This window comes from Bos javanicus, chromosome 16, assembly GCF_032452875.1.
Source record: "Bos javanicus breed banteng chromosome 16, ARS-OSU_banteng_1.0, whole genome shotgun sequence".
In the NCBI taxonomy this organism is placed as follows: domain Eukaryota; kingdom Metazoa; phylum Chordata; class Mammalia; order Artiodactyla; family Bovidae; genus Bos; species Bos javanicus.
The window spans coordinates 10,051,726-10,123,814 of NC_083883.1; the positions used below are offsets into that span (position 1 = coordinate 10,051,726).

Below are 72,089 nucleotides of genomic sequence, written 5' to 3' on the forward strand. Positions count from 1 at the left end.
TATAGTTCAATATTTTCTCCTAATTGATTAATTTATATGTTTTTCAAAGTATAAATGAGTTTATGAATTTCCATTTTTGATTACTCAGGAGATGGTCATTCATGGAGCATGAATGCAGATTCTTGGAGTGGATTAAATGTTTCTAAAATCTGGGCTTCACAGTGATGACACCCTGTTAGGGGCAAGAACTTCTGGAAAATAGTAAGAGAATAAAGGGGTTCTGCATAGGAGGAAAGACCGGATGTCAGAAAGGTGGCAAGAGTCACCTGTGGGTCATATTGAACAAATCTCTTCAATAAAAACTATAGCATACATCTTCAGCAAATTCATATCTAAAGTGGGGTTATATTTCCTAGCCAACAGAGGACAGAGTTTCATATCTGGATCGGTTGAGATGTAGACTCAAAAAGAGCCATGTGATAGCACATTTTTTCTGAAACTTTGGAAAGAGTAAAAGCCTCTTTATGCTGAGAAATCATTGTCTTGGCACAAGTTTACCTAATTATGAGGGAGCATGAGACTTCTAAATCACATTACAAAGTGATTTACCTTATTTGACATATGGGCTTCCTGGTGGCTCAGACAGTAAAAAAAATCCGCCTGCAATGCAAAAGACCTAGGATCAATCCCTGGGTCAGGAAGATCCCCTGGAGAAGAGAGTGGCAACCCACTCCAGTATTCTTGCTTGGAGAATTTCATGGACAGAGCAGACTGGCAGGCTATAGGCCATGAGGTTGCAAAGAGTCGGACATAACTGAGAGACTAACACCTTCTTTCCTTTTCTTATCATATAAAGTTATCACTGAAGTGATATAAGCAGTGAATCAACAGTGCATTTCTTCATGGACTTCCAAACCACTAGGCTCAATCTAACCACAGCCTAAGAACTTGGGAGCAGATGATCAGATAGAAAGTTAATTTTTTTTTTCTTCTTTTTTCTTTCCTTTTCTCCTTTGCCTTTCACTTCTGTTGTTTTCGCAGCTATTTGTAAGGCCTCCTCAGACAGCCATTTTGCCTTTTTGCTTTTCTTTTTCTTGAGGATGGTCTTGATCACTGCCTGCTGTCCAAGGTCATGAACCTCCATCCATAGTTCTTCAGGCATTCTATCAGATTAATCCCTTGAATCTATTTACTACTTCCACTGTATAATTATAATAATAAAGTATATTATTAATGGATAAATAGTTGTAAAATGCACCAGTGGTAAGACAACCATTTTGAAATCTAAACATATTTCACTTCTTTAGATTTTAGAATTCTAAATATATTTCATTATTTTAATACAAAACACTTAAGAGAAAATTGAAACATTATGTTTCTGAAGTCAAAGTCAGAATAAATGTATAATCTCCCAAGTATTATACTAGCCAGGACATGGAAGCAACCTAGATGTCCATCAGCAGATGAATGGATAAGAAAGCTGTGGTACATATACACAATGGAGTATTACTCAGCCATTAAAAAGAATACATTTGAATCAGTTCTAATGAGGTGGATGAAACTGGAGCCTATTATACAGAGTGAAGTAAGCCAGAAGGAAAAACACCAATACAGTATACTAACGCATATATATGGAATTTAGAAAGATGGTAACGATAACCCTATATACGAGATAGCAAAAGAGACACTGATGTATAGAACAGGCTTATGGACTCTGTGGGAGAGGGAGAGGGTGGGAAGATTTGGGAGAATGGCATTGAAACATGTGAAATGTCATGTATGAAACGAGATGCCAGTCCAGGTTCAATGCACGATGCTGGATGCTTGCGGCTGGTGCACTGGGACGACCCAGAGGGATGGTATGGGGAGGGAGGAGGGAGGAGGGTTCAGGATGGGTAACACATGAGAAATAAAGGAATAAAAAATAAATAAATAAATAAATAAATAAAAAGAAAAGGGGAATGAAGGTCTCCCCAGTACCAAATTATTCTACAGGGGTAGACTTCATAGGGCAGTTCCAGTGACCATTACAGTGCTCTGCAGATTGCCCTGAACACAAGTGCACATTTATATGTAGAACACTATTTAATTTCTTAAGAAATTCTGATATAAGAATTATATTAACTTCTGATGGAGACCCTCATCAGAACAAAGAAGACAGAACAATAGTTACCATTCATACAGAAAGAGATCAGAGCCTACAAACAAAATCTGATCTCCTTACGTTTCCCATTTGGGAAAACAAAACCTTGTATTTATTTTTTTCTCCCCCCACCCCCGACCCAGCCTCAAAATGTGGGAGCTAATTTGAAATAACCCATAAGGAAGCCTAGCCAAAAAAAAAAAATAAATAAATAAAATAAATTTAAAAGAAAGTCAATTTTAAACAGTGTAATGTGTCTTAACGAGAGACAGCAAGTCTCTTTATAAAGTAAATTTTCTCTTGGAATTGCATTGTAGACAAAATTACTAAATTGAGAGCTTTAAGAAATTGTAGTTCTTTCTGGAAGAGAAAATAGGTAATAATAAAATGTTAGTTAATTCAAAATACATTATTAAGCACTTGGTATGTGCCAGCTACTCTTCCAGGTGCTAGGAGTACATTGCTGAATGAAACTGGCAAAAATCCCTATCTGTCTACATGGACCTAATATTAACATGGGAGGAAACAAATAAAAAGTGACACCCTCGAAGCTGAGTGATCTAGGTTTCTAATAAAAGTATCTTACATCTAACATGTTTCTAAGAAGAGCATCTAACATCTACCATGTTAAATGATGCTGTGGCTCAAGTAAGATTAAAAGAGTGATATCACCATTCTTAGCTTTACAGTGGTCATGGTGACCACAGAAAGACAATTTTCAGAGGAGTACTTTAAAAATTCTCAAGATTTAAGAAAGAAGAAAAAAGTTGGGTGATGCATAGACTAGGAAACTCTTTAGGAGCATTGCTGCAAGAGAGAGCAGATAAATAAATCAAAAGCTTGAGGGTCAATGGGGGTAAAAAAAAAGTATTTTTCTTGCAATAAGAGAGAAAATACATTATTTGTACTCTGATTCATATGGTCAAATAGAGAAAGAAAAATGGTAAAGGAAAAGGGGAGACCTACTTGAAAAATATACTTGAGTTAGTATCACAGGATAATATACAGTTATAAGTAAAAGGGATTGTCATGTACATGAGCAGGAACAGTTCAACTATAGTAGTAAGAGGAAAGATAGGTGGGTAGTTTGGAAAGATGGCTAAAGGAAATGCTCTTTTAGTTGTGTCTTTCATCTTCTTGAAGTAGAAAGTCAGGTCATCCTTTGAGAGAGATGACTGGGGAGCGATGTCACAAAGTTTAGAATAGAAGAGAACGCTATGATAATCAATTAGAAGAGTGGCAGAGGCAATGGATTAGAGGAATAAACCCTGGTTGCCTTGCCATACCAGTGATCTTGTAATGTCCCCTTCAGTTCAGTTGCTCAGTCATTTCAGACTTTTTGAAAACCCATGGACTGCACCATGCCAGGTTTCCCTGTCCATCCCCAACTCCCAGAGCTTACTTAGACTCATGTCCTTTGAGTCGGGGATGACATCCAACCATCTCATCCTCTGTCCTCCCCTTCTCCTCTCACCTTCAATCTTTCCCAGCATCAGGGTCTTTTCAAATGAGTCAATTCTTCGCATCAGGTGGCCAAGTATTGGAGTTTCAGCATCAGTCCTTCCAATGAATATTCAGGACTGATTTCCTTTAGGATGGACTGGTTGAATCTCCTTGCAATCCAAGGGACTCTCAAGAGTCTTTTCCAACACCACAGTTCAAAAACATCAACTCTTCAGGGCTCAGCTTTCTTTCTAGTCCAACTCTCACATCCATACATGACCAATGGAAAAACCATAGATATAAAGTAATGTCTCTGCTTTTTAATATGCTGTCTAGGTTGGCCATAGTTTTTCTTGAAAGGAGCAAGGGTCTTTTAATTTCATGGCTGAAGTCACAATCTGCAGTGATTTTGGAGCCCCCTGAAATAAAGTCTCTCACTGTTTCCATTGTTTCCCCATCTATTTGCTATGAAGTGATGCGACCAGATGCCATGATCCTAGCTTTCTGAATGCTGAGTTCTCAGCCAACTTTTTCACTTTCCTCTTTCACTTTCATTAAGACACTCTTTAGTTCTTCTTTGCTTTCTGCCATAAGGGTGGTGCCATCTGCATATCTGAGGTTATTGATATTTCTCCCGGCAATCCTGGTTCTAGTTTGTGCTTCATCCAGCCTGCCATTTTGTATGATGTACTCGGCTATAAGTTAAATAAGCAGGATGACAATACACACCCTTGATGTACTCCTTTCCTGATTTGGAATCAGTATGTTGTTCCATGTCCAGTTCTAACTGTTGCTTCCTGACCTGCATATAGATTTCTCAGGAGGCAGATCAGGTGGTCTGTTATTCCCATCTTTTGAAGAATTTTCCAGTTTGTTGTGATCCACACAGTCAAAGGCTTTGGCGGAGTCAATAAAGCAGAAGTAGATGTTTTTCAGGAACTCTGTTGCTTTTTTGTTGATCTATCAGATGTTTGCAATTTGATTTCTGGCTCACAAGATGGCAGAGTAGAAGGAAGTGAGCTCATCTCTTTCTGTGAGAACTCCAAAATTATAACTTGGTGCTGAATAATCATCAACAGGAGAATGTTGGATCCCACCAAAAAAAGATACTTCATGTCCACAGGCAAAGGGGAAGCCCCCAGCAAGACGGTAGTAAGGGTAAAATTGCATTTAGAACCATAGCCCATATCTGCCAGTGATGCTTGGAGGGCTCAAACAAACCTTGTGTCCACTAAGACCCAGAAACTCCACAGAAACTGAGCCAGAACTGTGCTTCAGTGTCCTCTGGAAGTACAAGTCAGCAGTGACCTGCTGCAGGAGCAGGGGCTCAGCGTGCAGCAGACCTGGGTATGGCATAAGCCCTCTTGGAGGAGGTCACCATTAAGCCTACCATAGAGCCACCAGAACTTACACAAGACTGGGAAACAGACTCTTGGAGGGCACAGAAAACAAACAAACAAACAAAAAAACCTGTGTGCATCAGGACCTGGAAGAAATGACCAGTGACCCCACAAGAGACACCCAAACTTGCCTGTGAGTGTCCAGGAGTCTCTGGTGAAGGTGTTGATCAGTTGTGGCCTGCTGCAGGGTCATGGGCACTGAGTACAGCAGTGCACGTATGGGACCTTTTGAAGAAGGTCACCATTATCTTCATTACCTCCACTATACTTTGGCTTTCAGTCAAACAATAGGGAGGGAACACAGCTCTGCCTATCAGAACAAGATCCAGTTTTCCCCTCAGTCAGTCTCTCCCATCAGGAAGATTTCATAAGCCTGTTATCCTTATATATCAGAGGGCAGACAGAATGAAAACCACAATCACAGAAAACTAACCAAACTGATCACACGGACCACAGCCTTGTCTAACTCAATGGAACTATGAGCCATGCTGTGTAGGGCCACCCAAGACAGACGGGTCATGGTGGAGAGTTCTGACAAAATGTGGTCCACTAGAGAAGGGAATGGCAAACTACTTCAGTAGTCGTGCCTTGAGAACCCCATGGACAGTATGTTCATGGTAACATATTTAAATAGAAAGAACTCTGATTTAAAAAAAATATTCTTTAGCCACACAGCTGTATTGACACAGTTGTGGGCTAGGCAGAATACTGGATTTATCCAAATTTGTTATTTGGTTAAGGGCGTGCACATTTGAATGGATTTTACTTATTGTGTGGCAGTCTGTCAAGCAAGAGTTGAATTTCTGTTGAGAGCAAAGAAACCAGAGACATTTGTGGGAACTAGAGAAAGGATTTTGAGTAGTAGTTACTATACAATGCTGAAATGTCATCAACTAACCAGAAACTGGAGGAAGAGAAGTGAATGAGTTTAATGGTATGATAGGAATTATATATGATCTCAAATCAGTAAATTAGGGTAGAATTTGTGACAGCATCTAAGTGGGTATATGGTAATTTAGATAGAAGCCAATGTATTATTAGTCTTAGGATCTTTTGTTAACAGGAATATAAAAACATACTTATTCCATGGATCATAGAGACAATATGTCAGTCATCCAAGCAATTTTCAAAACTGGCCTAGCTACAACTAGTCAATTCAGGAGTGGCTAATTAGAAATATTTCTGGAAAAGCAACACAAAAGACATGATTCTGCCATCTAGCCCTCATCTCTCCCTTCCCACAACGGTTGCCCTTAGTGAAGAAGAAATTTAAAGTAGAAGAAGAATTAATTTTCTCTACCCTTATTTATCATGGCACACACTTAAGGGGATATGTATGCTGGAAGAACAAGCTTAATATGATGACTAAAGGTCATGCAGGCGCCAGTGAGTCCCATGAGGATAGAAATAGTCCAGATTCTCCTTTCAAGAAATGTCATCCAGACAAAATTTGGAATTCAGATTGAATAAGCTTTTTAATACATTATTTTTCATATAAGAATGTGAGTTACCATAAAAATAACTCAGTGTTATCACTTGTCCATGTCAAGAAGATCATGTATATACAGGGTAGATTCCAGAAAAGATCAAGGGAATAATTGCAATTTACTGAGGATAGAATTTGGTTTTGCTGCAGCAAGAACAACAGTAATGCTTTTACAGGTGATGCCACTGAGATCAATGAAATCAAGAAAGAAAACAAATTTATAGGGTCACATAGTAAATGGATGAGTCTGAATTCAATCTCACCTTGTAGAGTTTGCCCTCTTGAGTTACTAAGGAAGGAAATATTAACCTGGTCCCTCAGAATGTACTGTCTACATAAGGAAGGATTGAAGTGCAGAGTGAATCTGACCTCTCAAGTATAAAGGTGCATGAGTACTGACTTCTCTCCTTCAGAAGTCATGGGTTCTGGGGAGGGATGATAACAAGGTCAGGCTCCCACCTGAAGATCCTGCTGTGCAGCCAGATAGGAGTCTCAGACACTTTACAGGGCCTATCTAGGAAGATGAAAGAATTACAACAGACATTTTAAACTCAGAATTCATTCTGAGTGCCAAGCAACCTTTAATAATGATACTGCTTTGTGTATTTGACCCTGCACATTTCATACCTAGTCAAATATTTCTAAATGCTTCTTGTGATGCAGAATAAGTACTTAGTGGTTGTACTAATATATGAGATCAAATGATAGGCATCAGTGCTCCAGAAAAAGGACTAGAGCATTTCAATTTATGAAAGATTCAAGGTCAAGACAAGACATGAGCTCAAAGAAGCAAATGAGGGAAGAGAAAGTTTTTCCTAAATCTTAGGGGAAAATGATCCAATTTTTAGGGGGATAAAAGATAAGCAGGATGAATGTACTTTAACATTGAAGTGTTCGGATTGTATTAATAAAAAAAAAAATAGTGTAAATTTTTTTCTGACTTCCTGCTCCTTGCATATGCAGTAGAGCACAATTCCTACTAAAATCCCAACAGTATTCTTTGTAGATGTACCTAATTTAGTTACTTATTAAAAAAAAAATCCAAGGAAACCAAAACAATTTTGAAAAAGAAAAAAATTGAAAGAATTATACCATCTGATTTTAAGACAACATATAGCTAAGTTAAAAAAAAAAAAATGTACTATTGGCAGGGTTAAGGACACATGGATTAAAGGAACAGAATCAAGAAGCCAGAAACTGACCCACCCAGAAACAGTCAGCTAATTTTCGACAAGTGTGTCAAAGCAAATAAGTGGAATAGGAATGATCTTATCAACAAATGATATTGGATAATTAAAACTCAACCTAAATTTCACATCTTATGCAAAGCTTACTCAACAAAGACTGCAAGACTACACAGTGTTAGAATGACAGTCTCTTCAACAAATGGCTCTGGGAAAACTGTATATCTATGTGTAAAGGAAATTAGATTATTGTTTAACATGATACACAAAAATAAGCTCAAAATAGATTGAAGACCCAAATGTGAGACCAGACACTGTAAACCTCCTAGAGGAAAATATAGGCATACCACTCTCTGATATAAATCATACCAACATTTTTTTGTCTCCCAGAAAAATGGAAATAAAACCAAAAATAAACAAATGGGACCTACTTAAACTTAAAATCTTGTGCACAGCAAAGGTGGAGAAGGCAATGGCACCCCACTCCAGTACTCTTGCCTGGAGAGTCCCATGGACAGAGGAGCCTGGTGGGCTGCAGTCCATGGGGTCGCTAAGAGTCGGACACGACTGAACGACTTCACTTTCACTTTTCACTTTCATGCATTGGAGAAAGCAATGGCAACCCATTCCAGTGTTCTTGCCTGGAGAATCCCAGGGACGGGGGATCCTGGTGGGCTGCCATCTATGAGATCGCACAGAGTCGGACATGACTGAAGCGACTTAGCAGCAGCAGCAGCAGCACAGCAAAGGAAACAATAAACAAAACAAAAGACACCTCCAGATTGGGAGAAAATATTTGCAAATGATGTGACCATCAAAGGATTAGTCTCCAAAATATACAAACAGCTCATGAAGCTCAATATCATCAAAACAAACAGTCCAATCTAAAAAATGGGCAGAAGATCTAAACAGACATTTCTCCAAAGACATACAGATTGCCAAAAGGCACATGAAAAAAGGTGTTCAACATCACTAATCACTAATTATAAAAGAAATTCAAATCAAAACTACAGTGAGATATCACCTCATAGCAGTCAAAATGGCTCTCATCAAAAAATCCACAAACAATAAATGCTAGAGAGAGTGGGAAGAGAACAGAACCTTCCTACATTGTTAATAGGAATGGAAATTGCTACAGCCACTGTGGAGAACAGTATGGAGACTCTTTAAAAAACTAAAAATAGAACTGCCATATTACCAGTCAGTCCTGCTCCTGGGCATATAACCAAGGAAAACATGTCCCCAAAGTAAGAATGCACCCCAATCTTCATTGTACAATAGCCAAGACATGGAAGAAACCTAAATTGATCAACAGAGAAATAGATAAAGAAGATGTGGTACATATATTCAATAGAACATTACATAGTCATCAAAAAAGAATGAAATAATGTCATTTGCAGCAACATAGATGGAACTAGACACTGTCATAATGAATGAAGTAAGTCAGAGAAGGAGAATTATCTTATGACATGCTTTATATATAGAATCTAAAAAGACATGATACAAATGAACTTATTTACAAAAGAGAAACAGACTCACAGACTTAGGGAAAAGACTTCTGATTGCCAGGGAGGAAAAGGGGGGCAGATGGGATAGTTAAGGAGTTTGGGATGGACAGGTACACTCTACTGTGTTTAAAATGGATACCAACAAGGAACTATGGATTGCACAGGGAACACTGCTCATTGCCATGTGGCAGCCTGGACGGGAGGGGAGTTCGGGGGAGAATGTGTACATGTATGTGTATGACTGAGCTAATTTGCTTTCTACCTAAAACTATCACAACATTGCTAATAAGCTATTTGTTATTGTTGTTGTTTAGTTGCTACATCATACCCAGGTTTTTGTGACCCTACGGACTGCAGCCCACCAGGCTCCTCTGTCCGTAAGGTGTCCCAGACAAGAATATCCTAAAGTGGGTTGCCATTTCCTTCTCTAGGGAATCTTCCTGAACCAGGATCAAGCCCATGTCTTCTGCATTGGCAGGTGATTCTTTACCACTGAGTCACCTGGAAAGCCCATGCAAAATAAAAAGTCTAATAAAAAATAAGTTAAAAGAAGAGCAAAAAAAAAAAAAAAAGCTTAACCAAATGCATAGTAGACTTAAATGTAAAACAAAATAAAAAATTAGAAGTGTAAGAAAAAAAAAACATTGGTACCTAAGGTAAAATTAAAAAACAAACAAAAGGCACCTCTTACTCAAGACCCCAAAAGCATGACCAATAAAAATTTTAAAATATATAAACGAACTTGCTTAATAATAAAAGGTTTTGTTCTTCATAAAGAATATGGTAAGTAGATTAAAGACAATGCAAACTGAGGCAAATTATTTGCAAATCACATATGACCAATGATTTAGTTTCATAGTATGCAAGTAACTTTGTATTAATAGGAATTGCTTAAAAATATAGATCAATCAATATAGATCAATTTAAGGAGAGTTGACACTTGCTAGTTTAGTATTCCAATTCACAAACATGTTATATCTCTCCATTTACTTAGATTTTCCTGGATTTTTTTCACTAGGTATTAATATTTTTTAACATTCAGCTACTATAGATGTTTGGATATACTTATCCCTGCATACTTCATTTTTTAGGGTGAGTGATGACTAAAGTTGCTGTGTTTTCAAATTTGGTTTTCCCTTGTATTTTTCAGTATATAGAAAAAAACTGCTTTTAGTTATTGACTATGTGTCCTGAAACCTTGCCTAACTTACTTATTTGTCAAGGATTCTAGAATTATTTTTGGTAGATTCCTTGGTATTTTCTACGTAAATAACTATGTCTTCTGCAACTAGTGGAGCCTCTGGATAATGGTGAAAGAGGAAAGTGAAAAAGCTTGTTTTAAACTCAGCATTCAAAAAACTAAAATGGTGACAACAGGTCACATCAATGCATGGCAAATAGAAGGGGAACAAATAAAACCGGTGACAGATTTTCTCTTCTTGGGCTCTAAAATCACTGTGGATGGTGACTGAAGCCATGAAATTAAAAGATGCTTGCTTCTTGGAAGGAAAGTTATGGCAAAATAATATGCTAGATAGCATATTAAAAAGCAGAGCTATCACTTTACTGACAAAAGTCCATATAGTCAAAGCGATGGTTTTTCCAGTAGTCAGGTACAGATGTGAGAAATGGACCATAAAAAAGGCTGAGCACTGAAGAATTTATGTTTTTGAACTGTGGTGTTGGAGAACACGATTCCGAGTCTTTTGGACTACAAGGAGATCAAACCAGTCAGTCCTAAAGGAAATCAATCCTGAATATTCTTTGGAAGGACTGATGCTGAAGCTGAAACTCCAATACTTTGGCCAACTAATGCAAAGAGCTGACTCATTAGAAAAGCCCCTGATTCTGGGAAAAATTGAAGGCAGGAGGAAAAGGGGATGACAGAGGATGAGATGATTGTATGGCATCATTGACTCAATGGATGTGAGTTTGAACAAGCTCCAGAAGATGGTGAAAGGCAGGGAAGTCTGGAATGCTGCAATCTATTGGGCCACAGGGTCAGATATGACTGAGCTACTGAACAACAATGCATACTTAGGAAGAGCAATCAAACTAAAGAGACTATATTAAATATTATCTTCATGGTTACTCAAAATAGTATCATAATAGCTACATTATCAAATTTTGGTTTTTAAATAAAGTTTTGCACAACCCTCCTAAAATTCTTAATTCTCATTTTAACATAGTATGTTGTCTTCCTGCTCTCTTTCAGTTCTTTTTTCTCTATATATCCAGAATGTTCAAGCTGCTCCTTCAACTCCTAGCACCATGATTCACCTGATAAAACAGGCTGAAACAGCACAATTCCCTAATGATAAATAAAGACCAGGTAAGGAGCAGTCTTTAATTTGTATGTAATCATTAAGATAATATAATCATAAAGGAACCAGGCTCTAAATGAGGCATATTTAAGTAAGAACATAAAATCATTTGGCTTTTTGTTTTTGCTGTTCATTCATGCTGCATGCTCATTCGCCAAGTCATGTCTCACTTTTTGAGACCCCATGGACTGTAGCTCTCCAGGCTCCTCTGTCCATGGGATTTTCCAGGTAAGAACCCTGGAGTGGGTAGCCATTTCCTTCTCCACTGGTGTTCATTTACATCGGGTTTATTTTTAGCCAAGAAGTAGTCTGAAGTTCATTCTGTCATTTTTCCAGAAAAGCAGTTTCCCTTCCAAATTCAGTTTCTATAGTGCTTTAGGCAAAGTTCAGCAATTACATCTCTTCCAATCCATTGTAACATACAGCCTACTGTAATAATGTATTTCTAATGTAAATATCATTACCATTTAAATAATTACATACTTTTAATTTTCACAAAAATTTTTGGTCATTGATGTTATGTTGAATTGGCAAAACTCAGCAGTTTTATCTGGGCAATATATACTGTATCTCAAAGATTAGGAAATGTTAAGCTAGAAGAAAGCTCAACATATCACCTTAACCAGCTCTGGTATTTGAGGCAGTGGAAGAGAACATTGTAGATGATTACCTAAATTTACACCATCCTGTTGTTTTTGTCACTAAACATGTCTAACTCTTTGTGACCACATGGTCTGCAGCAAGCCAGGCTTCCCTGTCCTTCATTATTTCCCAGAGTTTGCTGAACTTCATATCCATTGAGTTGGTAATGCCATCCAACCATCTCATCCTCTGTTATTCTCTTCTACTCCTGCCTTCAATCTTTGCCAGTATCAGGGTCTTTTTCAATGAGTTGGCTCTTCACATCAGGTGTCTGAAGAATCTGTTTGGTCTTTGATGCTTAGGGACATTTATCCCTTGATAGGTCTTTCTTTTTCTTTTCTTTTTTTTTTTTTTTCTGTTTTGTATTTTGTGAAGAATGTGGGCCTACTATTATTCTTCAATAATATTCTTCAGTCAGCGGAGACTGGTCCATGAATAGATATAGTCGAACACAGTAAATGAGATATAAGAAACTTTCCTCCATACTAAAATAATTAATAGTGCTAGGGTCTGAATATTTATGTACCCCCAAAATTCACAGGCTAAAATCTTACCCTTTAAGGTCATAGAATTAGGAGGCAAAGTCTTTGGAAAATGATTAGCACATTTCGATGATGTCCTTATCAGAAAGCTCAGGAGAGCTCCATTTCCCCTCCTTCCATGTCAAGACACAGCAGGAAGCTGCCATACTTGTATGAACCAGGAAGTAGATTTTATCAAATCTCCCCATCTTGTTCTTGGATTTTCAATTTCCAGAACTACGAGAAATAAATTTCTGTTGTTTATAATTCACCCAGTTTACAATATTTTGTTACAGCAATCTAAATGCAACAAGACAAATAGTGTTAAAAACCATGAATGAAAAACTTGGGCCCATCTCAACCCAATAAATATCTCATAATTATGAGTAGAATTAGAGCATAAAACCGGTGTTGTAGATGACAACATAAAACTATGAGAAGAGCTTGAAGATGAAACACTGACCAGTCACAGCTTCAGTCATCACTCTAGACTGTCCCTCTTCTGAGTCAAAGTAAACCTATTTTTTAAGATAATTTTTTGTTGTTTTTGGATCCATTTACTTAACATAATTCTAATACATACAGAAGCTAACAAATTTAGACAAGATACAGCATGTAATAACTTGAGAACACATGCCAGTACATAAAAATGTGACAGATTAGAACTACCAAATCTTCAAATTTATAGTATTGATATTTGTGAAATGCTGTCTCTAGGACAAAAAAAAAAAAAAAGAGGAGGCTACACATGCTGAGGAATAACTGAAAATTTGAACATGACAGGATTTGCTGAAAAGCAGAAGACAAGATTAAATGAGAAATGAAGGGCTATAAGATTTTAGGAGTGGATGAAGAACGTATCAAGTATTGAAAGAACAGTAGAACAAAATGTAAAAACAAAATAATCATGAGGAATTTCTCCTCGCACTAAGATTATAGGTACTGATAGAATGTACTATATACTTTAGAATACATTGCATATTTTCCCAAAAATCATAAATAATGTGGATATAATCCAAATATTATAATCATATTTTATTTGTATTCCATGTTTATATGGAATATATTAATAGAATTGTCCTCAGGTCTTACTTTGAGATATATAAATTATTTATCCATTTTGTGCTCTCTGATTCAAACAAAAAATTTTGAGGTTGTTAAAATTTAATTCTGACAGAATGAAAACCACAATCACAGAAAACTAATCCAAATGATCACAAGGCTGGACCTCAGCCTTGTCTAACTCAATGAAACTATGAGACATGCTCTGTAGGGCGACCCAAGACATACAGGTCATGGTGGAGAGTTCTGAAATAACATGATCCACTGGAGAAAGGAATGGCAAACCACTTCAGTAGTCTTTCCTTGAGAACCCCATGAACAGTATGAAATGGCAAGAAGATAGGATACTGAAAGATGAACTCCCTAGAAGTAAAGTCCAGTACTGTAAAGAACAATATTGCATAGAAACCTGGAATGTTAGGCCCATGAATCAAGGTATGTTGAAAGTGGCCAGATAAGAGATGGCAAGAGTAAACATTGACATTTAAGGAACCAGTGAGCTAAAATGGACTGGGATGGGTCACTTTAACTCAGATGACCATTATATCTACTACTGTGGGCAAAAATCCCTTAGGAGAAATGGAGTAGCCCTCATAGTCAACAAAAAAGGCTGAAATGCAGTACTTGGATGCAATCTCAAAAATGACAGAATGATCAATGTTTCCAAGGCAAACCATTCATATAACAGTAATCCAAGTGTATGCTCCAACCAGTAATGCTGAAAAAGCTGAATTTGAATGGTTCTGTGAATACCTATAAGACCTTCTAGAACTAACACACACACACACACACACACACACACACATGTCTTGTTCATTATAGGGGACTCGAATGCAAATGTAGGAAGTCAAGAGATACCTGGAGTAACAGACATATTTGGCCTTGGAGAACAAAATGAAACAGGGCAAATACTAACAGAGTATTGCCAAGAGAATGATCTGGTCATAGTATGAACATCACGAGATGTTCATCATAGTCTTCCAACATCATGAGAGAAGACTTTACACGTGGACATCACCAGAGGGTCAATACTGAAATCAGATTGATCATATCCTTTGCAGCCAAAGGTGGAGAAGCTCTATATAGTCAGAAAAAAAAAAAAAAAAAGACCAGGGGCTAACTGTGGCTCAGATCATGAACTCCTTATTGCAAAATACAGACTGAATTTGAAGAAAGTAGGGAAAACCACTAGACCATTAAGATATGACCTACATCAAATCCCTTATGATTATACAGTGGAAGTGGCAGATTCAAAGGACTAGATCTCATAGACAAACTGCCTGAAGAACTATGGATGGAGTTTCAGATATTGTACCAGATGCAGTGATCAAGACCATCTCCAAGGTGTGAAAAATGTAAAAAGGCAAAATGGTTGTCTGAGGAGGCCTTACAAATAACTGACAAAAGAAGAGAAGTGAAGGCAAAGGAGAAAAGGAAAGACATACCTATTTGAGAGCAGAGTTCCAAAGAATAGCAAGGAGAGATTAAAAAAAAAAAAAAAAAAGCCTTCCTCAGTGATCAATGCAAAGAAATAAAGAAAAAAACTAGAATGAGAAAGACTAAAGATCTCTTCAAGAAAATTAGAGATAGCAAGGGAACATTTCATGCAAAGATGGGCACAATAAAGGACAGAAACAGTATGGAAATGACAGAAGCAGAAGATACTAAGAAATGGTGGCAAGACTAGAGAAGAACTATACAAAAAATATCTTAATGACCCAGACAACCATGATGGAGTGATCACTCATCTACAATCAGACATCCTGGAATGCAAAGTCAAGTGGGCCTTAGGAAGCATCAGTACAAACAAAGCTAGTGGAGGTGATGGAATTCCAGTTGAACTATTTCAAATCCTAAAAGATGATGCTATAAAAGTGCTGCACTCAATATGCCAGCAAATTGTGGCCACTCAGCAGTGGCCACAGAGCTGGAAAAGGTCAGTTTTCATTCCAATCCCAAAGAAAGGCAATGCAAAAGAATGCTCAAACTACCACACAATTGCACTCATCTCACATGCTATCAAAGTAAAGCTCAAAATTCTCCAAGCCAGGCTTCAACAGTACGTGAACTGTGCACTTCCAGATGTTCAAGGTAGATTTAGAAAAGGCAGAGGAACCAGATGTCAAATTGCCAACAACTTCTGGATCACAGGCAAAGAAAGAGTTCCAGAAAATCATCTATTTCTGCTTTATTGACTATACCAAAGCCTTTGACTGGGTGGATCACAACAAACTGTGGAAAATTCTCCAAGAAATGGGAATATCAGACCACTTTACCTGCCTCCTGAGAAATCTGTATGCAGGTCAACAAGCAACAGATAAAACTGATCATGGAACAACAGACTGATTCCTAATAGGAAAAGGAGTATATCAAGGCTATATATTGTCACCCTGTTTATTTAACTTATATGCAGATTACATCATGTGAAATGCCGGGCTGGAGGAAGTACAAGCTGGAATCAAGATGGCCAGGAGAAATATCAATAACCTCAGATATGCAGATGACACCACCCTTATGACAGAAAGTGAAGAAGAACTAAAGAGCCTCTTGATGAAAGTGAAAGAGGAGAGAGAAAAAGTTGGCTTAAAACTCAATATTCAGAAAACTAAATCATGGTATATGGTCCCCTCACTTCATGGCAAATAGATGGAGAAACAATGGAAACAGTGAGAGACTTTATTTTTTTTTTTTTTTTTGGCTCCAAAGTCACTGCAAATGGTGACTGCAGCCATCAAATTAAAGGTGCTTGTTCCTTGAAAGAAAAGTTATGACCAGCCTTGACACCTTATTAAAAAGCAGAGACATTATTTTGCCAAGAAATGTCTGTCTAGTCAAAGCTATGGTTTTTACCATAGTCATGTATGGATGTGAGAGTTGGACCATAAAGAAATCCAAAAAATTGATGCTTTTGAACTGTGTTGTTGAAGAGTCTTGGGAGTCCCTTGGACTGCAAGAAGATCTAACCAGTCCATCCTAAAAGTCCTGAATATTCACTGGAAGGACTGATGCTGAAGCTGAAGCTCCAATGCTTTGGCCACCTAACGCAAAGATCTGACTCTTCAGAAAACACACTGATGCTGGGAAAGATTTAAGGCAGGTAGAGAAGGGGACAACAGAGGATGAGATGTTGGATGGCATTACCCACTCAATGGACATGAGTCTGAGAAAGCTCCAGTAGTTGGTGATGGACAGGGAAGCCTGGCGTGCTGCCATCCATTATGATGCAAATAGTTGCATATGACTGAGTGACTGAACTGAACTAAAATTTAATTATTTCTAATGAAAAGGACAGTCATGTATGTTTTTAAATAATTTTAACAGTTTTTAATGAAAGCTGTTGACAAGATGACTTTATTCCTGCATCTTCTCAATTGTTTCTTCCTTATATTTGCCCTTTTCTTTTCCTACTTGGTCAGATTTGGCTCTCCCTTCCAGGATCTTTATGCAGTCTTTGGTTTTAGTCTAGTGTTAACCACCTTGCTGGGGTGAATGCCCACATAGAGAGTTGTACCATTAGCCTTTTCCTGCTGCATTTCTTCAGTGTAGTTGACACATTTCTTCCTGTAAACCTGGACTGCTTTGCTAATTTGCTGCCCTTTGTAGTGCCCTCCTACAACTTGTACTTTCTGAACTTCACTATCCTTTTAGATGGGCAAGGATTGAACCTTGTACTTCTGTCTCAGCTCTTTAGAAAGAGGAGAAGACATAATTTTCCTGTGAATGTGGGAAGGCGCATTGAAATGTGTTTTTTGGTTCTTGCTTAGGTAAGAAATCACAAAGAGATTTGACTCTTCTGACCATTTGAATCTATGAAATGGAGCGTGAACAGAGTAAACCCCCTTCAAAATGAATGAAATCGGGCCCTATATCTAGAACCCAGAAAATGCACAGAACTTGGGTCCAAAAAATCTTCCAATGGCCAGTGAGGCCTGAAAGTTTTACCAAGAAAGTACGCCAAGACCATTCTTTAAGAAACTACTCTGCCCAGACTAGACTCCATCGCCACAGACTTCCCTCCCCTTCAGCTCAGCTCAGATTTCCAAGTGTCAAAACCCTCTTACCTCTGGCTGGTGGTGCTAGAAGAAAGGCCAAGACCACCCTGGCCCCTCTGTGGCTACCAAAACAGTACTGGGGCAATGGGGTCAAGAGGCAACATGGCCTGAATGGATGGCTGTGGATTGTATGCCTTGTCTCAGCAAATTCTTACCTGCTGGCCAGCCAGTCATGTACTTTTTTATTCTCACATACATGGTTCAAAATATAGAATAGCCACAAGAAATAGAATGAAAATCACCAGGAATAATTATAAGATAAAGGTATTATTCTTAATTTTAAGTTATTATAAGAAATGTAGTTGATAAAATGTTTTATTTTTCATTATATGTCTTTTTGTCCTCTTATATACATTCAATATTGTATTTTACTCCTGTGTTATCTTCAGTAATTTAAAGGGGAAATTTAAGTGAAATTATACCAAAGATCTCAAAATAAAAATCCAAAAGTAAAAATGAATCATTTTTTTTCTTAAACAAATGGAAAGAAAGATAGAATCACACGTATGATAACACACAGTAATGAGCTCTCATGCTCTCACTCTGTCAATGACCAAAGGAGACAATTGTGCCTCCTCAGACACGTAATTGCAGTAATTCTCTAGCAAATCCTGATGAGGAAGTTATCTTTATACAGAGCTCTAGTGAGCATGTCGTGTTAAAATTAAAGCAGACAATGACCTTTATGTCTCAGTTCTCATTTCTCCAATAATTACCATTCTGAATCTGCACTTCAAGTAACAGATAAACAAGGTTGATTTAGGAAAACATAAAGAATCTTTCTGAAGTATTCTTTTTCCTCTGATAATAACTGTCTAGAGGACAAGCATGCATGCTTAGTCACTCAGTTGTGTCTGACTCTTTGCAAATGCAGGGACTGTAGTCTGCCAGGAACCTCTGTCCATGGGGTTATCCAGGCAAGAATACTGGAGCGGGTTGCTATTTCCTCCTCCAGAGAATCTTCCCCATCCAGAGATCGAACTTGAGTCTCCTGTGTCTCCTGTATTGGCAGGGAGATTCTTTACCACTGTGCTATCTGGGAAGTTCTACTATCTATACAGTTCTCATTCTTTTTATACCCACTAGCAATGGTCCACTTTTGATTCTCTCTCAATGATAGTTTCTTTTTATATAAAATTAATTTTATTTGTACCTCTATGCCTTTTCTCATGCCATTGCCTATAAGGACATTTCAATAATCCAAGTTATCACCTTTAAAGTACTCTATTAATCACTATTGCTTTAAATATCATGTTATGTAAAGTGTTGATCTGTGGTTCCATAGAATCCTGTACATATATCTATCTGTATTGCTCACAATACTATATGGAAATAAATCTCTTTGTGTGCTTTCCCCCTACATTTGAATTTCATAATAATAGACATTGCAAATTATTACATTCTATATTTTTTATATTTACTTATTTATTTTTATTTATTTTTTATTTTTTTAAATTTTATTTTATTTTTAAACTTTACAAATTGTATTAGTTTTGTATTTTGTCCTCAACAGTCTGGCTACCTTAGGAAAATTGCAAGAAATAAATTGGTATATTTGAAAATAAGCCAGGAAAGATAAACAAGAAAATAAAACTGGGACTTAGAATTTCAAATTATGGAATTCCTCAGATGTTAATAGCCAGGACATGGAAGCAACCTAGATGTCCATCAGCAGATGAATGGATAAGAAAGCTGTGGTACATATACACAATGGAGTATTTACTCAGCCATTAAAAAGAATACATTTGAATCAGTTCTAATGAGGTGGATGAAACTGGAGCCTATTATACAGAGTGAAGTAAGCCAGAAAGAAAAACACCAATACAGTATATTAATGCATATATATGAAATTTAGAAAGATGGTAACAATAACCCTGTATATGAGACAGCAAAAGAGACACTGATGTATAGAACAGTTTTTCAGACTCTGTGGGAGAGGGAGAGGGTGGGATGATTTGGGAGAATGGCATTGAAACATGTATATTATCATATATGAAACGAGTCGCCAGTCCAGGTTCGACGCACGATACTGGATGCTTGGGGCTGGTGCACTGGGACGACCCAGAGGGATGGTACAGGGAGGGAGGAGGGAGAAGGGTTCGGGATGGGGAACACATGTATACCTGTGGCGGATTCATGTTGATGTATGGCAAAACCAATACAATATTGTAAAGTTAAAAAATAAAATAAAATTAATTAAAAAAAAGTGAACATCCTCTTTTCTTATACCTATTTCTTTATTTTAATTATCTAGACTTTGGCATAGAATGTGAAGCAAAGTAAACTTTATGAAAATTTGGTTCTATGTTGAACAAACCTATGCTCAAGTGAAAATGTGAGACTATAAATATACTGTTCCAGAAATAATTTAAATGTACCCTAATTGTTCACTGAGGCACTATTTACAATAACCAGAACATGAAAGTAGCAAAAATGGCCATTGACGGATGAATGGATAATGATGTACATGTTATATATAATGGCATATTACTAAGCCATAAAAAAGAACAAAATAGTGTCATTTGCAGTGACATGGAGGGATCTAGAGATTGTCATACTGAGTGAAATAAGTCAGACAGAGAAAAGTAAATGTCCTATGATATCACATATATGTAGAATCTAAAAATATGGTACAAATGAACTTGTTTACAAAACAGAAAGAGATTCACAGGTGTAGAAAGCAAATATGATTACCAAGGGCAAAAGGAAGAAGGAGGGATAAATTGGGAGATTGGGATTGACATGCACACACTACTATATATAGAACTGACAACTAATAAGAACCTACTCTATAGTACAGGGAACTCTGTTCAATACTTGGTAATGACCTATATGGGAAAAGTTATCTTTAAAAAGTGGATATATATATATATATATATATATATATATATATATAATTGATTCACTTTGCTGTACAGCAGAAACTTATACAACATTGTAAATCAACTATACTCTAATAAAAATTAATAAAGAAAAATTATATAATCTGACATTCTATTTATTCTTTGATATAGTTACTTTCAGGAAAGAAATATGTCTAAGTAAAATAATTCTCTAGGAATACATTAGAAAATGAAGACTGAAAAAGAAACCTGATAACACACATATACAAACAGACACACACATACATCTCACATAAATATTAGAGAATGTATTAGAGTTTCATTCAAATAATATTAGATTTATTTCTAATGTAAAAATATGCTAGCAGTTTGTGTTTGATGTGAGTGAATATGGAGGAGTAGGTAGTTCCAAAGGGGTTGTCCCTCTGCAAACACAATCAAAGTGAATGAAAACTGTCAGTTACTTTTTTTTTAACTCTTAATGAAAAAAAAAAAAAAAGAAGAAGAAGTCAAAGGCTTATTTTTGTTGTTAGTCACTAAGTAATGTCTGACTCTTTTGCAACCCTGTGGACTATAGCCCACCAGGGTCCTCTGTCCATGAGATTTCCCAGGCAAGAATACTGGAATGGGTTGCCATTTCCTTCTCCAGGGGATCTTTCCATCTGAAGGATCAAACCTGCCTCTCCAATTGCAGGCAGATTCTTTACCACTGAGCCACCAGGGAAGCAACAAAGATGTATAGCAGCCAAGTTGGGGAGTTTTGAAGTACTTGCCTTTGTCCTACCTCTCTCCTGTCTCCAAGATGGTCTTAAAATGACAACCAGTATTCCAGTTTGGCATTCTGGTCCCTTACTCTGGAGGAAGGAAAGCTGATCTTGTTTTCAAATAGTTATTTTTATCTGTTTTAGTCTAACACTTACTTGTAGGAATGGTGAAAGCACTTGCCTCTGCTTCACCTGATCAAGAACTTTCTCAGGGCAGAAAAGTGGCTACACAGAGGGTATTTCTCAAAAACCATGGAAGGCAAGTAAAGAACCCACTGCTGCCTAGAGCACATGATTGCAATTTGAGGGACAATAAAAGACTGCCAAAAGCCTGAGAGGAAAATCTGTGGAGAAAGGGTCTTTGAAGAATTATAGAATTGAAAATATCACATGAGTATTGGGGAATATAGGAAGCCAAGTGCATAGGAAAGCCAAGTGCAAACCCAGGGGAAGGTTTTTGTTAAAAACAAAAAAAACAAAAGAACCTGGGAAGACCGTAAACTTTTAGCTCAGGCTCTGCACAAATGAAATGAAAACTAAGCAAGGTCTGTAACTGGCCATCTAAGTGTTAAAGGAGTGTTGCAACACAGAGCCAATCTGCAAAGACTAAGAGAATTTGGGGTTTTATTTTTGTCTCTAAACATTCAAAGGCATCTGTCAAATCAGAAGATAAAAGAAGAGAGACTGCAGGCCACACATATCAATGAATACATTCTTTACAATCATAGACTAGCAAACTCACTAAAAATCCAACCAATTACAAAGCAGAAAAAGCAAGAACAAGAAATTTTAAGGTGGCAGAAGAATCTAATCTCCAGAATTCACAAGTCATACTATTTACAGTGTTCAGGTTTCAACAAAAAAAAATAATGAAGCATGTAAAAAAAAAAAAAAGTATGCCCCCCACACAGGAAATTTAACCAAAATTGTCTCTGTGGGAAGCATAGACATTGGATTTACTAGAAACGGACTCTAAGTCTCTACTGTGTCAGTCACAGACGTAAATGGAACTATGCACATAGCTAAAGGATATCATGCAATTAATGCCGCAGGAATCATATGACATCAATAAAGACACAGAAACTATAAAAAACGAACTGAACCAAAATTCTGCAGCTGTAAAGAATAAAATGTACAAAATGGTGGCATAGGTTTTTCTCTCTACAAAGTAATAGGAAACAAAAAGTACCAGAATTTTTTAACTCTTGAAAAAAGTCAAAGGCTTATAGTAATCAAATAAATATCAAATCAAGAAGGAAACTTAAAAATAGTTGGAGCACTTTGAAGTATTATTTAGTAAAATAAATAAAAATCACTAGAGAATTTCAACAGGAGATATAAGTAACACAAAAATTTATATATAAGAGAGATCAATTGAAGCTATCCAGTCATAGGAGCAGAAACAAAAACTAATAGAGATTTAAAAAAAAAAAAAGAAAGAAAGAAAAAGGTGAGATGTATGGAGGAAACACACACACACACACACACACATACACACAGAGCAATAAAAGGCCTATAAGACATCATCAAATTTACTGATATATGAAAAGTAGGAGTCTCAGTGGGAGAGGAGAAATTGACAGAGTATGTGAAGATACAATAGCTGAAAAATTCCCAAATGTGATGGAAGACATGATTTTACACAAAGAGGATACGTGATGATTTCCAAGAAAAATTAATAAAACAGTATCCACAATGAGATACATGATAATTGAACTGTCTAAAGAAAAAGAGAGCACCCTAAAATCAAAAGAAGAGAAGCTACTTATTATTAAAAAATTTGTTGCCAAAATTAAGTGTAAATTTCTTAGCAAAAATTATGGAGCCAAGAAAGTTGTGGGGTGGCATTCCTAAACTGTGGAAAACTAACAATAACAACAAAATAACTGAATGAATTCCACATCTGATGAACAAAATTTAAAAATGAACAAGAAATTAAAACAGTTTCTAGCATATGGAACTATACTCAATATCTTGCAATAACTTGTGAAAAATAATCTGAAAAAGAATATATATATATATACATATATATGTGTGTGTGTGTATATATATATATATATATATGGGCTTCTGGGTTCGATCCCTGGGTCAGGAAGATCATCTGGAGAAGGAAACAGCAATCCAATCCGGTAATCATGCCTGGAAAATCCCATGGACTGAGGAGCCTGGTGGGCTACAATCCATGGGGTCACAAATCAGTCAGACACAACTGAGCAACTTCACTTCACTTCATATATAATATATATATATATATATATATATATCAGTTCGATTCAGTCACTCCGTTATGTCTGACTCTGTGTGACTCCATGGACTGCAGCAGAGCAGGATTCCCTGCGCAACACCAACTCCCGGAGCTTGCTCAAACTCATGCCCATATAGTTGGTGATGCCGTCCAATAATCTCATCCTCTGTCACTCCCTTCTCTTTTTCCATGATGTGTCTGCTTTATAAAATGAAAAATTGTTATTTATCATAGAAATAAGGAAGAGTCCATAAACTTAATTTGAATTTTACTAACTTTTAGAAACCATTATTTGTGCTTTTGTTTTCTTAATTTTTGATTTGATGACTATTTACTCTGAATATTGAGTCATTAAGTTATCTGTACTTAATTGGATTAATTTTATGAAATTCTGGCTCTGCTTGAGTATAATTTCTTATAAGGCTTTCAAATTCATTGACTCACCATCACACATCTAGTCATACACATACGAACACATGCACACCCACAGTTGCACACATACATTTTAGCTATTCCATTTTAGTTATTCTTTTTCTCTTTTCAACGTTGTATAGATTTATCAGTAATCATTTCATCTTTTTTAAAGCTATCGGTTCCTGAATTATTTAATCCATTTTACAGATTTTATTTGCTTTCTTTTTGTGTATTAATTTCCATATATAATTTAACTATATTTCTTTTATTTATTTGAAGCAAATTATTAGTTAACTTAAAAAAAATTTGTGGACTATTTAACAAACTAGGTCTCTTCATCTCTAACTGAGCATAGCTTTAGGTTTCAATTTTGATTTAAACATTATTTGTTATATATTTTGTACATTTCTTTTATTAACTTATTATTGTGTCTTATATTTTATACTTCTAGTATTAAATTTTGACTTTTATTTATGTATGTATGTTGTGTATTTGCTAGGCATTAATGTAACTGACAAGTGATATTACTTAAGCAATATATTTTATAGGAACTTTCTTCAAGTTTTCTCACTAACCCAAAATATTAAATTATTTAAACATACTCATAGATACTGACATCACCCACATGTATTTTATCTCTAGTATTGTTTGCTATTTTGGTAGCTAAATGTTGGAAATAGATGCCAGGGGCCCATTTGTTTTCTGGAGATCGTTTCAAGGCATCACAGTAACAGAGGTTGAAACAATCTTAGGGTGTTTAGGGTCTCTGGTACCTAGAGCTCTTGGTTTGTACGTATTATTTCCAAAAGTTAATGTGAATTAAAGAAAAGACCCTTTTTCTACATTAATGCTATGAACTCTTGGTACCAACCACAGGCACCAAAAAAAAAAAAAAAGTCTTTATTTTCTATATCCTGGACTTCTTCAAAGTATATTTACACTTTCACAAAACTTCTAGAATACAATAAATATCAATGAATGTAGCAAATTTTTAAATGTGCCTCTAGAAACAATCTAGTATATGAACAGGTATTTCAACCTTAAAAGTCAACTCGCCTCCCCCAAATCAGCTCAAAATCATATGATAAGTTATAAGAATTTAGGTTATATGAGACTTTAATCATCTCCTAGTTTTTAGATTTTCCTATAGAGTTAAGTCTAATATCAGTCAATCAGTTTGAACTATGCAGAATCAGTCATTTTATCAAATCAGAAGAGTCTAGACTTGCAAGCTTAATTTTGTATATCACTGACCAAATGAGAGACCATAAAGTAACTTAGGGCCATACCATTTAAGATATTTACTACTATACCACAGTTACATATTTTCATGTTAAAGAATGAAAAGGGTTAAGTAAGTCCCAGGCATGTTCTCTAATGGGTAGTAAACTAAAATTAAGACCACCTTGAAAAGAGTCCAAGTCTTTAAACCACCATTTTTTAAAGTTTATCAACACCAAGGAGAAGACCGGATTGTGTCAGTTTTATGTTCTACAAGTAGAGTACATTCCAATATGTCTCACAGCAAATTTTGAGAAGGGCTGCACAGAGTTCAAGTTGTAAACCAAAATCTTACATCTGTATCTTTTAATAATCATAGATTAACCGTAATGAGGAAAGATTGCCTACTTAAACCACTAGATAGGTTTTCTTAATCTTTGAATGTTAATCACATTTCAACCATTACCTTTTCTTTTACCCAGATTACATCCAAGATAACTTTGGCTAATTTTTTTCCTTTACTATGTTTCAGTATTTTATAATAAACAGTCAAGGAAGGCTTAAATGAATAACTGAAATTAGCAGCAGGAACTAGAGAAGGGGTAGAATTCTTCCAAAGTCTACCATGTATCATCTTACACGACACCACTTGGTTAGGAACTTACACAAGAGCAAGATTTTCAATACTGTTAAAATATTGATGTATTTTACAAAAGGAGTTATTATAAAAAGTCAGTAATTGAGAAGGCATAACACTAGTTTCAGAATAAGGGAATAAAACAGTGGTCAAAACACTTAAATATGTCAACACATTAACCATTTAATATTTCACATAATTTCATTCTTCTGTATATTATCTCTTTTTCCTTATTTCATTGACAACAAGTCAAACTCATGTAGAGTTATGTAAAACATGCACATGCATTTCTTTCCCTTTATATAAAATTTTAATGTGATGTCGGCTTGTTCTATTTGGCACCTGGTGAGTCTAAATTACTTTTATTTTTAATTACAGTTTTGGACTTTGGCGTCTTCTTTAAAATTTTGATCTAAATAACTTTTAAATAATTCTTTTCATTTCTTTTTTGACTTTTGTTACCTTGACAATATTTGAACCAAAGAAAAATCACAAAGCATGCAAAATAAATATCATCAGATATTAAATTAAGAATTATAGCAGATAATATAAAAAACTTTTAAAATGCTCTAATAAGAATAATTACTTTATCTCAAAATGATAATACATTTACAGTGAAACTCTTTCAATTACAATACTAACAGAAGAAAAATAAGATGACTGTGTTGCTTTTTATTCTCAAGTACCATAATCAAAAGTTGTGAGGAAAAAAAAGCTAATAGTTTAAACAGTCAACATACATTACACAAATGTGAAGTCAGAACTGAGTCTCAAGTGTGATGAAAATTCATAAAACCAAAATATAACACAACAAACTTCCAAACCAGAAGTTACATTTAGCACTGCAAACCTATACATGTGTGCATTTGTTTGCAATAACATATATATTTTTCCTTAACACATTTATGCATATTTTTCCTACTAGTAATAGAAAACTTTCTTAATATTATACAGAAGATGTTTGTCAAAGTCAACATATAGCATTTTTTCAATGAATTTTTCAAAAATATAGCTGAGTGTATTTCAGCCTATTTCAGTCCCATGAAAAGACTTAAATTATAGTCATTTCAAGACAATGCATTCTATTAATATTTTTGGCTTTATAAGAAAATCTAAGTCATCTTCTAAAATATTGATTATACTATAATGTCCATACCATACTAAATCCCCCACACAAATATACACACATAACAATACAAGACTGCAAGACTTTGAAGGTCATTCCCTTACAAATATTAAATTTAATATCTTTATGTATCAGTTTTGAGGTCTTTTTAATTCCTGTTATCCTTATCATGATAAAGTAAAACACTATTTTACTATCCATGTATAGATAAAAATGAAGGGATGCATGAGTCATTTTGGTAAACACTGACAATTTGATAGACTATAGGTCCAAAAATATGAAAATATTTACCACTTTAAAAATAATAGAATTGCCAAATTATCCACTTACCAATTTCATTTCACAGGATGTTAGAGAACAACAGTATTTTTTTCGTGAATTAGTCTGAAAAAAATGAGAGGAATATGTATAAGCCAAAAAGAAAGATACTGGCCCACTGGGATTCTAAAAATAGCATAGCAGGCATTTCCTGATGAACACCAGCAAACTGCTCCTGACAATTCAGATTTATATATAAAAATACTAATTAGAATACTTTCTGTAAATTAGGTAATTTTAACACTGACACCAAATCTCCAATCTGTTTCCCCAAAAGACAACTAAAATAGCAAAGAGGCAAACAGACACACGTATATCCAAAAAGAAATCTACTGTACTTTCTCTAGTATCAATATGCTCTTAACAACTGCTTTGTGTATTTATTACATTTCTCTCTTAATTTTTCTCTTCTTCACAAGTTTATTCAGCACATTTGAGTCTTGTGATACTCACTATACACAGACAAAAGTATGGATTAAATATAGGAGGCAAGGTGGAGATACATTCTGATACACACAGTTGCAAAAATCATGACACAGAGTATGATACTGTGATGCTTTTCTTAAAGTCAACGACATCCAAGACAGACAAACCTTTGAGGATACACAATTAGTTTCTCAAATAGCTCCATACAATTATCAGTTGTTATCAACAGAATTTAGAATACAATTCTAGAGTTTTTGTCCATATATAGTTAATATTAATATTTCATTAATACAATGAGACAAAATATAAATGCTTTCATGTAAGCATTAGTCAGAAACACTGAACTGAGAGTCATGTATGGTTTATGATATACTGTTGGGGCTTCCTGGGTGGCTTAGCTGGTAAAGAATCCACCTGCAATACAGGAGACCCCAGTTTGAATCCTGGGTTGGGAAGTTCCCATGGTGAAGGGATAGACTACCCACTCCAGTATTCTTGGTCTTCCCTAGTGGCTCAGACAATAAAGAATCTGCCTGCAATGTGGGAGACCTGGGTTCGATCCCTGGGTTGGGAAGATCCCTTGGAGGAGAACATGGCCACCCACTCCAATATTCTTGCCTGGAGAATCCCCATGGACAGTGGAGCCTGGTGGCTACAGTCCATGGGTTACAAAGAATTGGACATGCTTGTACGTGATATACTGTTACAAAAATTCAAACATTAGTCCACTGGATTAAATATTAAAACAGAAGGAAATTTTGGTCTACTCATATCTGCTCAAGGATTTGAAACTAACAGTGCATACATACACCACATCGAGAAAACAAAATAATAGAATAGAAATTAAAGCCTTGCTAAAGGACAAAAAAGTCAACAAATATTAATTAATGCTTGGATCTCAAGCATATATTTGTCAATGATGTCAAAGATATATTTCATTTTGCATACAGTGATAGAAATACTGCAAGCTACCTGCCTCTATTCAGGCTTAACATCTTCTGTAATAATACTTACAAATATTTGTTTTGCAAAGTAATTATTAGGAGCATGTCTCATAAATATGTTTATATTTTGTAAAGTTTCCCTCTTCAAATCAGACCATCTGGGATAAGATGCTGTATCACATTATATTAATAAACTGTGAATTTATCATGCCTTTGTTACATAGCCTATAATTCAAATAAAAGCATGTACTCTCAAGGTGTTTTGAATATTAAATTATTATTTTTTTAATTAGCTAAAGAGGGTCTGGTTTATAATCCAACAGGATAATAAGCTTCAAAAAATATTATCCCCAATGCATTTTCCCTATTCCATTTTGGCTATGCTTGACTTATAAGTTTACAGAAAATTTCATAATTTGTTGTACTGAAAGTAAATTCTCATTTATTATTATTCTTGTAAACTTGTTTGAAACACCATATCTATTTTTATGTCAGTGTATATATGTCTTTTTGGTTTCCAATGTAAGAAATAAAAGCTTTTTGTTGTTGTTGTTACAGACAGTTTTCTATGATAAATTAAGAAAAATAGTTACTTTTCCCCTAACTCATAAGAAGTACACCATTAATGGAATTAATTTTTCAGTTGTTGCACAGATTTTTTTTTTTTTATCAAGAACAACAGATGGACTTTCAGTTTCCAGTTCTGCTATAAATAACTTGGAAATCATCACACTACCCTAACAGGTAAAATACTGAACAGACTGGAAATCAACAACTCTTCTTGGGTAAAAAGACAAACACAGGAAAAACTACTACCTTCAGGACAGGAGAGACAGACAGGCAAATGAACAGAGGCAGGCACGTCTTACTAGAGCAGAATCTAGGGAGATGAACCACTGCAAAAATCAGAGCCAACATAGGAAAATCTGTACTGTAATTGGTGAATTGCTGGAGGCTGACTGCAGACAAGTCTCAGAGCTACAAACAGCACAAGATGGTGAAATTTACCTCTAAGAGCTTAGCCAGGTTCTCATTGTAAATATCAGAGAAAAATCCTTTCCAGTTTCTGTCATGAAGCTGAGGAAAGGAACCATTTTGAGAGATGCCAGAACATTCTGTCTGGTTAATAAGGCCTGTTTGCAGGAGAAACTAGTTAACCAGAGCCTAATCCTCTGAGAGTTTGATCAGACCTAAACTGATTTGGAGGGTCTTTCCTGGTGGTTCAGCAGTAAAGAATCCACCTGCCAATACTAGAGACATAGATTCAATCTCTGGGTGGGGAAGACCCCCCAGAGAAGGAAATGGCAACCCAGTCCAGTATTCTTGCCTGGGAAATCCCATGGATCAAGCAGCCTTGCAGGCTATAGTCCATGGGCTCACAAAGAATCGGACACGACTTACTAACTAGGAGTACAGGATGCTTTCTCTCCTCTCATACCTGATTACCACTTTACTAAAGGTCTATTTACAGAAGTTTCTTTTGACCAGTACATCACATCTGGCTATCATGAAAAAAATACAATACATACTAAAAGGCAAAAAAAAAAAAAAATTAAAGAGACAGAGCAAGCATCAGAACCAGGCATGGCAGGGGTACTGATATGATTAGACTGTGAATATGCTAAACACTCTAATGGATAGAGCAGATGCATGCAAAAACATAAAAATATAAGCAGGGGAATGGAAATCATAAGAACAGACCCAAAGTAAATGACAGAGATAGAAAAAAAGAGGGGAACAGAAATAAAGACTGTCTATGATGGGCTCGTTTGGTGACTGTGCATGGGTGAGGATAGACTCTCTGAGCTTGAGAATGTATCACTAGACTCCTCAGAAACCGAACAGCAAAGAGAACAATGACTGACAAAACTGATGAGAGACTCCAAGGATTGTGGGACAACTACAACAGATATGCATGTAAACTCCAGGAAGAGAAGAAAAAGGGAAAACAAAAAGAAAAACAGAAGAAATATTTGAAACAAAAATTGATAATTTCTCCAAATTAATATCTGGCACAAGACCAATGATCCAAGAAGCTCACAGTGTTGCCAGAACTTCTCCAATTATTTGTTTAAAACCCCACCCTTCTCCAGAGTTTAACATAAATCTTTAAGTAAGGGGTACACAAACAAGACAGATATCTACAAAAAGCCCACACCATATAGGACCAGCTGGGACCAAGATGGCAACAAATCAGACCTGCAACAGATCCTGAGTCTCTTTATACACGGTGCTACTATATTTGCATATTAAATGACACACATACCAGTAGCCAGGACCAGACACTAAGTATCACAAAAAGGCAAAAACTGAGGGACACCCTGTTCCTAGAAAAAGCCCTGCCCCTTCCGCACAGACTAATTATCATGTCTCCCCATCATTAGCTTCACTCTTACTCTTCCACCCTTTGTCTCTACTCTTCATAATTAAATTTCTCTCTCCAGGTGGGAGAAGTCTATCTGTGAACTTAGTTTCTACTTCTCCATTCTTTGACCACTGAATAAAGTTTGTGCTGTATTGATTTCAGTTTTTGTTTTGTTATTTACCTCCTCAAACTAGAATGAGAAAAGAACTTTCCCACTCAGAGGTTGGGCTAGACCTGAGAATAAGGTCCCTTAGGCTCAATTCAGTAACAAGAGAATACTAAGAAGGATAAATTTAAAAATAATAATAAAATAAATTACACCTCAGCACAGAACATATTTTTCAAATTATACAAAATCAAAAACAAACAAAAATCTTCTAAAACAGGGTAGAGGAAAAATGCACTTTCCCTAGAGAAGAACAAAGAATAACATACAACTTCTTTTTGGAAAACATGAAAACAAGAAGAGAATAAACAGAAATATTTACGGTGTTGGTAGACAACAACCACCAAATTAGATTCTGTATGCTAGGCAATTATTTTTCAAAGGTGAAGGAAAAATAGACTTTCTCTGACCAACAAAAATTGAAAGAATTTGTTCCTAGTGGACTTGCCTTGAGAGGAAAGTTAAAATAAGTTCAAAAGAAAGAAGGAAAATAAGTTATAACCCCGGATCTACATACAGGAAGAGCATGAAAGAGGAATATATATGAAGATAAAATTAAAAAAAAAAAAAAGACTTTCATTTTTCTTATTTTTAATTGATTTAATAGATAACAGTCTTGAAAATAAAAACAGCAATATGATATTCAACTATGTATGCTTATGTATATGTCATATATATGGTAATTTATCCTTATTATAAGTGAAATGATGACAACAATGGTATAAGGAATGAAAGGAAATTAGGGATAGTCTCAAAAGATGTGCACATTACCTGGGAAGTTGTACAGTCCTAGTTGAAAGTAGATTGGGACGTCATAAATGTATCCTGAAAACTCTAAAACAACCACTAAGAAAGTGAAAAAATAAATATAACTGAAATACTAAAAAGAGAAAATAGAATCATATTACATGCTGAAAAATACAGGTGACTAAGGAGACAACATTTTGGTTTAATTGCAGGCAGGTTCTTTACCAACTGAGCTATCAGGGAAGCCCTAGGAGAGAAATGGAATCATATAAAATCACAAAAGGCCCAAAAGGAGTGACGAACAAAAGCAGTAACAAAGAACAAGGGAACAAAGAGGAAACAGGAACTAATACAGTAGGTGCTAGTCCAGCTCTGTTAATAATCACTTTGAATGTCAATGGCCTAACTGTACCAGTTAAGACAGATATTGCCACAGAGGATCAAAAACCATGACTCAACCATATGTCATCTATAGGAAACACGTTAAATACAGATATACATAGATTAAGAGCAAATGGATGGAGAAAAAATGCCATACTAACACAAATGAAAGGAGATCAAACCAGTCAATCCTAAAGGAAATCCATTCTGAATATTTATTGGAAGGACTGATGCTGAAGCCCAATACTCTGATCATCTGCCGTGAAGAGCCAGTCATTAGAAAAGATCCTGATGCTGGGAAAGATTGAAGGCAGAAGGAGAAGGGATGACAAAGGATGAGATGGTTGCATGGCAACACTGACTCAATGGACATGAGTTTGAGCAAACTCCGGGAGATGGTGAAGGGCAGGGAAGCCTGGCGTAATGCAGTCCATGGGGTCACAGAGTCTGACACGACTGAGCGACAACATAAATAAAGAGAAAGCAAGAGTAGTTATACTCTCAGTTATATATTCAGTTATAATTTCAGACAGAACTGACACCAAGGAAATTCAGAGACACAGGACTTACATAATGATAAAGGGATTAATTTTTAAGACATGACAATTCTTAACATGCATATGCCTAACAACAGAGTATCAAACAATGTGAGTGAAAACCAGGTAGGACTTACAGAGAAACAGATGAACCCACTGTCATAGTTAGAAACGTTAACACCCCTCTGCCAGATGCACAGATCTAGCAGCCAGAAAATCAGTAAGATACAGCTGAAACCACCAAACACTATACACTATTGATACTAAGTATAAAATAGATAACTAATGAGGGCCTATTGTATAGCATAGGGAATTATATTCAATGCCCTGTGGTGACCCGAATGGGATGGAAATACAAAAAAAAAAAAAAGAGGGGATATATGTGTACATACAGCTGACTCACTTTGTTGTACAGCAAAAACTAACACAACATTGTAAAGCAACTATAGGGCAATTGCAAAAAAAAAAAAAAAACCAACACTCCCAATTAAATGGATAAAATTGACATCTAGAAAGCACTTCATCCAACTATAGCAGAATGCACATTTTTCTCAAGCACACATGAGACATTCACAAAGATAGACCACACTGTGAGCCACAGAACACAGCAAATTTAAAAGAATAGAAATAATGCAATGTTTGCTCTCAAACTACAAGAAATTAAACCAAAAATAAATAGTTATATGAAGATAACTGGAAAAGTCCCAAATACAAGGAGATTAAACAACACACTTCCAAATGACACATGGGTCAAATAAAATTTCAAGAAAAATTAAAAATATATATACTTTTGAATGAAAAAGTAAAAGCAATTTATCAGAATTTGAGGAATACAGCAAGAGAAGTGCTAGAGGAACTTTTATAGCATTAAATGTACATAGTATAAAAGATGAAAGATCTAAATTCCAACAATAGAAGAATTTTCCACCATAAAAAAATGGCAAAATAAGAGCAAATTAAATGGGGAGGGAGGAGGGTTCAGGATGGGGAACACGTGTATACCTGTGGCAGATTCATGTTGATATATGGCAAAACCAATACAATATTGTAAAGTTAAAAAGTAAAATAAAATTTAAAAAAATAAATAAATTCAAAATAAGCATAAGTTGAAAACAAAAAATCAGTACAGAAAATCATCAGAACAAAAAGGTGATACTTCGAAAAAAACTGATAAAATTAATAATCTCTTAACCTGGAGAGGGAAATGGCAATCCATTTCAGTATTTTTGCTTAGAAAATCCCATGGACAGAGGGGCCTGGCAGGCTACTGTCCATAGGGTCACAAAGAGTCAGACACAACTGAAGCAACTTAGCTTTTAACTAGGATAACAAAGAAAAAAAGAAAGCAGACACAAACTGCTATTGATAATATCAAAAGTGAAAGAAGGAAATTTACTGCAGATACCATGGAAATGAAAAGGATAATAAAGAAATGAAATAACTATGCCCACATAGTTGATAATATGGATGAAATGGACTAATTCCTAGAAAGACAATCTGCCATAACACACCTAAGAATATGTAGATGTGTTGAATTAGGCCTAAATCATTTAAAATGAATCGGTAATTAACAATCTTACAAAACAGAGAGCACAAAAAACAATTGGATTCATTGATGAATTCTATTAAACACTTAAGGAAGAAATTATAGCAATTCTACCTCATTTTTTTCAGAGGATAGAAACATAAAAACTACTTTTAGCACATTCTATGAGGTCAGCATTACACTAAAATTACAAATTTTACCAGAGAAATACAGACCAGTGTCTTTCATGAACATAGATGTAAAATTCTAAACACAACTGTCAGCAAATAGATGTCAGCAAATAGAATCTGTTGTTACTGTTGTTCCATTGCTCAGTTGTGTCCAACTCTTTGAGACCCCATGGACTGCAGCTCACCAGGCTTCCCTATCCTTCACCATCTTCTGGAGCTTGCTCAAACTCATGTCCATTGAGTTGGTGATGCCTTTCAACCATCTCATCCTGTCCTCCGCTTCTCCTCCTCCCTTCAGTCGTTTCCAGCATCAGGGTCTTTTCGAACAAATCTGCTCTTCATATCAGGTGGCCAAAGTGTTGGAGCTTCAGCTTTAGCATCAGTCCTTCCAATGAATATTCAGGATTGATTTCCTTTTGGATTGACTATTTTCTCCATGCAGTCCAAGGGACTCTCAGGAGTCTTCTCCAATACCACAGTTCAAAAGTGTCAATTCTTGGTGCTCAGCTTTCTTTATAGTCCAGATCAGATCAGATCAGTCGCTCAGCCGTGTCCGACTCTTTGCGACCCATGAATCGCAGCAGGCCAGGCCTCCCTGTCCATCACCAACTCCCGGAGTCCACTCAGACTCAAGTCCATCAAGCCAGTGATGCCATCCAGCCATCCATCCTCTGTCGTCCCCTTCTCCTCCTGCCCCCAATCCCTCCCAGCATCAGGGTCTTTTCCAATGAATCAACTCTTCGCATGAGGTGGCCAAAGTACTGGAGTTTCAGCTTTAGCATCATTCCTTCCAAAGAAATCCCAGGGCTGATCTCCTTCAGAATGGACTGGTTGGATCTCCTTGCAGTCAAAGGGACTCTCAAGACTCTTCTCCAACACCACAGTTCAAAAGCATCAATTCTTCGGTGCTCAGCCTTCTTCACAGTCCAACTCTCACATCCATACATGTGTACATCTGTACATGACCACAGGAAAAATCATAGCCTTGACTAGACAAACCTTTGTTGGCAAAGTAATGTCTCTGCTTTTGAATATGCTATCTAGGTTGGTCATAACTTTCCTTCCAAGGAGTAAGCGTCTTTTAATTTCATGGCTGCAATCACCATCTGTAGTGATTTTGGAGCCCAGAAAAATAAAGTCTGACACTGTTTCCACTGTTTCCCCATCCATTTCTCATGAAGTGGTGGGACCGGATTCCATGATCTTTGTTTTCTGAATGTTGAGCTTTAAGACAACTTTTTCACTCTTCGCTTTCACTTTCATCAAGAGGCTTTTGAGTTCCTCTTCACTTTCTGCCATAAGGGTGGTGTCATCTGCATATCTGAGGTTATTGATATTTCTCCCGGCAATCTTGATTCCAGCTTGTGTTTCTTCCAGCCCAGTGTTTCTCATGATTTACTCTGCATAGAAGTTAAATAAGCAGGGTGACAGTAGTCCAACTCTCACGTATATACATGACCACTAGAAAAACCATAGCTTTGACTATATGGACCTTTAATGGCAAAGTAATGTCTCTGCTTTTTAATATGCTGTTTAGGTTTGTTATGCCTTTTCTTCCAAGGAGCAAGGGTGTTTTCATTTCATGGCTGCAGTCACCATCTGCAGTGATTTTGGGGCCCAAGAAAATAAAGTCTGTCACAGTTTCCATTGTTTCCCCATTGATTTGATGAGATGGGATTGGATGCCATAATCATAGTTTTTTGAATGTTGAGTTTTAAGCCAGCTTCTTCACTCTTCTCTTTCACTTTTATCAATAGGCTCTTTAGTTCCTCTTCACTTTCTGCCATAAGGGTGGTTTCATGTCAATGCTCTGTGTCAAATGTCCAATGTGAAATAGAGTCAAATGATGTATAAAAATAATTATACACCATGACCAAGTGGGATTCATCCCAGGTATTAAAGGCTAATTCCATTTTTAAATATTAATTAATATAACCTCTTATATCAATAAGCTGAGAAAGAAAAATAAATTCTTATATAATAGATGAAGAAAAGAATTTGAAAAAAAAATTGAACACCACTTATGATAAAAACATTCAGCAAGCTAGGAATGCAGGAATACTTTGTCAACCTGATAAAGATTATTTGCAAAAATATATATAGCTAATATCATGCTTAATCATGAGATACTTGAAGTTCTCTAATATGATCAAGTATAAAGATAAGGATTTGCCTTCTCACCACTCCTTTTTAACATCATATGGAAGTCCTAGATATTATAATAAAACAAGAAGAAAAAATATTTTTGTGATTGGGAAGGAGGAAGTAAAACTGTCTTTGGTCACAGATGACATAATTGTCGATTTAGAATAACTGAAAGGATGACAGAAAATTTCAGAAACTAATAAGCAGTTATAGCAACATGGCAGAATAAAGATTAATATACAAAAGTCAATGGTTTTCTATGTTTCATCAAGTGGAATTTTAAGTAAAAGTCCAGTACCACTTATAGCACATATGTGCTCATGCTCAGTCATGTCTGACTCTTTGAGACCTCATGGACTATAGCCTGCCAGTCTCCTGTCTGTGGAATTTTTTGGGCCAGAACACTGGACTGGGTTGCCATTTCCTATTCCAGGGAATCTTTCTGGCCCAGGGATAGAAGTGTCTTTTGTGTCTCCTGCATTGGCAGGTGGGTTCCTTACCACTGCTCCACCAACATGTGTATGGAGAGGCAAAAGACCAAGATTAGCCAACGCAATATTAAAGAAGGATAAAGTTGGAAGTGTGACACTAACCAATTTCAGGATTAATACAAAGCTACAGTAATCAAGACAGTGTGGTACTGGCAATAGAAAGGACTAACAGATCAGTGATACAGAATAGGAAGTACAGAAATAAACCCTGATAAATATAGACTACTGATCTTTTACTGGTGGCTCAGATGGTAAAGAATCTGCCTGTAATATAGGAGACTTGAGTTCAATCGCTGTGTTAGGAAACTCCTGTGGAGAAGGGAATGGCTACCCACTCCAATATTCTTGCCTAGAGAATTCCATGGACAGAGGAGCTTGGTGAGCTACAGTCCATGGGGTCTGTAAGAGTCAGTACTAAGCGAGTAATACTTTCACTTTCATTTCAAAGGCAATAAAATGGAGCAAAGAAAGTTTCTTTAAATTGGGACAACTTGATATCCACATGAAAAGCAATGAATTTAGAAACAGACCTTATGCCTTTCATAAAAAATTAACTCAAAATGGGAGCTTCTCTGGTGTCCCAGTGGTTAAGACTTCCCTTTCCAATGCAGTAGTGTAGATTCCATCCCTGGTCAGGGAGCTAAGTCCTCACATGTTGTTGCTGTTGTTCAGTTGTGTCCCACACTTTGTGACCCCAAGAGCTGCAGCAAATCAGGCTTCCCTGTCCTTCATTAACTATCTCCCAGAATTTGCTCAAACTTCTGTGCATTAAATTGTTGATGCCATCCAACCATTTTATACTTTGTTGCCCCCCTTCTCCTCCTGCCCTCAATTTTTCCTAGCATCAGGGTATTTTCCAATGAGTCAGGTGGCCAAAGTATTGGAGCTTCAGTTTCAGCATCAGTCCTTTCCATGAACACTCGGACTGATTTCCTTTAGCATTGACTGGTTTGATCTTCATGCTGTTTAAGGGACTCTCAAGAGTCTTTTCCAGCACCACAGTTCCAAAGCATACATTCTGCGGTGCTCAGGCTTTTTTATGGTCCAACTTTCACATCCATAATGACTACTGGAAAAACCATAGCTTTAACTAAATGGATCTTTGTTGGCAAAGCGATGTTTCTGCTTTGCAATGCCCTGTCTGTTTGTCATAACTTTTTTCCCAAGGAGCAAGTGTCTTTTATTTTCATGGCTGCAGTCACTGTCTATAGTGATTTTGGATCCCAAGAAAATAAAGTCTGTCACAGTTTCCATTGTTTCCTCATCTAATTGCAATGAAATGATGGGATTAGATGTCACGATCTTATTTTTTTGAATGTGAAGTTTTAAGCCAGATTTTTCACTCTCCTTTTTCACCTTCATCAAAAGGGTTCTTTACTGCCTCTTAGCTTTCTGTCATAAGGATGGTGTCCTCTGCATATTTGAGCCTACTGATAAATCTCCTGGCAATCTTGATTCCAACTTGTGCTTCATCAAGCCCTGCATTTGGCATGATGTACTCTACACAGAAATTAAATAAGCAGGATGACAATATACGGCCTTGACATACTCCTTTCCCAATTTTGGACCAATCTGTTGTTCCTTGTCTGGTACTAACTATTGCTTCTTGACCAGTTTTCTCAGGAGGCAGGAAAGGTGGTCTGTTATTCCAATTTCTTGAAGAATTTTCCAGTTTGTTATGATCCATACAGTCAAAGGCTTTAATGTAGTCAGTGAAGCAGAGTAGATGCTTTTTTCTGGAATTCTCTTGCTTTTTCTGTTATCTGACAGATGTTGGGAATTTGATCTCTGTTTCCCCTGCCTTTTCTAAATGCAGCTTGTACATCTGAAAGTTCTCAGTTCACGTACATTGTAGGCTCCTCAGTCCATGGGATTTCCTAGGGAAGAATACTGGGAATTCCTAGAATTCCTAGGGAAGAACAGCGGTTACTACTATTTGGGATCTTCCCAACCCAGAGATCGAAACCAACTCTCCTGCACTGGGAGGAGGATTGTTTAACACTGAGCCAACAGGAAAGGTATTTATTAAATTAAGTTAGTTATTTTATCTTAATAATTATTTTTAAAACTGCTATCACTTATGTTATATTTATAATATAGACTTTATTATAGTAAACAATTCTGAGTTTTAATTGAAATGTAATTAAACTTATAATGCAACTTCCATGAACTTTTGTTTATGGAAGTTATATCTTTTGTATATCTAATTGCCAATTTAAAAAATGCTTCTTAACAAACCAAGGTTTGATGATTGTTTTAAAAGTAATTTTTTAAAATGTAAATATAAAATTTTACAATACTATCTATAATAATTAAATGAAATTACAACAAATGAGAGAGTAGTTATGGTGCCCTTTAAAGATGATTTTCCTCATTTCATACAATATTTTGCATGTTAAGTGGTGGAACTCAATTCTTTTACTATAAAACTAATTTTGTTTGATATAAAACTGAATTCTTATGTTCAATAATATTCTCATCTCAGAGGGTAATGAAGAAAAATCCCACTAATTTGCAAACTAGTGACACACTGACAAAATAACATAGGATGGTATGAACTTCAAAATGTTAAGACCTTAAAATCAATAAGCAAGATAACATATTATTTAAAACCAAAATTTTCCAAGTATGACATTACCTGATACTCTAGCTTCATGGAATGTGTCAAGTAAAATGTGTCAATCATAGAAACTTCAGAGTACAATATTTTAAACTTTGAGAGAAAATAGGTGTCTTAGTAGTGTTTCAGATTTATTTGGGGCTAAAATGAAATATGAGCAATTCAGGGCTAAAATAGAACTTCCTAAGCTTTTTTAGTGTAATGTCCATGATGGTCTAGAGATTTACATCGAAAGATCAACATGATGAGGTGATTATGCACAGATGCAAAATTTCAATCACACCATCCATAGGTGGTCTCAATAATGAGATCCTGATTGCCTAAAGGGAATGAAAATCTGAAGGCTGATTTCTTGCAAAATTAGAGGACATACTATAACTAGGATAGTTTCTCCTGTCATGAAATTAGTTTTTTAAATAATTTCTCTCAAATAACTGGCTCTTTTTAAACATGAAAATAAATACTTTGAAGATAAAACTAGAGGATTATTTTCAATGCCACTTACACATTACATGATTGAATATAATTATGTATCTGAAATTTTATAACTTATAAATAATTTTCACCTTTCAAATATAATTTTGATTTACACAAATCTTTACTAATAAGCATGTTTTAAAAGTGGTATGGAGGAGATGGCACTCAGAGTATCCACTCATCTTCCCTTTCTCCTGTGTTATTCAGCCAGCAGAATGACCATGATTAACAGATCATTAGATTCTGCAGGGGAATCATCTTTTTAGGCTTGAAGTCCTTAGGAAGATGTTCTGCTAAGGATTATAATTTGAAGAAGGGAATGGAAACCCACTCTAATAATCTTGTCTGGAGAATCCCAGGGATAGAGGACCCTGGTAGGCTACAGTCCATGGGAGCCGGATGCAGCTGAGTGACTAACAAATAATTTGTGAGACCACAGTGAAGACTAAGAACTACAGCATCTTGCTAATAAATTGCCATCCTTGTGTTCATGCACAATGATCAAACAATGAAGTTGATATTTTTCCTGGATAAATGATAGGAGAGAAAACCAACAGAAACTACTCAAATTTTCAGAGTTTGCATGATAAAAACAAAATCATTAACAATTATAGTATTTGTCAAAGGTCAATAATATCCCCAAACACTTATCAAAATAAAATTCAAAAATAATTTGGAGGAACATTTCCAAAGCTTAGGTAGTAAAAAAACAAACAGACAAACAAACAAAAATCATGTTGATTCTAAGTAGGTATTCCAATGAATACAATATTATTCTAAATCATAAATAGAAACAATTGGTGATTATAGCACATGGAAAGTATTAATAAAATGAATGACAGCAATGACTCAAAGAATGGGAGGGAAAGATTGGGAACATTCTGTTGTAAAGTATCTCAATTACACAGGAAATAATGTTACATTAGTTAAAAAATGAAAATGAATACTGTAAAGTCTAGGCAACTGATATGCTAGAAAGGAGCTAAAATGGAATCCTATAAAATGCTCAATTAAAACTAGATAAAAGAGCAAAAAATGCCTCTGTCAATAAATATAAAATAATTACAAACATATTTATGTTTATCCAACATTAAATATGAATGGCCTAAAGATACTAATTAAAAGAAAGAGATTGAATTTATATAAACAACTGTGTGAGGTCTATAAAAAAAACTAATTTAAAATATAAAGACTAAAATAGACTAAAAGTAAAGAGATGAACTTCTACTTCTGGAAAGGTGAAATGTTATACCTTTCTTCATAAGTACAATGAAAAGTCCTGAACAGTTATATAGAAATCAAGCATAAGACAACTCTAAAAGGTGCAAAAACGTGAGGATCTACAGAATAACATGATGATGAGTTCTCTGAGTTTTCTTTTTACTTCATATATTCCAAATGAAAAGGAGAAAAAAGGCAATAATAAAGGATTGCAAATAATAATGGAAAAAAACTTTCCAATTTGGGGGAAAAAAAATCTTATAAACCTACAAGTTTAAGAAGTTGAGTGAATTATGTTATTCCAAACAGAATAAACCTAAAACATACTTAACAAGATCCTTTATAATTAAGGTCCCAACAACTAAAGAGAAAAACAGTCTTGAATATAGTCAAAGAAAAATGACACTTTGCCTAAATGAGAATTAAATTAGAAGACAGTAGATTTCTCATCTCCAAACATTGAGGCCAGAAGAAAAGTATTTAAGTGCTGAAATAATAGAACTGTCAACAATCTCATGCATAGTGAAAATATCCTTTTGGACTAAAGGGGAAATCAAGATATTCTCAGAAAGGAAAACTAAGAGAATTAGTTACCAACAAACTTACCCTAAAAGAAAGGCTGGAAGTTTTCTAACAGGAAAAGAATGATAAAAAAGAAACTGGGATATCAGGAAAGGAGAAAGACAGTTAGCAAAAGAGTAATGAATACAATAGGAAACTTTCTCATGAGTCTTCTAAATTATTTTTGGTGGCTGAAGTAAAAATTACAATACTGACTGGTGTGATTCTATGTGTATACACAGGATACAGTTAAGAAAATTATTTTTTTTAAAGGAGAGTAAAAGCCCATAAAAGGAAGAAAGCCTTCAACTTTTCAAACAAGCTGATGAAATGACAGCAATAGACTGTGAAAATTGAAGTATATAAATAGTGTAATACATAAAAAATCATCAATAAAGCTGTACAAAGAAAAACAGAAGCACTATAGATAAATCAAAATAGAATTCTAAAAATTGGTTCAAGTAAGTAGTTCAAAGTTAGGAAAAAGAAAGCCTAGAGAGGAATAACAGAAGTTATTATATATATACATATTATATATATTATATAATATTACATTATATATATGTAAAAAAATGCAGAATTAAGTTCTAATTTATCAACAATCACATCAAATGGAAAATGATCTGAATGTATCAGATAGAAGACAGCTTTTAATAAGGTGGATCAAAAGATATGACCCAATAATATGCCAGTGGCAAGTAACTCTCTTCACATATAATTATATAGGAGGTTGAAGTAAGATAATGAAAAAATCTTATGCAAATATTAATCAAAGGAAAGCCAAAGTGACTATATTAATATCAAATAAATTCAACTTCAGAGCAAAGAAAGTCACTAGGTAGGGAGAGAGATTGCATCGTAACTGTCAATCCATCTTAAAAACAGAGAACACATAGGTGGGCATGCACTTAGCCATAGAGATGAAAAATATACAAAGTAAAATCTAATCAAACTGAAGGAGAAATACAGATATCCATATTTGGTTAAAGTTAAAGATTTTGATTAACTTAAGATTAGATTTGATTTAGATTTGATTAACTTTAGATTAGAGATACCAAGGGAACATATCATACAAAGATGGGCTCAATAAAGGACAGAAATGGTATGGACCTAACAGAAGCAGAAGATATTAAGAAGAGGTGGCAAGAATACACAGAAGAATGGTACAAAAATAAAAGAATCTTAACGACCCAGATAATCTTGAAGGTGTGATCACTCACACTCACCTACAGCAGGACATTCTGGAATGTGAAGTCAAGTGGGCCTTAGGAAGCATCACTACGAACAAAGCTAGTGGAAGTGATGGAATTCCAGTTGAGCTATTTCAAATTCTAAAAGATGATACTCTGAAACTGCTGCACTCAATACGTCAGCAAATTTGGAAAACTCAGGAGTGGCCACAGGAAAGTCAGTTTTCATTTCAATCCCAAAGAAAGGTAATGCCAAAGAATGCTCAGATTACCACACAATTGCATTCATCTCACACACTAGTAAAGTAATATTCAAAATTCTCCAAGCCAGGCTTTAGCAATATGTGAACCATGAAATTCCAGATGTTCAAGCTGTTTTTAGAAAAGGCAGAAGAACCAGAGATCAAATTGCCAACATCTGCTGCATCATCAAAAAAGCAAGAGAGTTCCAGAAAAACCTCTATTTCTGCTTTATCGACTATGCCAAAGCCTTTGACTGTGTGGATCACAATAAATTGTGGACAATTCTGAAAGAGATGGGAATACCACACCACCTGACCTTCCTCTTGAGAAACCTTTATGCAGGTCAGGAAGCAACAGTTAGAACTGGATATGGAACAGCAAACTGGTTCCAAATAGGAAAAGGAGTATGTCAAGGCTGTATATTATCACCCTGCTTATTTAACTTATATGCAGAGTACATCATGAGAAACGCTGGACTGGAAGAAGCACAAGCTGGAATCAAGATTGCTGAGAGAAATATCAATAACCTCAGATATGCAGATGACACAGCCCTTATGTCAGAAAGTGAAGAAGAACTAAAGAGCCTCTTGGTGAGATTGAAAGAGGAGAGTGAAAATGTTGGCTTAAAACTCAACATTCAGAAAACTAAGATCATGGCATCCAGTCCCATCACTTCATGGCAAATAGAAGGAGAAACAGTGGAAACAGTGACTAACTTTATTTTTCTGGGCTCCAAAATCACTGCAGATGGTGATTGCAGCCATGAAATTAAAAGACACTTACTCCTTGGAAGGAAAGTTATGACCAACCTAGACAGCATATTAAAAAGCAGAGACATTACTATGCCAACAAAAGTCCATATAGTCAAAGATATGGATTTTCCAGTAGTCATGTATGGATGTGAGAGTTGGACTATAAAGAAATCTGAGTGCCAAACAATTGATGCTTTTGAACTGTGGTACTGGAGAAGACTCTTGAGAGTCCCTTGGACTGCAAGGAGATCTAACCAGTCCATCCTAAAGGAGATTAGTCTTGGGTGTTCATTGGCAGTACTGATGTTGAAGCTGAAACTCCAATACTTTGGCCACCTGATGTGGAGAGCTGACTCCTCTGAAAATACTCTGATGTTGGGAAAGATTGAGGGCAGGAGGAGAAGGGGACGACAGAGAATGAGATGGTTGGATGGCATCACTGACACAATGGACATGGTTTTGGGTAGACTCGGGGAGTTGGTGATGGACAGGGAGGCCTGGCGTGCTGAGATTCATGGGGTTGCAAAGAGTAGGACACGACTGAGCACCTGAACTGCACTGAACTGAAAGATTTTGATACTCATTTCAAAAAATTGGTACGACAACTAGAGAGAGATTCAGTAAGTACAGAAGAACTCAAAAACAACATTTGTCTCCAGGATTCAGTCAAAATTCATACAACCCTCCATGAAAAGGAGCAGTAGATGTATTCAAGTGTTGACAAACTTAAAACAGGATATACACTCTATCCTGGGACATAACTTCAAAACATGTACAAAAATTGAAATCATACAAAATGTGTTCTCTACCTACAGTTGAATTAGTTACTAATCAATAACAAAAAGATAATAAGAAAATATCAAACACTAAACAACAGCCTTAATCAATTCATGTATCAAAGAGAAAATATTTAGGGAAGTATGTTAGGGGTTTCCCTGGTGGCTTAGATGGTAAAGAATCCACCTGCAATTCAGGAGACTCAGGTTTGATCCCTGGGTCAGGAAGATCCCCTGGAGGAGGGAATGGCTACCCACTCCAGTATTCTTGCCTGGAGAATCCTATGGACAGAGGAGCCTGGGAGGCTACAGTCCATGGGATTGCAAAGATTTGGACATGACTGACCAACTAATTAATTATGCATGAAATGCTTTGAAATAAAAGGTAGTGTAAATATATCAAAGAGACAAGGGTAAAGCAGTCTTGAGAGAAATATTATAACATAAAGTGCATACACTAAAAAGAATAGCCCACCATGTACACAGAGCCTTTTTAATATTGAAAAATGAAAACCTTCCAAGCCCCTGCCTCCAGCCTCTGCTCTGGATGAATAAACTGTGTCCCCATCATGAGGGAGAAGATTCCAGCAGCAAAATGCAGAAATTAATGATCTCTGGGCTCCAGATCCCCTCTGGCTGCAGCAGCGAGACTGCTCCATCCTTGACAAAAGGAATGATGACATGTAAGAACAAGGTCCAGAAACTGAGAGCAGCTTGAGACAGTTTTCTGAGCATCTTTGGTGTAGAGGAGATAGCCAACTGGAAGAAGTGCAGTGAGGAAAATATCCAGAAACCAGATGACCATTCAGGCAATACCACCTGGACCCAGCTACCTACCCAGGTTAACATCATCCCCTGGAGCTCCACAGGCCTGTTGCTGGCAGACAGTGCCAAAGGGAAGATTAGCCCCAGCAAGCCTCTTGAAATCCCAACAGCCACCACCTTCATCTTCAGCTATCAACATTCCCAGCTCCACCACACCCATCTTCTCAGTGCCTCAGCCACTTGTGGTGCTGGTGAATACTTTGAATACTACCTCTTTACCAAATGGACATCTTGCAAATATTTTTACCTAGGTTGCATCTTTCCTTTCTATTAATGTGCTCTCTGATCAGTCACTCAATCATGTCCAGCTCTTTGCGAGCCCATAGGCTCTTCTGTCTATGGGATTTCCAGGCAAGCAAGAACACTGGAGTGGGTTGCCATTTCCTCTTCCAGGAGATCTTCCCAACCTAGGGATTCAACCAATGTCATCTGCATCTTTCTCTTAATAGAGTCTTTCAAAATTTCAACATCATTTTTTTTTCCTATGGATTAGGCCACACTTAAAATCTCATTGAAAGTGAAAATGTTAGTTTCTCAGTTGTGTCTCTTTGCAACCCCATGGACTGTAGTCCATTAGGCCCCTCTGTCCATGAAATTCTCCATGCAAGAATACTGGAGTGGGTTGCCATGCCCTTCTACTGGGGATCTTCCCAACCCAGGGATCAACCTGGGTTTCCTGCATTGCAGGCAGATTCTTTACCACCTGGGAAGCCCTAAAGTACAAAACTAAATTAATTATTTTGTTGAAGCTTCCACTATTTTTCTCCAACTACAAATATTCAGTGCTGTCTTATTTTGGAATGCCTGTTTTTCTTCCATTAAGTTAAATAAGAAAAAAAAAAAGGCAAATTCATTATTCATTTAAGAAACCAAGAAAACAAATTTTTTACTGAAGTAACATCCCATACTTGAAGGTGAAAAAGATTCTGTGCTCCCACAGGTCTAGTTTTGCTCAACTGTCACAGAGTGCAAAATATCCTCATAAGCAGACAATGTCAACATTAACTTTTTCCAAAGGCTTGGGGGAAGTTTGGTCAATTTATAATGGTGTGAGGGGCCTTCTAGTGAAGACTGGGGATTCCCTGGTGGCTCAGCAGTGAAGAATCTGCCTGTAATGCAGGATACACAGGTTTGATCCCTGGGTGGGAAGATCCCCTAGAGGAGGGAATGGCAACCCACTCTAGAACTCATGCCTAGAGAATCCCATAGATAGAGAAGCCTGGTGGCCTACAGTCTGTAGGTTCACACAGAGTCACACATGATGGAAGTAACTCAGCAGCAGCAGCATCTAGTGAAGATTCCAATGTTCTTGGTTGCATCTTCGGTTAAAAGACATAAAGGTAATACTGTTTCCAATGAACTTTGCCTCCAGAAGAGTGGTGCCTATATAGAACTAAAACTCAGAATTGGGATTTATTACCATCAACTAGAAAATTAAAAAGTGTAGATAGCAGATAAAATAATACTAGGAACAATCTTTCTAGTTATTTTTCTACTTTCTTATTTTTTAGATTAGGGTAACTTAGACATATGTATATATTAATATTAAGCCTCATGCTCCTACAAAAAAAACAATGGATCTTAATTATTTGAAGATTACATATTTGCAAATTCATCTATTTGTTAAAATTTATTTGTAAAACCAAATCAACACTTGGAGTGTCTCCAGGGTTATTCTTGGACATGCACAGATGGACAAAATCTCTGAGCTGCCCTAAGTACACCTTACCAGCCAAGGCTGAAAATGATACATTTCTCCTTTATCCCTTATACTATAAGCAAACTTTCTTTCTTCAAACTTCTTACTGCCAGTGCTTCACCTTTTTTCTGTTGTTTTCTGTTGGTAGTTTCAACAAAATTTGGTAATTTGTCTCATGTTTTCAGCACAAGAAGCCTGTTATTGTGTCAGTGGATATATTTTTGATATTCACGGATAAAATCCACATCAATGACAGTGTGGATAAAGTGGAAACCCCATAGAGTTTAAATAACTTGTTCAGGTTTCACAACAGTAGTTGATATATAAATTCTCTTGCACTTTCAGCCACTGTGTTATAAAAAATATTAATAAATCCCTCTAGGAGAGAGACCGCCTTTATAGTGGCACAATATGACACCACCCTTATGGAAGAAAGCAAAGAAGAACTAAAGAGTCTCTTGAAGTGAAGTCTCTTGAAGTGAAAGAGGATAATGAAGAAGCTGGCTTAAAACTCAACATTCAGAAAACTAAGATCATGGCATCCAGTCCCGTCACTTCATGGCAAATAGATGGGGAAACAATGGAAACTGTGACAGACTTTATTTTGGGGGGCTCCAAAATCAATGCAGATGGTGACTGCAGCCATGAAATTAAAACATGCTTGCTCTTTGGAAGAAAGGCTATGACAAACCTAGACAGCATGTTAAAAAGCAGAGACATTACTTTGCCAACAAAAGTCCGTCCACCCAAAGGTATGGTTTTTCCAGTAGTCATGAATGGATGTGAGAGTTGGACCTCAACTGAGCATCGAAGAATTGATGCTTTTGAACTGTGGTGTTGGAGAAAACTCTTGAGAGTCCCTTGGACTGCAAGGAGATCAAACCAGTCAGTTCTAAATGAAATCAGTCCTGAATATTCATTGGAAGGACTGATGCTGAAGCTGAAGCTCCAATATTTTGGCCACCTGATGAGAAGAACTGACACTTTGGAAAAGACCCTGATGCTGGGAAGATTGAAGGCAAGAGGAAAAGGGGATGAAAGAGGATGAGATGGTTGGATGACATCGCCAACTCGATGGATGTGAGTTTGAGCAAGCTGAGGGAGTGGTGATGGACAGGGAAGCCTGGCACGCTGCAGTCCATGGGATCAGAGTCAGACATGACGGAGTGAATGAAGCCTGGCATGCTGCAGTCCATGGGATCAGAGTCAGACATGACGGAGTGAATGAAGCCTGGCATGCTGCAGTCCATGGGATCAGAGTCAGACATGACGGAGTGAATGAGCTGAGGCGAAAGACACCACCCTCTCAAGTAATGAGTTATTTTGGTCATTCTAAATAAAATGAATGGAAGCAGAAATTAGAAAAGAAAAAAACATTTTATCTTTTTGCAATTTTTCATGTATCTATTGTCACAACATGAATTCATTTTAGGTGTGATGCATTGTTTTTAGGAAAATAAGTAACTTCAGGCATTTTTTATATTTACAGGATTATTGAAATAATTTTTATTTATGTATTATTTTAGGTGGATTTTAGTTTAAATCAGCAATTATATAAATAGCTTTACTATTTTGTATTATTATATTTACATTGGATGTTTAACATGCAAATCAATTAAAGACATTTGAATTGAGGAAATTATTAAAGTATATTACTGTGTTTAACCATTAATTTGACTATTTCACCTTAAATATATTAAATGTAAATCTAACATACTACATTCATTACTGTAAGTCAAATACTTGCTAAGATATAAAATGATTTAAAAAACCAAGGTTATTCTGAGCATAAATAAATTTGGTTCCATATATCTGCTGCTGCTGCTGCTGCTGCTAAATCGCTTCAGTAGTGTCCGACTCTGTCTGACCCCGTAGACGGCAGCCCACCAGGCTCCCTCATCCCTGGGATTCTCTAGGCAAGAACACTGGAGTGGGTTGCCATTTCCTTCTCCAATACCAAGCATACATAACAATTGGTAAAGTAGTTTACCAACAGAATACACTAGTTGTACAATTACCTCATTTATTTGAAGATAACTTTACTTTTAATGAAAGTACTTACATGAATATATACCTGTGAACCAGTATATTATATTATTTTCACAGTAGAATCACAAAAAGGCAACAAGATACATGAAAACAATTCTGCTTTTCAATTGTGCAAAAAAAAAAATCTTCCTTTCAGGAAATCACAACCTTTAGTTTCCATTATTAACAAGTTATATGTTGGGAATGAGTCAATTCTCTTTAGAAATTATATTTGACCTCTAAACATCTTTCTCTATAGGTTAAGTAAAATATTAATGGTGTATGACCTAAATTGTATTTTATGATCTTCTAGTTTATGAAAATAAGTTTTATTTTAAACATGCTAAGTTACTACTGCTTCTGGCACTGCTGCTAAGTCGCTTCAGTCGTATCCGACTCTGTGCGACCCCATAGATGGCAGCCCACAAGGCTCCCCCATCCCTGGGATTCTCCAGGCAAGAACAACCTGGAGTGGATTGCCATTTCCTTCTCCTAGTTACTACTAAGAACCCTTAAATTACAAATATGAATCTCCAGTGGTGTAAAAATTCACTGTATGTGTAATTGTAAAATATTCTAAATTTTAGAGCAAAACCACATCATAGTGCTCTGATTATCTTTTGAAAAGATGAAGACATTGCACAGAACTGCTAATGTTCTACCAAATAGTTGGAGAAATTTTAATAGAATCCTAAATTCTCCTTATATCAAAATTTTAGTTATATATACGTACATACATAGTAGTAAATCCAATCTGCCCCAACACCCTACAATACTACTGGTTTCTGACAAGAGACAAGTTTGTCTACACAGTCTCAGAAAATTAGAGGCACTTTAGGGTTACTTCTGGGGTGAAGGATCTTGGTGTGTGTGTGGAGGGAGCATGCAGGGAGAGTAAATAAAGCTTATGCATTATTTACAAAAATAAAGTTTCTCCTGAAAGTAACCTATATTTGACTTCACCTAAAATGTTGAAATAACCCCAAATTTCAAACTTAGAGCAAATTGAACGTATGCAGAAAGAAAGATTATACGTGAAAACCTGTACTTAGTGGGATCTCCAGAAACTACTGATTATCTGGGGTATCTCATATCACCAGAAGCAGCTTCCTTTTTTTGATCGTGAAACCTGGAGGTGAATTGACAGACCTGAGGCTCTGATTAGGAACATTTTCTAGTAAAATGTGTTTACAGAACATAAGCAACCATCATGATTAGAAGAGAAGTAGATATTCTACAGCATAATGGACCTCAGCAGAAAACTGCCTTATAACAAACACTTCAGAAATTTGTATAGATATTTTTGGGGGACATCTCTTGGTTTACACATCTCTGTATAGGGAAGCTAGAAAATTTCCAAGCTATGGAAACTCTCTCCAAATCAAAGATTTGTTGTAGTTCCCACATAATATTTAAATAACTGGCAACTACTCAGGGAACCTTCCAGACCAGTATAATAAAATGTTATTTTATGTGTAAGTACAAGACATTTTGGCACAGTTTTAACAGCCACTGAATTTGCAGGGATTCAAATGCAAATTACAAATTGCATGATGTAAATTGATGACAGACTTTTTTTTTATTTGCTACAGAGTACACAGCAGTAATTCATTTCATATTTAAGCAATTGTTTGAATAAGATATAGACAAAATAAACTAGAACACAGTTTTTTGTTAATAATAGGCTAAATAGCATATTAAATATAACTCTACCCCATTGCAGTTTTGATTTTCACTTTTCTGGTAATTAGCAATGTTGAGCATCTTTTTATGTGCCAGTTGGCCATCTGCATGTCTTCTTTGGAGAAATGTCTATTTAGATCTGCCCATTTTTGTTTGGGCTGTCTGTTTTTATATTTAGTTGAATGAGTCATTATATATTTTGAAAATTAATCCTATATTTCTGAAACTATTCCAAAAATTGCTGAGTAAGGAACACTTCCTAGTCTATTCTATGAAGCCACCATCACCCTGATAACAATGCCAGACAAAGGTAGCACAAAAATGTAAAGTACAGGAAAATATCATTGATGAGCATAAATGCAAAAATCCTCAACAAAATTATAGCAAACAGAATCCAACAATACATTATAGGGTCATATACCATGGTCAAGTGGGATTTATCTTAGTGAGGCAAGGATTTTTCAAAACCTTCAAATCAATTAATGTGATACACTATACCAACAAATCGAGGAATAAGTCATATGATAATCTCAGTAGATGCAGAAAAACTTGGCAAAATTTGACAAATATTTTAAATAAATAAATAATAATATGCTCTTCTCAAAATCCACAATTAAAAATCCACAATTAAAAATAAAGTTGTAAAATAAAGATTATTTTGCCCTGTATCTTTTCATCCATGGAAAAATTACATAAGGATAGAGATAAATATCTGAAGGAGGCTTTCTTGATGATTTAGTGTAATTTCTACTCTGGCAAAGAATAGCGTGTTTGTGCTCAGTCATGTCTGACTCTTGCAATCTCATGCAGACTCATACCCTACTAGGCTTCTATGTCCATAACATTTCCCAGGGAAGAATACTGGGATGGGTATCCATTTCCTTCTCCAAGGGATCTTCCTCATCTGGGGATTGAACTTGCATCCTTTGTGTTTCCTGCATTATCAGGCAGATTCTTTACCACTGGGCCACCTGGGAAGCCCCATGGCAAAGTATAGGGAAGTATCATATATTTCTTGTGGATCCCAGAAGTGGTTCTTGCAGTATAACCAGTGAGTCTGTAAATACTGTGACATGACTATGTAGGCAAACAAGCTGGTAGAAGTTTCATTGGCCAATGGAACTCAGCTGTTTTCTCACTTCAAAATTCGGATCCACTTCTTCCATCCTAACAACAAACTATATTCCTAGAGAACTGTGCTTTGTTCTTTTCTTTATTATTTTCATATTAAATACTTTGATATAATATCTTGTATCATGTGACAAATGATAATGACCCAATAAAACTGAATCAGTTGCTTCTATTTTCAAGCCACAGGGATGTCATTACTTTCAAGAGTATATATAGATTTGATGATACATATCCCACCAACCCAAACACACATTTTTCAAAAATCATCTCAGAAAATGTAAGCAAAGAGCTCACTAAAGCTGTTGTGCCAACACTTCAACCTGGTCAGACACCAGATTTTTGAGCCTTAGGAACAAGGACCCCTGTGACATCTGTTTCAAAGATTTGAAATAAAAAATCACTAGGGCAAAGACTAATGCTAGAATGTCCGTTGGAAGAAAGAACTATGTGTGTTTGAGACTTGCTTTCAAGCTCAAGTTGACCCAATTTGAGCAGTAACTACTAACAAGTGAGTAACTGATGGAAACAGGATAACAGATACACCATCTTTTTATTACCATCTTCCACTGGGATGTTTTCAAACCCAATGACTTGGAGACTGAGTATGGGTAATAATGGAATCTATCAGCTACAAGTTGCATAGTCCTAGAGAAATCTTCATAGCTTCCTGTAGAACTTCATTTTGATTTACTTCTCTTTGACAGAGGTCCAGATCGATCTCGATCTCTCTCTCATCTCTGCATCTATCTCTACTTCCCTCCCTATATGAATTCTTGCTTTCATTTGGTATCTATAGCTTCAGTAAAGATGCTTCTTTGCATGGTGGACTTTTTATTTAAATATAAATTTATTTATTTTAATTGGAGGCTAATTACTTTATAATATTATAGTGGTTTTTGCCATACATTGACATAACTCCACCATGGGTGTACATGTGTTCCCCATTCTGAACCCCCTCCTACCTCCCTCCCCATCTCATCCCTCTGGGTCATCCCATTGCACCTGCCCCAAGAACCTTGTATCATGCATTGAAACTGGACTGGCGATTCATTTCACATATGATAATATACATGTTTCAATGCCATTCTCCCAAATCATCCCACCCTCTCCGTCTCCCACAGAGTCCAAAAGACTGTTCTATACATCTGTGTCACTTTTGCTGTCTCGCATACAAGGTTATTGTTACCATCTTTCTTAATTCCATATATATGTGTTATTATACTGTATTGGTGTTTTTCTTTCTGGCTTACTTCACTCTGTATAATAGGCTCCAGTTTCATCCACCTCATTAGAACTGATTCAAATGTATTCTTTTTAATGGCTGAGTAATATTCCATTGTGTATATGTACCACTGCTTTCTTTATCCATTCATCTGCTGATGGACATCTAGGTTGCTTCCATGTCCTGGATATTATAAACAGTGCTGTGATGAACATTGGGGTACATGTGTCTCTTTCAATTCTGGTTTCCTTGGTGTGTATGCCCAGTAGTGGGATTGCTGGGTTATAAGGCAGTTCTATTTTCAATTTTTTAAGAAAACTCCACACTGTTCTCTATAGTGGCTGTACTAGTTTGCATTCCCACCAACAGTATAAGAAGGTTCCCTTTTCTCCACACCCTCTCCAGCATTTATTGCTTGTAGATTTTTGGATAGCAGCCATCTGACTGGCGTGAAATGGTACCTCACTGTGGTTTTGATTTGCATTTCTATGATAATGAGTGATTTTGAGCATCTTTTCATGTGTTTGCATTTCTCTGATAATGAGTGATGTTGAGCATCTTTTCATGTGTTTGTTAGCCATCTGTATGTCTTCTTTGGAGAAATGTCTGTTTAGTTCTTTGGCCCATTTTTTTGACTGAGTCGTTTATTTTTCTGGAATTGAGCTGACAAAGATTAATTCTTTGTCAGTTGCTTCACTTGCTATTATTTTCTCCCATTCTGAAGGCTGTCTTTTCACCTTGCTTATAGTTTCCTTTGTTGTGGAGAAGCTTAGGTCACATTTGTTTATTTTTGCTTTTATTTACAATATTTTGTGAGGTGGGTCATAGAGGATCCTGCTGTGATGTATGTTGGAGAGTGTTTTGCCTATGTTCTCCTCTAGGAGTTTTATAGTTTCCAGTCTTACATTTAGCTCTTTAATCCATTTTGAATTTATTTTTGTGTATGGTGTTAGAAAGTGTTCTAGTTTCATTCTTTTACAAGTGGCTGACCAGTTTTCCCAGCACCACTTGTTAAAGAGATTGTATTTTCTCCATTGTATATTCTTGCCTCCTTTGTGAAAGATAAGGTGTCCATAGGTGTGTGGACTTATCTCTAGGCTTTCTATTTTGTTCCATTGATCTATATTTCTGTCTTTGTGCCAGTACTATACTGCCTTGATGATGGTGGTTTTGTAGTAGAGCCTGAAGTCAGGCAGGTTGATTCCTCCAGTTCCATTCTTCTTTCTCAAAATTGCTTTGGCTATTTGAGGTTTTTTCTATTTCCATACAAATTGTGAAGTTATTTGTTCTAGCTCTGTGAAAAATACCGTTGGTAGCTTGATAGAGATTGCATTGAATCTATAGATTGCTTTGGGTAGTATATTCATTTTCACTATATTGATTCTTCTGATCCATGAACATGGCATATTTCTCCATCTATTAGTGTCCTCTTTGATTTCTTTCACCAGTGGTTTATAGTTTTCTATATATAGGTCTTTAGTTTCTTTAGGTAGACATATTCCTAAGTATTTTATTCCTTGCATTGCAATGGTGAATGGAATTGCTTCCTTAATTTCTCTATTTTCTCATTATTTACTATATTCATTGATTAGCTCTAGTAATTTTTTGGTGGAGTCTTCAGGGTTTTGTATGGAGAGGATCATGTCATCTGCAAACAGTGAGTTTTACTTCTTCATGGTAGACTTTTAAAACTGATGGAGACACAGATTGAATGCAAACATCGTTTGAGCTCAGAGCATCTCAAGTGGTGTTGACAATATTTGTTGGCTCTCAGTGTGCTAGGAGGAGGAATTCGAATCCAGAGTGTCTCCTGCAGCCTGTCTGCCAGACAAGGCTTAAAAGAGTTCTGGCCACAGCACGGTGTCATGTGCTGGATCTGGTCACAGGTAGCCTTTTTGAGACACAGATGCCAGAGCAGAGATCGTCTATGAAGTGGCCAAGTGCCTCTGTCCCAAAACTGAAAACAGTAGTAGGAAAGAAAGATCGCTTGATATTTTGTCTTACTGAGTTTAGTCAATTTAAACAGACTGGTTACTGGAGTAACACGAGAACAATAGACATGAATTATGCATGCATGTTCAGTTGTGTCCAACTTTGTGTAACCCCATGAACTGTAGTCTGCCTGGCTCCTTTGTCCATCGGATTCTCCAGACAAGAATACTGGAGTGAGTTCCCATTCCCTTCTCCAGGAGATATTCCTGACCCAGGGATTGAACCTGGGTCTTTTGCATCTCAGGTAGATTCATTACCATCTGAGCTATAATGGAAGCCAAATACTAAGTAAAAAATATATTACTTTGAATGCTTACTAGACAAATGTCTTCAATTTTTAAAATGTGTTATATGCAAATGCTCTAGGTTCCCATCCCATTCATTTTGTTATCAGTTACATAACCTTAAACAGATGGCTTTAAATGTATAAATTCCTCAGCTTACTCTTCTCTAAATGAGAATATTAATAATGCCAATAGTTCAGTTCAGTTGTTCAGTCATGTCCAACTCTGTGGGGCACCATGGACTGCGGCACACCAGGCGTCCCTGTCTGTCTCCAACTCCTGGAGTTTACTCCAACTCAAGTCCACTGAGGCGGTGATGACATCCCACCATCTCATTCTCTGACGTCCTCCTTCTCCTCCCACCTTCAATCTTTCATAGCACCAGGGTCTTTTCAAATGAGTCAATTCTTTGCATCTGGTGGTCAAAGCATTAGAGTTTCAGCTTCAGCATCAGTCCTTCAAATGAATATTCAGGATTGATTTCCTTTAGGAAGGACTGGTTGGATCTCCTTGTTGTCCAAGGGACTCTCAAGAGTCTTCTCCAATGCTACAGTTAAAAAGCATTAATTCCTCAACACTCAGCTTTCTTTATGGTCCAACTTTGAAATGTGTACATGATTACTGGAAAAAACATAGCTTTGACTAGATGGACTTTGTTGGCAATGTAATGTCTCTGCCTTTTAATATGCTGTCTAAAGTTTGGTCATAACTTTTTTTCTAAGGAGCAAGCATCTTTTAATTTCATGGCTGTAGTCACCACCTGTATTGATTTTGCTGCTGCTGCTGCTGCTAAGTCACTTCAGTCGTGTCCGACTCTGTGTGACTCCATAGATGGCAGACCACCAGGCTCCCCCGTCCCTGGGATTCTCCAGGCAAGAACACTGGAGTGGGTTGCCATTTCCTTCTCCAATGCATGAAAGGAAAAGTCAAAGTGAAGTCGCTCAGTCGTGTCCGACTCTGTGCAACCCCATGGACTGCAGCCCACCAGGCTCCTCCATCCATGGGATTTTCCAGGCGAGAGAACTGGAGTGGGGTGCCATTGCCTTAGAGCCCCCCGAAAATAAAGTCCGCCACTGTTTCCCCATCTATTGCCATGAACTGATGGGACTAGATGACATGATCTTAGTTTTCTGAATGTTGAGCTTAAAGCCAACTTCTTCACTCTCCTCTTTCACTTTCATCAAGAGGCTCTTTAGTGCTTCTTCACTTTCTGCCATAAGGGTGATGCCATCTGCGTATCTAAGGTTATTGATTTTTCTCCCTGCAATCTTGATTCCAGCTTGTGCTCCATCCAGACCAGCATTTCTCATAATGTATTCTACATATAAGTTAAATAAGTAGGGTGACAATATACAGCCTTGACATACTCCTTTCCCAATTTGGAACCAGCCTGTTGTTCCATGTCCAGTTCTAACTGTTGCTTCTTGACCTGCATACAGATTTCTCAGGAGGCATGTCAGGTGGTCTGGTATTCCCATCTCTGGAAGAATTTTCCACAATTTGCTGTGATCTACACAGTCAAGAGTGTTGACAAAGTCAATAAAGCAGAAATAGACATTTTTCTGGAACTCTCTTGCTTATTTGATAAACCGACGGATGTTGGCAATTTGATCTCTGGTTCCTCTGCCTTTTCTAAATCTAGTTTGAGCATCTGGAAGTTTACAGTTCATATACTGTTGAAACCTGGCTTGAAGAATTTTGAGCATTACTTTGCTAGCTTGTGAGATGAGTGCAATTGTGAGGTAGTTTGAGCTTTCTTTGGCATTGCCTTTCTTTGGGATTGGAGTGAAAACTGACCTTTTCCAGTCCTGTGGCCACTGCTGACTTTTCCAAATTTGCTGGCATATTGAGTGCAGCACTTTCACAGCATCATCTTTTAGGATTTGAAGTACCTCAACTGGAATTCCATCACTTTCACTAGCTTTGTTCGCAGTGATGCTTTCTAAGACCCACTTGACTTCGCATTCCAGGATGTCTGGCTCTAGGTGAGTGACCACACCATTATCTGGGTCATGAAGATCTTTTTTGTACAGTTCTTCTGTGTATTCTTGCCACCTCTTCTTAATATCTTCTGCTTCTATTAGGTCCATACCATTTCTGTCTATTATTATGCCCATCTTTGCATGAAAATTTCCCTTGGTATCTCTATTTTTTTTAATTTGTTTATTTTAATTGGAGGCTAATTACTTTACAATATTGTAGTGGCTTTTGCCATACATTGACATGAATAAGCCATGGGTTTACATGTGTTCCCCATCCTGAACCTCCCTCCCACCTCCTTCCTCATCCCATCCCTCTGGATCATCCCAATGCTTTCTTGAAGAGATCTCTAGTCATTCCCATTCTATTGTTTTCTGCTATATCTTTGCACTGATCACTGAGGAAGGCTTTCTTATCTATCCTTGCTATTCTTTGGAACTCTGCATTCAAGTGGGTATATCTTTCCTTTTCTCCTTTGCCTTTTGCTTCTCTTCTTTTCATAGCTATTTGTAAGGCCTCCTCAGACAATCATTTTGTCTTCTTGTATTTCTTTTTCTTGGGGTGGTCTTGATCACTACCTCTTTTACAGTGTCACGAACCTTCATCCATAGTTCTTCCAGCGCTCATCTATCAGATCTAATCCCTTGAATCTATTTGTCACCTTCACTGTTTAATTGTAAGGGTTTGATTTAGGCCATACATGAATGGTCTAGTGTTTTTCCCTACTTTCTTCTATTTAAGTCTGAATTTGGCAATAAGGAGTTCATGATCTGAGCCACAGTCAGTTCCCTGTCTTTTTTTCTTTGCTGACTATATAGAACTTCTCCATCTTTGGCTGCAAAGAATACAATCAATCTGATTTTGGTATGACCACCTGTTGATATTCATGTGTAGAGTCTTCTTTTGTGTTATTGGAAAAGGGTGTTTGCAATGACCAGTGTGTTCTGTTGGCAAAACTCTAATAGTGCCAACTTCACATGATTAAAATGAAATTGAGATTCAATTAGTCCTCAATTAATATTAATCACCATTGTTAATAAAATACTAAGAAGAATATTGTTTTTACAAATAGGAAAACATTTACAGAAATATGTATCTTTCAAAAGGTTCTTCAGAGCTCAGTATTTGAACTCAATTTATGTTATGCCTGAGCCCAAGTTCTTAACCATTGAATCATACCCCTTCTCCAATCAGGTCAGGTACTCCATGGATGTTAAACTACTAATCCTGATCAAAAGGGTACTTTCTAATGCTATGAAGTTATCATGTCATAACGGGCAGGCTGAAACACCTAACATAATTCAGAGAGCAGTGTTTAGATCTGTTATTCAGAAACAGACCCCCCGATGGCATCTTTTTAAAAGTAAACTAATTTCTATCCAATCCTGTGTCAAATTCCAGCCACTCCAGTTAATCTTTCAAATTCCTCTCTTTCCAAATAGATAAGATGACTTTAGTTAGATATATTATCTTGAGACTGGTGTGAGAAATAATTCAGGGGAAGAGGTTGATTAAAATAGGAAAATATTCCTGATAGACTTTGTTATCCAATATGATTAGAGGTTTATAACAGAAGTTGTTGCACAAATTTTTAATTTTCGAAGGATATTTATACTTATGAAACTTTATGCTGTCAGGATGAATGGATCTAGAGTCAAACCGATTTAAGTCACAGTCAGGAATGCTCTCTTCCTACATTTTTAAGGTTAACTGTTTTACTTAAAAAATTTAAAACTGCAACCAACTTTCCACAGATTAAGTAATTTTAAATAATGCATACTACATTTAAAGGCATTATATTTTTAATTATGTTGTTTATTTATACTTTATAATTTATTAAAATTTTCTTTTATTTAATTATCTTTTGCTATTGTTTTGTTGCTAAGTTGTATCTGACTCTTTGCAATCTCATGGACTGTTATCTGTCAGAATACTCTGACCATGGGATTTCCCAGGCAAAAATCCTGGAGCAGGTTGTCATTTCCTTCTCCAGGGGATCTTTCTGACCCAGGGATCAAACCTACATCTCCTACATTGGTAGGCAGATTCCTCACTGCTGATAATTCTCTTTACCATCATAAAAATCATATAGGCACAAATATGGTTAAAACAAAAAACAAAAAATAAAAACCCTCCAAATCTCAGCCAAAATGTACAGAATTATATTCTGGCTCATGATGGTTGAATTTATAATTAGCAGATTTTCTATCATGTTTAATAATCCATTAATGAAATGACTAGTCAAATATTTAGGAAAAAGTTAAAATATGCCAGAAGCTCTACTAAGAATTAAGAGGACTAAGACCAATTAGAAATCACCATTGCCTGGGAGAGATTCTATTTGAGTTCTTGAGAAAGACACTTGAAGTACTAATTACAATTCATCATGTTAAAGGGCATGATTAATTAAAAAGAAAACATTCTATGAGAAGACAAAGAAGGAATTGCCTGACTCATTATGGATGCACTATCTTCTTAATATAATTAGATCTCTCTTAGGGAGACAAGAGGAGACAGAAGTCCAAATGAAGAGCAGGGAATTTAAATACACACCATGATGGTTCTGCCTTTGCTGGGGAAGCTCAGGAGAGTTGGAGGAAGCCTCAGAGTGGTGCACCTGGACAAGACTTCAGTTCTGTGGGAATAAGAATATCAGGCAGGTTGAGGGCCCTCCTGGTTTTAAGATGTCAGATCCCTGGTGGACATTTTGAGATGACCTGCAGCATTCCAGGCTGAAGCCTTTGCTTTTGAGTAACCTGGGACTGGTGTGGATGATCATTCACACTAGAATGATAGATGTGAATGTCCACAGGGCACGATGCACTTGTGATGGAGAATCAGGCTCCTGATAATGACCTCATGATGATGATCATGACCTGATGATGACCCTTATTAAGGTCATCCTCACACATCCTCACAGGGGCTAGTGAGCAGTGAGAATCCCTAAAGACTCTCACAGGAATAGTCCGGGGAACACAAAGTCCCTCCTGTCCAAGGTTTTAAGACTATGGGGTTGGGGGTTCTTATAAACACCCAATGGAGTTCTCATCCCCCTCAGTGTGTCTGTGGGCTGTGGAATGAATTTAAGGCAAAGGAAAATTTGCCTCCAACAAAGAATATACTGTGTCTACTGAACAATGTAACCATTTACCCATATAAATCACATTGCTTCTCAGTATTTTTCTTCTAGGAAATACAATTACTATCACCACCACCACTTCTACTACTATAAATAATACTGTGCAGAATGATTTTAAGATATAAATATCTTAATCATTAAAAATGCTTAGAACAGGAATTATGCAGACTAAACAAGATATGTTAGATATTACTACTGTTATCAATTATCAATATTATTACATTAAGGGAACTTTCAGTTTCGTGTATTATCTGCTGATGTCTTCTCGTCATTTTTTGTCAAAATTGTAGCCATCACTTGAGACATAAAAGTGGTCAGATTGAAATCATAATATTTCTTTGGGTGTTATCCTCTGTTAGTAAACACAGACAAGCTTTAATTTTAAGAAAATGACTCTAGGAGAGAGCCTGCAGATGGAGTTGTATGTAGAACCATAATGAGCAGATAGTCTAGTCAGAAAAAGTCTAGTAAGATAGTAATTGGAAACATGAGAACCTAACATGAAGTGGTAGAATAAAAGCTGCAGTGGTTAAAGCTGATTTATCAAATACTGGGGAGAAAGGCCCAAACAAGGAGATGTAGCAGATGGAGGAGATGAAGCTATGAGGGGGTCTGGGCAGCAGGCAAGCTCTGTAAGATTAAGGACCTTTCTTAACTTTATCAAGTATTTTTAGGACATGTAATAATCGTTTCCCAATTATTTTACACACTAATTATTAAACCATTAATTAAATGCAGACTGTGTATTTATGTCCCAATGATCAAATGTTTGAAATTACTTTTGAATAGTATTGTGTTGAATGTGAATTTTGATTTTATCCCACACAAAAGGCATCGAGTTAGCCTCTTGCTGTGTCATCCGTGGCAGCAGAAGACCCAAAACTTATGGGTGAGAGTCAGATGACTTTGTTACTAAGAGGAAAGGAAGCACCATGACTGTCACATCTGCACTGGTACTATTTGTGCCCTGTGTGGACATGATGGATGTCTGCACACCCAGTGGGCTATATTATATGAGAACATTGCTGAGCTTGGAATACTCTGCCTTTCATTACTAAACAGCATGTGAACTGCTCTTTGCTCTAGAAAGAGACATTACTTCCTTCCTCAAGGTTCTTAGCAAATTCCAAGAAATGGCTTGGGTAGAAAGCAGTCAAGGCCATATATTCTATCTGTGAGAGCCTAGTAGAGGACACTCTCCCCATGATAAAATACAGAGAATAAACAGATATTTTTACTTGCTTTTACACTGTGATAAATTCTGTGAATGGAGCAGGTTAGTGTGTCATAGGTCTACACAAGTGTATACAACCTAAAAGTTGGGTACATCAGGTTTGTGAAGGAACTGATTTCTAAGTGGAGACCATATTAATTAATAGAATCAAGTTAATCGGCCAACAGAACATTACAGAGAGAGATAGCAGAGATAAATATTTAAGATAGTGAAGAAAAGTGATATGTTGTTTTATCTGGGAATTGGAGTACCAGAGTAAGGATATGAGGGGGAAAGGTGAAAAATAAATGCAGAATAATGTAAGAATTTGTAAGCTATATTCAGAAGTTTAGAGATGATCTTAAAAATCCTAGAAAGCCACTGAACATTTACATTTATTCATTTATCCTTCCATCCATCCATCCATTTGACCATCATTCATCTACATATTCAATATATTCACTTTAGAATTTTCCATATTTAGAAAGTGTGGTTTGGGCAGAGGGATAGACACAAAACCTGTGGAACAGATTAGAGAGCCCAGAAAGAGAACCACACAAAAAGCCCACCTGATTGTCAACAAAGATGTAAAAGCAATTCAATGGATGGAGTGGAGTCTTCAGCAAATGGAGCTGGAACATGTGGACATCCACAGATAAACAACAAATGTCAACCCCAACCTCATGATTTGCACAAGAAGTATCTCGAAATGGATAGTAGGCATAAAAGTAAAATGTAAAAAATCTAAAACAGTCAAGAAAAAAGTCTTGGGGATTTATGATTAGAAAAAGAGTTCTTAGATACAATACCAAAAATATGACCCATAAAAGGAAAATTTGATATATTGAATGCCATCAATAATGAAGAAATCTTCCTTCATGAAAGACCTTTTTAAGAATGAAGGAAACAAGATCCAGAGTGTACAAAAATATTTACAAGCCCCTTGTCCAACATGGGGCAAGTATCTAGAAAATATTTGAAAATTCTCAAAACTCAGCATTAAAAATAGATCATCAGCAAAGGACATTTACAGAACTTTAACCGAAGCTTCAACATTGCCAGAGCACTTTGTGAAAGTATCTCTGAGAAACAATAACATATGGTCTCCTGTCATTCAGCATTTTTTTTAAGGACCATAGAATATTTTTTCTAAATTCCCACTGTCTATATCTACTTACAAAGTTTTAATTGTAAAAGTTTGGTTATCATATTTGTTTACTTTTATTTCTACTTAAAACTCAGTCTGAGATGCTAGTCCACCATTTACAACATCCCTACCTAGTTAACATGAAATAAGTTTATATTTAATAAATGTGTTTATGTGTGTGCTCCTATCTTCTTGCTATGTCTTAGTGACAGTTTGGAGAAATAAGACAATGAATATCTGGTCCTACAATGATTTAATAGCAATTCTAAAATGCTGCCAAGGTCTTTGAATTGCAATGCAGTCATGTGTGAATAAAACAATACAACTAATTTATTGCAGCCAGTAAAATATGTATAAACACTAAGTATGGACATCCATGATATATTGGCAAATAACCTATAGGGTGAGACTCTTTGAAGTAAAAGATATCAACAGGCTAATGATAAATATAGGCAACGATCATTGAACTTGTATACTGAAAACTCATGAGATAATTCAGTATTGTCAGAAGCTATCAAATCAAGGGCATGGAAAATGGATTGATGGTATAGATTATTCTTTGTGTTTTGCAAATGATTTTCACTCATATAAGATTTAGAGAAGAGGCTCTTGCATACATTATTTGCTGTTTTCTTTGACTTTAAAGTTTAACATGGATCCAAGAAGACCATGACCTTGCATACACTGCAGTACATATGTTACAGGAAAATACTAGCTTTAATGTTTTGAATCTATTTTAATTTCTCTCAGCATTGAGGAAGATGGATACCAAGTGACCAAGAGACCCTGAGATCATCACTTTTCAAAGTTACATCAACAAAGTACTCTGGCAATGTTGAAGTCAGGAAGTGTGATCATTCTTTAGTAATTATTATTTTTTAATGCAAGAGCTGGAATGTTCATAATATTAGTAAAATCTGTAGATGATTACATTTGCTTTTATGAGCTTAAAAGAGAAAAAATGTTACTTCAAAGTAATGAAGGCATATACTGCATTCTTCCATACCAGAAAGCATTCTATATTTCTTTGAGTCCAGTGATAGCCAGTACTGGATATTTTGGTTCTGACTGCAGAAAATCAATTACTAAAAAGAACTGAGATTTGTCTGGGAGCCTGCAATGTCCATATACCATCTTTAGAAATGTCCATTCACTTTTATTCTTGTAATAAATTGCATACATTTAATGGCCATAGAAGTGGGATTATCAGAAGTGGGATTTGAACTAAGATGAGAAATACAGAATGTTAGGAATGAAGGCTACAGTCCATAGGGTCGCAAAGTGTCGGACATGACTGAAGTGACTTAGCACACACGCAGGAATGAAGAGACAGAGGAATATATAAAGAAGGAATCCAAAGCTCAAAGCACAAATGGGAATATAAGTACAATTTGTGTCAAACTATTCCTATTCCTGTTCTAGTTTTGAGTTCTGTATTCCTTCTTTATATATCCTCTTTCTCTTCATTCCTAACATTCTGTATTTCTCATCTTAGGTCAAACTCTACTTCTCTCTGTCAAATATTTTATTGTGTAATTTTGGACTCCTTTTTGTAATCAATACCATCCCTACATCATTAACACTATCTAAAAGCATTGCCTAATTGTTTCCTTCCCTTAACTGGATCATAGCCAGTTCTGGAAGAGACAATCTCCCTTAAGACTCTTTTGAGTCTTCTCTCACATTTCATTTACTTCAGTGTTGGAAGCCATGCTCCCTGACTTCTCCTTCTGTAGTGCTGATTAAAACCTATTATAACACTATCAACTTGGAAAAGTGCCCAGAACAAGAACATTATGGCAGACTACATATGGCTAGTGTTTTGATCTAGACAGGAGAAGGCAATGGCAACCCACTCTAGTACTCTTGCCTGGAAAATCCCATGGACAGAGGAGCCTGATAGGCCATAGTCCATGGGGTCGCAAAGAGTCGGCACAACTGAACGACTTCACTTTCACTTTTCACTTTCATGCATTGGAGAAGGAAATGGCAACCCTCTCCAGTATTCTTGCTTGGAGAATCCCAGGGACAGAGGACCCTGGTGGGCGGTCATCTATGGGGTCACACAGAGTCGGACACGACTGAAGTGACTTAGCAGAAGCAGCAGCACAATACAGGCTCTAGATAAATACCTATTGAATGACACTCAGCTATAGAACTCCCTAAAAACTTACCACAATTGTCTGCAACTTCTTTTTTTTTTTACTATGAATTTATTTATTTTAATGGAGGTTAATTACTTTACAATAGTGTATTGGTTTTGCCATACATCAACATGAATCCTCCACAGGCAACTTCTAAAGTAGATCCCAAACTTAGCTTTCTTTCTTATCATCCTTATGACTTGAAACCTTGTCAAAACCATAAATAAAACAAAAACACAAAATACAGAATGTGTGAAAATATTTGTAAATGAAGTGACTGACATGAGATTGATCTCTAAAATATACAAAGAGCTCAAGAAATTCTATATTAAAAAACAAACAACCCAAGCAACAATGGGCAGAAGATCTAAATAGACACTTCTCCATAAAAGACATACAAATGGCTAAAAGGCACATGAAAATATGCTCAACATCATTAATTATCAGAGGAATGCAAATCAAAATTACAATGAGATATCTTACTCCTGTCAGAATGGCCATGATCAAAAAGTCTACAAACAGTATATGCTGGAGAGGGTGTGGAAAAAGGAAATCCTCTTACACTGTTGGTGTGAATGCAAATTGATACAACTACTCTGGAAAAAATTTGGAGGTTCCTTTAAAAACTAAAAATAGAATTCATATTATCCAGTAGACCCATTCCTGGGCATGTATCTGGAGAAAACTACAATTAGAAAAGATACATGAACCCCAATATTTATTACAGCACTATTTACAGTAGTCAGGACATGGAAGCAACCTAAATGTCCATTGACAGAGGAATGGATAAAGAAGATGTGCTGTATATATACAAAGGGATATTACTAATGAATGAAATAATGCCATTTGAAGTAACATGAATGAACCTAGAGATTGCCAGACTAAGTGAAGCAAGACAAAGAAAGACAAATATCACTCATATAATCAGATTGATTATATTCTTTGCAGCCGAGATGGGGAAGCTCTATATAATCAGTAAAAACAAGACCTGGGGCTGACTGTGGCTCAGATCATTAGTTACTTATGGCAAAATCCAGGCTCAAGTTGAAGAAAGTGTGGCAAACCACTAGGTCATTCAGGTATGACCTGAATCAAATTCCTTATAACTATATAGTGGAGGGATGAATAAATTAAACGGACTAGATTTAGTAGATAGAGTGCTTGAAGAACTATGGATGGGGTTCATAACATTTTACAGGATGTGGTGACCAAAGCCATCCCCAAGAAAGAGGCAAAGTGGTTGTCTAAGAGGACTTACAAATAGCTCAGAAAAGAAGAGAAGCAAAAGGCAAAGGAGAAAGGGAAAGATATACGAAACTGAATGCAGAATTCCAGAGAGCAGCAAGGAGCAATAAGGAAGCCTTCTTAAGTAACCAGTGCAAAGAAATAGAGGAAAACAATAGAATGGGAAAGACTAGAAATCTTTTTAAGAAGATTGGAGATACCAAGGGAATATTTCATGCAAAGATGGGTACAATAAAGCACAAAACAACAAGGACCTAACAGAATCAGAAGATATTAATAAGAGATGGCAAGAGTACACAGAGGACAGTACAAAAAAGTTCTTAATGACCCAGATAACAACGATGGTATGGTCACACACCTAGAGCCAGAAATACTGGACTATGAATTGAAGGGGGCCATAGGAAACATTACAACAAACAAAGGTGGTGGAGGTGATGGAATTCCAGCTGAACTACTTCAAATCCTAAAAGATGATGCTCTGAAATCGCTGCACTCATTATGCCAGCAAATTTGGATAGCTCAACAGTGGCCATGAGACTGGAAAAGGTCAGTTTTCTTTTCAATCCCAATGAAAGACAATGCCAAAGAATGATAAAATTACTGTACAATTGCATTCATTTCAAATGCCGGCAAGATAATGCTCAAAATCCTTCAAGCTAGACTTCAACCATACATAAACTGAGAACTTCCAGATGTACAAGCTGGATTTAGAAAATTCAGAGGAACCAGAGATCAAATTGCCAACATATTATGAATCATAGAAAAAGCAAGAGGATTCAAAAAAATAAATAAAATCTACTTCTGCTTCATTGACTACACTGAATCCTTTGATTGTATGGATCACAGCAAAATGTGTAATATTCTTAAAGAGATGGGAATATGAGACCAAATTACCTGTCTCCTGAGAAACCTGTAAGCAGGACAAGAAGCAACAGTTAGTACCAGACATGGAACAACAAACTGGTCCAAAATTGGGAAAGGAGTACATCAAGGCTGTATATTGACACCCTGCTTTTTAAAATTATATACAGAGTACATCATACAAAATGCTGGACTGAATGAATCAAAAGCTGGAATCAAGATTGCCAGGAGGAATATCAACAACCTCAGATATGCAGATGGTACCACTGTAATGACAGAAAGTGAAGAGGAACTAAAGAACCTCTTGAAAGTGAAAGAAGAGAGTGAAAAAGCTGGCTTAAAAATCAACATTCAAAAAATGAAGATCGTGGCATCTGGCCCTATCACTTCATGGCAAATAGATGGGGAAAAATTGGAAACAGCATAAGATTTCATTTTTCTTGGGCCCCAAAATCACTGTGGATGGTGACTGCAGTCATGAAATTAAAAGACACCTGTTCCTTGGAAGAAAAGCTATGGCAAATCTAGACATTGTGTTAAAAAGCAGAGATATCACTTTGCTGACAAAAGTCTATATACTCAAAGCTATGATTTTTTCCAGTAGTCATGTATGTATGTGAGAGTTTGACCATAAAGAATGCTGAGTGCTGGAGAATTGATGCTGTTTATCTGTGGTGCTGGAGAAGACTCCTGAGAGTCCCTTGGACAGCAAGGAGATCAAACCAGTCATGCCTAAAGGAATCAGCCCTGAATATTCATCGTAAAGAATGATGCTGAAGCTCCAATACTTTGGCCACCTGACGAGATGAGCTGACTTTAGAAAAGACCTTGATACTAGGAAAGGGTGAGGGCAAGAGCAGAAGGGGGTGACAGGATGAGATGGTTGGATGGCATCACTGACTCACAGGACATGATGTTGAGCAACCTCAAGGAGACAGTGAAGGGCGGGAAATCCTGGTGTGTTGCAGTTCATGGGGTCGCAAAGAGTAAGGCATAATTTGGTGACTGAACAACAAAAATAACAATCACTTATATGTGGAATATAATTTATAAAAGGATACAAAAGAACTTATTTACAAGATGGAACACACTTACAGATGTTGAAAACAAATGTGTGGTTACCAAAGGGGAAATATGGGGTGGCGTGGCACAGATAAATCAGGAGCTCAGGATTAACACACTACTATATATAACATACATAACTAACAAGGATCTACTGTATAGCCCAAGGAACTCTCCTCAATATTCTGTAAGAACCTATATGGGAAAGGAATCTGAGAAAGGGTCAATATATGTGCCTGTATAACTGAATCACTTTGCTGTACAGCTGAAACTAATACAACATTGTAAACCAACTATACTCCAATAAATTTTTTGAGAATCCTCCAAAATGTAAATTATAGCAAAAAAAATTAATTGGCTTTTCTTCCCTTTCTTTGCTAATAATATAGAGATTCACCAGATAGAAAAATGTCAATCAGAATAATCAAACTCTAGAGAAGCTTAATTCCCTATCAAGGAAGGTAAGTTATGCTAGTGTGAAAACCAATATAAGGATGCCTAAGACCATCCCTTGGACTGCAAGGAGATCCAATCAGTCCATTCTAAAGGACATAAGCCCTGGGTGTTCTTTGGAAGGAATGATGCTAAAGCTGAAACTCCAGTACTTTGACCACCTCACGTGAAGAGTTGACTCATTGGAAAAGACTCTGATGCTGGGAGGGATTGGAGGCAGGAGGAAAAGGGGACGACAGAGGATGAGATGGTTGGATGGCATCACCAACTCGATGAACGTGAGTTTGAGTGAACTCCGGGAGTTGGTGATGGACAGGGAGGCCTTGCATGCTGCAATTCATGGGGTCTCAAAGAGTCAGGCACAACTGAGGGACTGAACTGAACTGAACTGAAGAAATTTTGAAACCCTAGACTCTGAACCCTTGAATCTTGAAAAGGTGGCTCTTTTCTCCTTTTTAGGAGTCAAACTGTCTACAGATAATGTACAAAGGGACCTCTGTCCTCTGAGACAATATGTTTTTCTTCAGAATTGGCCCTATCCTTCTCTGCTGTGCACACTAGGCATATAACTGATGTTAAGTTGTGGCATAACCCGGCTGGAAATTTGCTGATCCTCATAATAAAGGAAAGGAACATGATCTTCAATGACCTAATCAGCATGTACCTTAAATAGCTGGGGAAATACAAGTAGGATTTAATTCTGACAATTTTTTTATTCAGGGAGACATCATATAAGATTGAATATGGTAGAATTTATGTATTTATGAGACATCATTGAATACACATTTTAATACTCTGTCAAGAACCCCAGGAGAAGGCAAGGGCACCCCACTCCAGTACTCTTGCCTGGAAAATCCCATCGATAGAGGAGCCTGGTGGGCTGCAGTCCATGGGGTCGCAAAGAGTTGGACAGGACTGAGCGACTTCCCTTTCACTTTTCACTTTCATGCATTGGAGAAGGAAATGGCAACCCACTCCAGTGTTCTTGCCTGGAGAATCCCAGGGACGGGGGAGCCTGGTGGGCTGCCATCTATGGGGTTGCACAGAGTTGGACACGACTCAAATGATTTAGCAGTAGCAGCAAGAACCCCAGGAATGGCTTGAACTGGCCAGCAAGATAGCTTCTGAAAGCTGAGAAAAGGATGAACATGTTAAGTCAAAACATCGGGGATGCAGGACACCTGGATGGGTTACAACACGAGGGGCAGGAAATGTTACCGGGTGGTTCCATGCCATGGGGAAGAATGGGGGATTCAACACTTGCCATGGCCATAAGAAACATGCTGTGGGAGGGTACCAGCATTATTAAAAGGCTCATCAGTTTCTCTTGTCAGTAAGCCAAGGCTAATTGTAGGAGAGGCTGTTACAGAATTAGGAACTATAATAGGAATGGAGATGATAGCACCCTGGAAAGGCCTAGTAAATATGTTCAACCACCAAAAGCCAGGAGGATGAAATTATTGCAATGAGCAACTCAGTCAGACTTGCTCAGTTAGACTAGACTAGACTTGCTTAAGCCACAGATATTTGTAGCGATAGAAGGAGAACACAGTGCCCACAAGTACAAAGGAACAGGCAGCCTAATAGGGCTCTCAGTCAGTTCAGTTGCTCACTCATGTCCAACTCTTTATGACCCCATGGACTGCAGCACACCAGACTTCCCAGTCCATAACCAACTCCCAGAGCTTGCTCAAACTCATGTCCACCAAGTCAATGATGCCATGCAACCATCTTGTTGTCTGTTATCCCCTTCTCCTCCTGCCTTCAATCTTTCCCAGCATCAGGGTTTTTTCCAGAGTCAGTTCTTTGCATCAGGTGGCCAAAATATTGGAGCTTCAGCTTCAGCATCAGTCCTTCCAGTGAATATTCAGGACTGATTTCATTTAGGATTGACTGGTTTGATCTCCTTGCAGTCCAAGAGACTCTCAAGAGTCTTCTCCAACACCACAGTCAAAAGCATCCATTTTTTGGAAGTCAGCTTTCCTTACGGTCCAACTCCCACATCCATATATGACTACTGGAAAAATCATATCTTTGACTATATAGACCCTTGTCAGAAAAGTAATGTCTCTGCAGTTTAATATGCTATGCTTGTCATAGCTTTTCTTCCAAGGAGCCAAGTGTCTTTTAATTTCATGGCTGCAGTCACCATCTGCAGTGATTTTGGAGCCCAAGAAAATAAAGTCTGTCACTGTTTCTATCATTTCCCCATCTATTTGCCATGAAGTGATGGGACTGGATGCCATGATCTTAGTTTTTTGAATGTTGAGTTTTAAGCCAGCTTTTTCACTATCCTCTTTCACTTTTATCAAGAGGCTCCTTAGTTGCTCTTCATTTTCTGCCAAAAGGGATAGTGTACTACCTTACTTATAATATCAGGAGAAACCAGACCTAAGAATTTTGGTTGTAATATTCTAAAAATTTTATAGTTGTCTGTCCAGATTCCAGACCTGAGCTCATTTTCAGATCCAGAACCCTTTTACTTAAAAGGAGGCCAGATCTCTAGAAAGAAGGACCCAGCAACATCACCCCAGAAACACACACAAATAGTACCTTCCAGACTTCCTCCGAGAGGATCTCATGGCTATTTACTTGGGAAAAGGAGAGCATCCAGACTTTAGAGGATGATTTTTCAATGCCTGAATTACACGAATACCTGGAAATTTGAAACACCATCATGGCTCTCTGTTTGACTGGATGAGTAAAAGTCGCTCAATTGTGTCCATCTCTTTGTGACCCCATGAGCTATAAAGTCCATGGAATTCTCCAGGCCATAATACTGGAGTGGGTAGCCATTGTCTTCTCCAGGGGATCTTCCTAACCCAGGGATCAGACCCAGGTCTCCCACATTATGGGCAGATTATGTACCAGCTGAGCCACAAGAGAAGCCCAAGAATACTGGAAAGGGTATCCTATCCCTTCTCTAGTGGATCTTCCTGACCCAGGAATAA

At 36.7% G+C, this 72,089-nt stretch overlaps 1 pseudogene; it reads right to left on the reverse strand.

The window, feature by feature from the left end:
• Window positions 1-16,971: 16,971 nt before the first annotated feature.
• LOC133228277 (large ribosomal subunit protein uL24-like) lies at window positions 16,972-46,015 on the reverse strand (annotated as a pseudogene).
• Window positions 46,016-72,089: the final 26,074 nt, after the last annotated feature.